Source organism: Aegilops tauschii, chromosome 4 (genome assembly GCF_002575655.3).
Source record: "Aegilops tauschii subsp. strangulata cultivar AL8/78 chromosome 4, Aet v6.0, whole genome shotgun sequence".
Classification (NCBI taxonomy): Eukaryota; Viridiplantae; Streptophyta; class Magnoliopsida; order Poales; family Poaceae; genus Aegilops; species Aegilops tauschii.
Window position 1 is genome coordinate 78,909,596 of NC_053038.3, and position 72,089 is coordinate 78,981,684.

The following is a 72,089-nucleotide window of genomic DNA, read 5'->3' on the forward strand; positions in this document are numbered from 1 at the left end:
GTAGTAAAAACTTGTTTTAGTTGGTTAAACGGAAAGAGAATTTCGAGACGAAACTCTAGGCGCTTGAATTGCCTGATTCCGATAAACGAGCGAAAAGTTATACTAAAAGGAATACAGATTGGAAATCGCGATCAGGAATAATCGCGGAAAATCTGAGAAAAAGAAAAACTGACGAACAGGCTAACGATCGAACGTTCGCTGTGTGTAAAAAAACAAAAACCGTTCATTAAAACGAACGAACGAACGGGCGGTCGCTATTTAACTAAACCGGAAAAAAATAAACCGATCTAATATAAAAAAACGCATCTCGGTTTCGAAATAAAACTGAACGGTTTTTCGAGAAAAACCGGCGGCTACCTCGGTTCGCGTGACGGCGGCGGCGGCGAGCGGCTCCGGCGGGTGGCGGCGTCGGGCGAGAGGTGGCGCGGCTCCGGCGGGCGGCGGCGGGGCTCCAGCAGGTGGCGGGTCGGGCGGCGGGGCGACGCGGGCGGCGACGGCTAGGGTTTCGGGGCGGCGGCGACTTGGGCTGAGGCGGGGCTCGGGCCGCGGCTTTAAAGGCCGGCCGGGCTAAGGTGTCCAGGTCGGACACGGCCCGTAAGGCGGTTGAGTTTTTTTTAAAAAATAAAAAATTAATTCGGATGTGCAGAAAAAGTAAGAAAAGAAATACTAAACGGACTCCAAAAATCCCGAAATAAATTTTACCCGTCCTCTATAATAAGCCGGACAAGATGAACATTTATTTGGGCCTAAAATACAATTTTGAAAAACGCGTATTTTTCCTAATTCGAATAAAATCCAGATAAAATCAAATATTTGTATTAATATTTTTCCTCCAATATGTCATTATTTGTGGAGAAGTCATTTTATCCCCTCTCATATATTTTGATATGAAATATTTTCGGAGTGAAAAATAATTAAAACAAATGATCCTATTTTCAAAATTTGAGAAAACCCAAATATGAAAATAACGAAATCCCCAACTCTCTCCGTGGGTCCTTGAGTTGCGTGAAATTTCTAGGATCGCAAATCAAAATGCAATAAAATATGATATGCATAATGATCTAATGTATAACATGTCAAATTAAAAATTTGGGATGTTACATCACATCATTGGAGAATGATGTGATTGACTTGACCCATTCCGTTAGCTTAGCACTTGATCGTTTAGTATATTGCTATTGCTTTCTTCATGACTTATACATGTTCCTATGACTATGAGATTATGCAACTCCCGAATACCGGAGACATAGAAATCTGTTCCTGTGACTCCTACACCAATTAGTGAGGAAGCTAATGATGATGATCATGTAACTTCAGATCAAGTTACTACCGAACCTCGTAGGTCAACCAGAGTAAGATCCGCACCAGAGTGACACGGTAATCCTGTACTGGAGGTCATGTTACTTGACCATGACGAACCTACAAACTATGAGGCCATGATGATGAGCCCAGATTCCGCAAAATGGCTTGAGGCCATGAAATCTGAGATGGGACCCATGTATGAGAACAAAGTGTGGACTTTGGCTGACTTGCCCGATGATCGGCAAGCCATCGAGAATAAATGGATCTTCAAGAACAAGACTGACGCTGACAGTAATGTTACTATCTACAAAGCTCGACTTGTTGCAAAAGGTTTTCGACAAGTTCAAGGAGTTGACTATGATGAGACTTTCTCACCCGTAGCGATGCCTAAGTCTGTCCGAATCATGTTAGCAATTGCCGCATTTTATGATTATGAAATTTGGCAAATGGATGTAAAGACTGCATTCCTGAACTTGTATCATGATATATGTTTATTATTCATGCTAGAATTGTATTAACCGGAAACTTAGTACATGTGTGAATACATAGACAAACCAAGTGTCACTAGTATGCATCTACTTGACTAGCTCGTTGAATCAAAGATGGTTAAGTTTCCTAACCATAGACATGAGTTGTCATTTGATTAACGGGATCACATTATTAGAGAATTATGTGATTGACTTTACCCAGTCCGTTAGCTTAGCATTTGATTGTTTAGTATAGTGATATTGCTTTCTTCATAACTTATACATGTTCCGATGACTATGAGATTATGCTACTCCCAAATACCGGAGGAACACTTTGTGTGCTACCAAACGTCACTACGTAACTGGGTGATTATAAAGGTGCTCTACGGGTGTCTCCGATGGTAATTGTTGAGTTGGCATAGATCGAGATTAGGATTTGTCACTCCGATTGTCGGAGAGGTATCTCTGGGCCCTCTCGGTAATGCACATCACTATAAGCCTTGCAAGCAATGTAACTAATGAGTTAGTTGCGGGATGATGCATTACCGAACGAGTAAAGAGACTTGCCGGTAATGAGATTGAACTAGGTATTGAGATACCGACGATCGAATCTCGGGCAAGTAACATACCGATGACAAAGGGAACACCATGTGTTGTTATGCGGTTTGATCGATAAAGATCTTCGTAGAATATGTGGGAGCCAATATGAGCATCCAGGTGCTGCTATTGGTTATTGACCGGAGACGTGTCTCGGTCATGTCTACATAGTTCTTGAACCTGTAGGGTCCGCACGCTTAACATTCGGTGACGATCGGTAATATGAGTTTATGTTTTTTGATGTACCGAAGGTAGTTCGGAGTCCCGGATATGATCAAGGACATGACGAGGAGTCTCAAAATGGTTGAGACATAAGGATCGATATATTGGATGAATAAGTTTGGACTTTGGAAGGGTTCCGAGTGAGTTTGGACAAATACCGGAGTACCGGGGGGTTACCAGAACCCCCCGGGGAGTGTAATGGGCCTCATGGGCCTTGGTGGAGAGAGGAAGGGGCGGGCAGGGCAGGCCGCGCGCCCCCTCCCCCTCTAGTCCGAATTGGACAAGGAAGGGGGGGCGGCGCTCCCCCCTTTTTCCTTCCCCCTCTCCCCTCCTTCCTTCCCTCCTACTCCAACTCTTGGAAGGGGTGGAATCCTACACCCGGTGGGAGTAGGACTCCCCGTGGGGCGCGCCTAGGAGGCCGGCCTCCCGCCCTCCTCCACTCCGTTATATACGGGGGAGGGGGCAACCCATAGACACACAAGTTGATCATTGATCTCTTAGCCGTGTGCGGTGCCCCCCTCCACCATAATCCACCTCGGTCATATCGTAGCGGTGCTTAGGCGAAGCCCTGCGTTGGTAGCTTCATCATCACCGTCATCACGCCGTCGTGCTGACGAAGCTCTCCCTCGAAGCTCTACTGGATCGTGAGTTCGTGGGACGTCGCCTAGATGAACCTGTGCAGATCGCGGAGGTGCCGTACGTTTGGTACTAGGATCGGTTGATCGTGAAGACGTAAGACTACATCAACCGCGTTGTCATAACGCTTCCGCTTTCGGTATACGAGGGTACGTGGACAACACTCTCCCCTCTCGTTGCTATGCATCACCATGATCTTGCGTGTGCGTAGGAAAATTTTGAAATTACTACGTTCCCCAACATTTATTGATGTTTACTTTACTTGTGTTCATAGTAAACCCTGGGTATTTGATACTGGTTCAGTTGCTATGATTAGTAACTCGAAACAGGAGTTACAAAATGAACAAAGACTAGTTGAGGGCGAGGTGACGATGTGTGTTGGAAATGATTCCAAAGGGTGATAAGATCACCATCGCACACTCCCTTTACCTTCGGGATTAGTGTTGAACCTAAAATAAATGTTATTTGGTGTTTGCGTTGAGCATAATATCATTGGATCATGTTTATTGCAATACGGTTATTCATTTAAGTCAAAGAATAATTGTTATTATGTTTACATGAATAAACCTTCTGTGGTCATACACCCAAGGTGAATGGTTTATTGAATCTCGATCGTAGTGATACACATATTCATGATATTGATGCCAAAAGATGCAAAGTTGATAATGATAGTGCAACATACTAGTGGCACTGCTGTTTAGGTCATATTGGTGTAAAGCGCATGAAGAAACTCCATGCGGATGGACTTTTGGAATCACTTGATTATGAATCATTTGATGCTTGCGAACCATGACTCATGGGCAAGATGACTAAGACTCCATTCTCCAGAACAATGGAGCGAGCGACTGACTTATTGGAAATAATACATACTGATGTATGCGGTCCAATGAGTGTTGAGGCTCGCGGCGGGTACCATTATTTTCGGACCTTCACAGATGATTTGAGAAGATATGGGTATATCTACTCGATGAAACATAAGTCTGAAACATTTGAAAAGTTCAAAGAATTTCAGAGTGAAGTGGAAAATCATCGGACAAGAAAACAAAGTTTCTACGATCTGATCGTGGAGGTGAATATTTGAGTTATGAGTTTGGTCTTCATTTGAAAAATGTGGAATGGTTTCGCACCTCACGCCACCTGCAACACCACAGCGTAATGGTGTGTCCGAACGTCGAAACCGCACTTTATTAGATATGGTGCGATCTATGATGTCTCTTACCAATTTACCACTATCATTTTGGGGTTATGCATTAGAGACAGCTGCATTCACGTTAAATAGGGGCACCATCTAAATCCGTTGAGACGACGCCATATGAACTGTGGTGTGGCAGGAAACCCAAGTTGTAGTTTCTTAAAGTTTGGGACTGCGATGCTTATGTGAAAAAGCTTCAACCTGATAAGCTCAAACCCAAATCGGAGAAATGCGTCTTCATAGGATACGCAAAGGAAACTGTTGGGTACACCTTCTACCACAGATCTGAAGGCAAGATTTTTGTTGCTAAGAATGGATCCTTTCTAGAAAAGGAGTTTCTCTCGAAAGAAGTGAGTGGGAGGAAAGTAGAACTTGATGAGGTAGTTGTACCTTCTCCCGAATTGGAAAGTAGTTCATCATAGAAATCAGTTCAAGTGATTCCTACACCAATTAGTGAGGAAGCTAATGATGATCATCATGACACTTCAGATCAAGTTACTACCGAACCTCGTAGGTCAACCAGAGTAGAGTCTCCACCAGAGTGGTACGGTAGTCCTTTCTGGAAGTCATGTTACTATACCATGACGAACCTACGAACTATGAGGAAGCGGCGATGAGCCCAAATTCCGTGAAATGGCTTGAGGCCATGAAATTTGAGAAGGGATCCATGTCTGAGAACAAAGTATGGACTTTGATTGATTTGCCCGATGATCGGTGGGGAATTGAGATTAAATGGATCTTCAAGAGGAAGACAGACGCTGATAGTAGTACTACTATGTACAAAGCTCGAATTGTCAAAAAAGGTCTTCGTCAAGTTCAAAGTGTTGAATACGATGAAATTTTCTCACTCGTATCGATGCTTAAGTCTGTCTGAATCATGTTAGCAATTGCCACATTTTATGAAATCTAACAAATGGATATCAAAACTGCATTCCTTAATGGATTTATTAAAGAAGAGTTGTATATGATACAACCAGAAGGTATTGTCAATCCTAAAGGTGGTAACAAAATGTGCAAGCTCCAGCGATCCATCTATGGACTGGTGCATGCATCTTGGAGTTGGAATATACGCTTTGAAAAGTTGATCAAAGCATATAGTTTTATACAGACTTGCGGTGAAGCCTGTATTTACAAGAAAGTGAGTGGGAGCACTACAGCCTTTTTGATAAGTATATGTGAATAACATATTGTTGATTGGAAATGATGTAGAATTTTCTCGAAAGCATAAAGCAATATATGAAAGGAGTTTTTCAAAGAAAGACCTTGGTGAAGCTGCTTACATATTGGGCATCAAGATCTATGGAGATAGATCAAGACGCTTGATAAGATTTTTCAATGAGTACATACCTTGTCAAATTTTTTGAAGTAGTTCAAAATGGAACAGTCAAAGAAGGAGTTCTTGCCTGTATTGCAAGGTGTAAAGTTGCGTAAGACTCAAAACACGACCACGACAGAAAATAGAGTGAGAATGAAAGTCATTCCCTATGCCTCAGCCATAGGTTCTATAAAGTATGCTATGCTGTGTACCAAACCTATTGTGTACCTTGCCATGAGTTTGGCAAGGGGGTACGATATTGATCCAGGAGTGGATCACTTGACAGCAGTCAAAATTATCCTTAGAAGACAAAGAAAATATTTCTTGGTTATGGAGGTGATAAAGAGTTCATCGTAAAGAGTTACGCCGATGCAAGCTTTTACACCGATCCAGATGACTTCGAGTCTCAATCTGGATACATATTGAAAGTGGGAGCAATTAGCTAGAGTAGCTCCATGCAGAGCATTGTAGACATAGAAAATTTGCAAAATACATACGGCTCTGAATGTGACAGACCCATTGACTAAGCTTCTCTCACAAGCAAAACATGATCACACCTTAGTACTCTGGGTGTTAATCACATAGCGATGTGAACTAGATTATTGACTATAGTAAAACCCTTTGGGTATTAGTCAAATCGGATGTGAACTAATCACATGGTGATGTGAACTATTGGTGTTAAATCACATGGCGATGAGAACTAGATTATTGACTCTAGTGCAAGTGGGAGACTGAAGGAAACATGCCCTAGAGGCAATAATAATGTTGTTATTTATATTTCCTTATATCATGATAAATGTTTATTATACATTCTAGAATTGTATTAACCAGAAACTTAGTACATGTATGAATACATAGACAAAACAGAGTGACCCTAGTATGCCTCTACTTGACTAGCTCGTTAATCAAATATGGTTATGTTTCCTGACCATAGACATGTGTTGTCATTTGATGAACGGGATCACATCATTAGAGAATGATGTGATGGACAAGACCCATCTGTTAGCTTAGCATAATAATCGTTTAGTTTTATTGCTATTGCTTTCATCATGACTTATACATGTTCCTCTGACTATGAGATTATGCAACTCCCGAATACCGGAGGAACACCTTATGTGCTATCAAACGTCACACCGTAACTGGGTGATTATAAAGATGCTCTACAGTTGTCTCCGATGGTGTTTGTTGAGTTGGCATAGATCGAGATTAGGATTTGTCACTCCGTGTATGGGAGAGGTATCTCTGGGCCCTCTCGATAATGCTCATCACTATAAGCCTTGCAAGCAATGTGACTAATGAGTTAGTTGCGGGATGATGCATTACAGAACGAGTAAAGAGACTTACCGGTAACGAGATTGAACTAGGTATGATGATACCGACGATCGAATCTCGGGCAAGTAACATACCGATGACAAAGGGAACACCGTGTGTTGTTATCCGGTTTGACCGATAAAGATCTTCGTAGAATATGTAGGAGCCAATAGGAGCATCCAGGTTCCGCTATTGGTTATTGATCGGAGATGTGTCTCGGTCATGTCTACATAGTTCTTGAACCCGTAGGGTCCGCACGCTTAACGTTTGATGACAATTTGTATTATGAGTTATGTGATTTGATGAACCGAAGTTTGTTCGGAGTCCCGGATGACATCACGGACATGACGAGGAGTCTCGAAATGGTCGAGACATAAAGATTGATATATTGGAAGGCTATGTTTGGACACCGGAATAGTTTCGGAAAGGTTCGGACATTTTTCGGAGTACCGGGGGGTTACCGGAACCCCCCCCCCCCCGGGGGGGGAGGGGGTTAATGGGCCTTCATGGGCCCTTGAGGAGAGAGGAGGCAGTCGCGTCAGGTGGAGGTGCGCGCCCCCCAAGCCCAAACCGAATTGGACTAGAGTTGGGGGTGGGTGGGGGGCGGCCCCCTTTCCTTCTTCTTCTCCTTCTCTTTCCCCCTTCTCCTTGGAATAGGAAGGGGGGCGAATCCTACTTGGACCGGGAGTCCAAGTAGGACTCCCCCCCTTGGCGCGCCATACCTTGGCCGGCCTCCTCCTCCCCCCTCCTTTATATACGTGGAGAGGGGGGCACCCCAAAGACACACAAGTTTCTCTTAACCGTGTGCGGTGCCCCCCTCCACAGTTATAGACCTCGGTCATATCGTCGTAGTGCTTAGGTGAAGCCCTGCGCCGGTAACTTCACATCACCGTCACCACGCCATCGTGCTGACGGAACTCTCTCTCGGCCTTGGACCAAGAGTTCGAGGGATGTCACCGAGCTGAACGTGTGCTGATCGCGGAGGTGCCGTACGTTCGGTACTTGGATCGGTTGGATCGCGAAGACATTCGACTACATCAACCGCGTTACTAAACGCTTCCGCTTTCGGTCTACGAGGGTACGTGGATACACTCTCCCCACTCGGTGGTATGCATCTCCTAGATAGATCTTGCGTGATCGTAGGCAAAAAATTTGAAATACTGCGTTCCCCAACAAATATACCGCCGTTGACCATGATGATAACACATATATTTCTACCCCAGCGTGTAGGGCGGTAGAAAAAGGGTCAGAGCCAAACAATTTTACAAACAGGGGTCAAACTGTGCTAAACATTCAAGGGCAAGCCAATATTTTGGTAGGGTCGGCTTTGGTGACAATCCAAATGCACGCTTAGATATCTGGGTGTTTAGTTAGTTGTGTTTCTCATAAGCCAGTTACAAATGTATACATTGTTGAACCGATGAAATGTAAGAAGAAGTTGCTGGATTACATAATTTTCAATTTCAATCTGCTCTACTACAGAGTAATAGACTTTTCAAAACAATTTGAAGTGAAGCTCAGCAAATCACATTAAACTCAAACTGAGCCTCACTGTCGCTAACTTGTTTGACACGGAATGGTGGCATACTGACATGATAGTTACTCCCGATTCATAAGGCCTACTTACATCATTTTCGACTTCCCTGACCCTACTCCGCAGTGACTTATTCGTAGAAGATCCCAATGCTCGTTTGATGGATCCTGAAACCAAGGTTATTGTGTGCCATCCTTGCTATTTACTGCTCCTTCTGTATTAGCTCCATTTTCTGAAATTGGCGGCGTTTTCCTGCAGGAGCTTTACCCTAGGTCATGGACACAAGAGGAAGAGAACATCTCAAGAATGTATGCTCAATTCTCTTTATAATATGTTCATTATTTGCTTGTGTATCTACAAAACATAAAAGAAATGCCTAATGTGTCAAGTGTTTCAGGAAGTAGTTTTGATAGAGGATTTGGTGTTCGGAGCTGGCTCATGCTTGACAAGTCATTACTTGTATTAAATACTATAATACGGAAAATTAAATAATGTGGCAAAGTCTCTACTCCTATAAAAGACTTAATTGGTGATGATGGTGTGTCTGCCGTTCGTCGTTTCTGACCATTAGATCTGCATCTAATGACTGCGATGTAAGTTGTGGCCTTTTTGCAACAATATCCCACTTCTCTGCTTCAATTTCTTTATTTTTTTCTATAAAAGACTCGGTTGGTGATGATGGTGTGTCTGCCATCCGTCATTTCTGACCATTAAATCTGCATCTAACGACTATGATGTAAGTTGTGACCTTTTTGCAATAATATTCCACTTCTCTGTTCCAATTTACAGAAAACCCCTCCTAACTTCACCGAATCCACAATTTCAACTTCTGGAGCGACCTCCTCACTTCACCTGGCGATCGAAAAGCGTTCGGGAGCGAGGCTGGCTTCTCCCAGCTGGGAGGCCAGAAGCCTGTTGGGCGCTCCTTTTGGGTTGGCTGGAGGCAGCCCATTAGGTAGCAGATTTCTTTTTTGTACAAAGTTGTGATGGCTTGGGCTGGTTTGGGCGAGGGTTCTCGGCCTTCGGGCTCCTGCTGCTGGCTCTGGCGTTTGTCTCGGGCATCAACGGCGTCCGGGCGAGGTCGCCATTGCCATGGGGTCGCTGCTCCAGGCCGGTGGCGGGAGGAGTGCCGCTGAGCACGGGATCCAGCGGGAACGAGGCCGGGATCGCCGGATCTGTAGGCGGAGTTGGGGATCCGACCGACGACCGGGGGTTTTCTGCATATTTGTTGTACATGTACATGTATATATATACTGGCCTTTGGCCTCATGGGAATACAATTTGCATATTCTTAACATGGTATCATATCCTAATTTTTAATCACGCGCAACGCAGTGCTTGATCCTCTCCCCTCGCCTCCTTGCCGGCTGCCGCTGTTTTTGTCTCTATCTGCGGTCGTGTTCCTCTGCTCCGGCTGCTGCCTACCACCCTGCTGGCCCACCCTTCCACCTAAACCTCCCCGTCCGGTCAATGCCCGATCCAGGCGGTGGCCCTCCTCAACTTCGCGTTCGCTCCATGCCCGATCTAGGCGGCGGCTCCCATTGTGTCCCTGACCAAATTCAGCGGGCATCTCCTCTCGATCTAGGGTTCAAGCACCACATGTCTCCTCCATCAGTGTGCGTCTGGATCTAACCCAAGTGAGCAGGTGCATGCGGTGAAAATAGAGTTCATGCATGAGTTGGTGGATGTTAGAGAGCTGCTTGCAAGGCCTTGGCTTTTTGGGGATTTCAACTTGCTAGTTAACCCTACCGACAAGAGCAACTTTGCTGTTAATAGGCGCAAGATGGCCCGGTTCTAGTCGAAGTTAAACACTTTGGAGCTCAAGGAAATGCATCTGAATGGGACGAGATTCACATGGTCCAATGAGAGGGAGAAACCAACCGTAGAGAAGATTGATCATGTGTTCTGCACGAACTCGTGGGAGGAGGCGCACCCCTCTAGTTTCTTCATGGCTCTGGGTATGGCAATATCGGACCACTGCCCAATTCTGGTGGTCTAAACGCGGACATAGCATGGGTAGACGCTTCAGATTTGAGGCCTTTTGGCCTCGTGCGTAGGGTTTCTTTGAGATCGCGGAGAATGCGTGGAACTCTATCATGGCGAATGGGAATCCTTTTGTGGTACGTACTTGATATAAAGCTTAGGGCGACGGCGAAAGGATTGCAGAGTTGGAGCGACCGGTGGAGGTAATCTCCAAGCTGGACAAGGCGATGGACAGTAGAGAATTGTCGACCAGGAATTTAGTCTGAGAAAGCTCTTGAAACGAAAACGGCTAGGATTCTGTTCTTTTCAGAGAACAATTGTGAGGCAGCACTCGAGGATGCTGTATCTGAGGGAGGGAGATGCCAATACTAGTTTCTTCACCAGCATGCCCGACACCGACTAAGGAAGAATGCCATTACAACCTTGCGATAGGAGGACATTATCTTGACTAGTCAGGAGCAAATTACCACGGCGATGGACGATTTCTATGACAACCTCTTTGGCCGGGCACTAGAACGGGAATACACCTTGGACTTGGGGCTACTTGGCATCCCATGTAGGGATCTATCGCATTGGAGGTAGTCGTCGAAAAGGAGGTGGAGAAGGTGGTCAAGCTATGCCTCTGGATAAGGTCCCAGGGCCGGACGGGTTCACAGGCCGTTTCTTCTCGACATGCTGGCACAGCTGCTGGTCCAAATTTATACAAGACACAAAGTAAGGTTGCAACACAATGGGCCCTATATTGGGCCGTATATCCACACATGATTTGTAAGCAGTAACCTTGTGCGATGCTTCCATTTCGCCTACCAATTTGTTTTCTAAAACTGTGTCCGATGGCTCCATGCTTGCCTTGAATAAACCATATCCCACACGTATATTTTCTAGAGAAACTGCGTGCCTCGTTTTCATCTTGAATAAATGGTGTATGGAGCTAGGGCCGGTGGTGAAAGCGGATAATTTTTTCGAAAATGTACTAGGAAAAACATTCAAATATATCAAATATTGCATTATAGACTAAATTAACATAAAAATTACTCCCTCCATCCCGAAAAGGTTGTCTCAAAGTTGTCCAAATTTGGATGTATCTAAACACTAAATAGTGTCCACATACATCCAAATTTGGACAATTTTGATACAACCTTTTTGGGACGGAGGGAGTACTTAGTATTTGGAGGGCTCCATTCAGAACATTTCAGCCCTTACAAAGATATACAAGGTGCTCAAAACATCGACATATAATTTGGAACGGAGTGACTATAATAATTAAACTAATTCGACCGCTTGTGAGCGGAGTTGATGTCGACGTCGCACTGGGTGTCGTCAATGCATGGCTGGCTGGAGCCCAAGGCCCTGGCAACATCGTCGTTGGCATTGCACTTCTTAGTGTCGATCTTCTAATGCTTGGAGGGTGGGGCAGCGTCACCCTTGTGCTCCACATTGCAACGGCGCTCCTTGTCCATCCTTGGAGGAATCTCCGAAGACTTCTGAACCAAAGAGTGCATGCATGCTTGCATGCAGTTCCGTCAGGTAGGCCCATACCATGCGAGACGCGCGCATTGTGTTGGTGGCGATCGTCGGCGAGCTCTCGAAAAAAAGGGGTCGTGAGCGCTACTGTCGGGAGCGTTCGCTGTGCCTGTTTTTGCGTTGGTTCTCTACCCCTTTACGCCAGCTCGTGTTGTTCGGTTGGTTGTTCAGTTAACCGAGATGAAAACCGAACATACCGAATTATATTCGGTTAGTGGACCTGAAAACCGTTTTTTTTTTGTGACAGAAGAAAAAACCGAAAATTCGGTTAATTCAGTTTCGGCGTCGGTTCGGTCTTCGGTTCATCGGTTTTTATGCCCATCCCTACATGGACCGGTTGACATGGGCGGAGCTAGTTCAGGACGTGGGTGTACAAATGTATACCCACTATTTTAGCAAAATGCTTGTATAATCAGGTATAATTCATGTATATAACACTATACATAAATAAACTTGAGTAAAAGTTTTTTACTGGTCTATGTACACCCATTGTTCAGATGTTGGCTCCACCATTGCCGGTTGATGATCACGACTGTTGCCATCAGATTAACCATACACAGCACCAGGATGATACGAACTGGTGCCTGCAGTCCCTGAGTGCCTGTGATGAGGCATGTTCGTAGTACGTGGCTGTGGAGTTACTTGGCCTGCACGTACCATTGAAGCTTGAGATTGCATGCGTCTAAGGATGTTGGCATACTATTGGTGCTACTCCCACAAACTATACTACTATTTAGTTTGGGAATTGGAAAATGGACATTGATCGAGTGAAACTAAACTGAGGACAAACATATTTTTCCCATCGATCACAAGATCCCTCTAGGTTCCATAACAATGTGTACATAAGAATAAATAAAGAGATCATCCTAAGATCAGTTCAGGAAGAGGCCTGAGCCCAATTTTTTTCATCATTCTTCTCACCACCATTTTCTCATCATCGCTCCATGGACATGTTTGCTGCCCGACCATCCGCCAATCCTAGAGTCCGATGTACCGAACATTGCCATCCTTCAGCAAAACAATGCATTGCAACGATGTGCACACCCTCACAACATACTTCAAAAGCCATATGTTACGCTGCGTGTATCCAATCATGACCAGCTCCTTGAGGTGATGGTGTCGAAGCTCATTGCCTGATTTCGACCAATTCATCCCGCGCATGCAATCTGGCTCCATTTCTGAGTGGGGCACGTGGATGTGCAGGACCTCAAGAAATGTCGAGGCCATGTGGAGGCCACGTGTCCATGAGATATCCCAATTTGAAGGCATGTCAGCGACAAGGAGCTTTTTCAGGTGTGGCAACTTCCTCTCTAGATGACTGAGCTTTTTCAGGTGTGGCAACTTCCTCTCTAGATGACTGGGCCGAATCCATGTTCTCCGCCCAATAAATCGGATGACAAGGTTCGTTATGGTGGGGGACATACCAAGGAACGAGTCGAACTCATCTATCCATCGTGCTGCCACTTTACTATCATCCTCTAGAGAGAATGAGAGGTTAATGTCCATGAGGCTCGGAACTGAGCCAAATAGAATCTTTGAAGTGTGGGTTAGGCAGCACGCCAGGCGGACAAGCATTGGGAAGTCGCGCAGCTCGATCACAAAGAACGAGCACTCTTCCAGGACGAGCTCCCTGATATGTGAACACGGCGCGTCCACCACCAGAGTGGTATGTGCACAGCAGCAGAACGTGAGGTGAAGCACTTGCAGCCCGGTGCAGTCTTCGAACACCCTCTCATACATGGCGACGGGCGTGGAAGCAGACATGTTACGCAGGATGAGCTTGGTGAGCGTGTTGTAGCTATGCAGCGGTGGCAGTGCACAGTACTTGCCTAGCGTCAGGCTGCGAAGGCAAGACCGGAGGTTGAGACAGTTGTGGGGGAATCTGTATGTCTGCGTCTGATCATAACCGGACGATTGCCTGACGACAACCTACCGCAACATTGATCAGGCGGTCCACACAGATGCTATTGTATGTGCGAAAAAACTCAAGACAGAGGGTCTTCACGTGCCGGTCATGGCCACTGTCTGCTTCTAGGAAGCTCGTGATTCCATTGGTGAATGACCTGATTGTGTCGATCTCGCATCGCGCCTTGAGACCGTCGAGTGTCCTGGCCAAAGTGGCGTCACACGGCAAGTTGCGCTGGCGAAGGGCGACGGTCCGTTCGTACTCCAGCGGGAGTATGTCACTCACCCTGAAGTCGAGCACCGACAGCTCGCGGGGGATGCGAACCCATCGCTTGGCTAGGACGGCCATGGAGAGCACTGTTCGGGTGTCCAGCCTGCTTACTATGAGGAGGATCAGATCGTCATGGAGAACGCTAAGGCGGTCCTCGCCGCCAGACGTGCGAGGCCGCACTCAATGCAACATCGGCATGGCTTTCGTGGCAATGGCAGAGCAGAAAAATTCGGAGTTCCTGTGCCATATAAAAAAAATATCAGCATCAAATATAGTACACAGTCTTACTGAAAAGAACAACATAAATAGGTTTTACAATAAATATTATAGCTCACCAAATAATATGTTTAGAGTTAGCAAATACAAATAGTTAGGAAGAAACAACAGTCTTAGGTAAACAAAAATAGTCTCTTCATTTTTGACAATTGTACAGCATAAGTAACACCAAACTAGCATAAGAACCTAGTGAATTGACACAAAACAGAAGAGTGGAGGTGATAAAACTGCTCGATGCATTGGCATACCAGAAAGAAATCGAATGGTGGGCGCACTTGTCAAAAGGAAAAATATCGCACATATGAACAGCCAATTGATTTTGATTCACAACATTGTAGTTGAATCGTAAGTCTCGAATCTGCGTGATTATACAACTACAACAAACACAAGAAGAAAAAGCCAGAAATAAGTTGGGGATTCCGAAAATATCAGCAACGCAATAACAATTAAAACAAGTAATGTAACACTTGGGCTTGGACATTGGGGATTTTAGGGCAAAAATGGGGGCAGCAGGCCGGGCACAACAATACAGCAGGGCATCAGGCAGTCGATAATATGAAGATGCGGAAGCCGGCTTACCAACTCCTCGTAGGCTGCTCTGGTGCTCGCCGTGCTGTCTCTGGTGGCGCGGGCGCGGGACCGAGCTGCGACGGGCAACCTGCCGGCGAGGGGAGGCAGGCAGGGGGGGTTGGAGGTGGAGGAGGTTTGGCCGCGAGGGGCCGGCGCGGTGCGGGCGGCGCCGGCGACCGCTGGAGGCTGGGGCCTGAGTTCGGGATCCCGATTTGAGGCACTCGTCCCTCGTGTAGGAAAAAGTATATATCGACTGGGCTAGCTGTGCAAACAGAACTGTACTCACTCATTCCTGATATTCTAGGCGTACTAGGATTAGCATCAAAATTAGCGCATCGGTGGTTATGTGAGCCATCGTATACACGAGGGAGGCATCCACGAGTAGGAAAAAAAGAGGAGGCACGCACGATCTCCTTGGACCTTGTCTTGTCTTGGTTGACGAGTATATGATATAGGAGTATTAAATTTTTTTGCCCAAAATTCTGGGTGGACCACGGCCTGACAAACATGAGTGAATGATATAAGTAACACACAAGACGACCCACTAGGGTTCTTAAGATTATAATGATAAGGGTGTGGATGACGATGGCGATGACAGTGGTGATGATGATTTTTTTTAAAAAGGAGGATCACCCTCTTCTGTGCATCTGGGCGATGCATATGGCCACTTTATTAATTATTCTCATAAGACCTTAAGACTAAAGTAAAAGCACACTAAGACTAAACCCATCGTCTAAGCAACAAACTGTCGCTACACCTATCCAGTTGATGAAGGGGCGCAGATAGCCTGGGCCTAATACCAAACAGACATCGCAGCCAAACCTAACATTTAAGACCTGAGGACCCATCCAGGACGCCTGCCGGGCATGGGTCTCGCCGGTCCGGCGTGCTCTCAGAGGCCGCCGCCGCCAACTGCCACCGCTCCATCTTCAGAACTGTACTGATGCATCAAGCTTGCTCGGTCTAGCTATCGTCAACGCCACCACGGCGCCCAACGGCACATCCTCCCTGCGCGCAAACAGATGAGCACGTCGCGGTCGCCACTGATACACCTCAGCACCATGCTGCCAAGTACCACCAGCCGACACAGCTTGAAGTCTTTGGAGAATCTGTCGTGCGTAGCACCTGCCGACCAGGCATGACAAAGTGTAGCACCTGTCGGTCAGGCATGACTTGACATCTCCACCGAAGCTCCGTGCAAGACGAAGCCGCTTCACCTCCTGCCTCTGACTTCCAGCGCTGCTCCACAAACGATGCTCCCAAGAGAGAAATGACACCGCAGTGCCGCCATCGTCCGATCTGGAACACCAGATCATAGGGTTTCCCCCAGAGCAGCACGAGTGGGTCGACAGTAGTTACACGACGCCATCAAGGTAACGGCGTAGAACGCCGCCATCGCCTGCCAACGGCTCGGTTTTCACCGGCAACCATGTTTCCCCAACTCGCAGCCGGGACTAGATGATGGATCCCGAGATCCGACCACCAAGCCTCTGGCCGGCCATCTATGACGAAGAAGATGACCACCACCATTGGCCAGCGAGACGACGCGAGATGAAGTAGGGCGCCGCCAGCGTGCGTCCTGGCCAGCACCACCGGCGCTCGGCCCGTCCTGGACCACGCCTCATGACCGAGGGCAACGGCAAGCGCTGCCATGACGAGGACGCGGACCGGAAGCCCAGATCCGGCCCACCCGCGCGCCGCCACTGTTGGGAATCGTAGCATAATTTAAAATTTTCCTACGCTCACCAAGATGCATCTATGGAGTCTACTAGCAACGAGGGGAAAGGAGTGCATCTACATACCCTTGTAGATCGCGAGCGGAAGCGTTCCAATGAACGTGGATGACGGAGTCGTACTCGCCGTGATCCAAATCACCGATGACCGAGTGCCGAACGTACGGCACCTCCGCGTTCAACACACGTACGGTGCAGCGACGTCTCCTCCTTCTTGATCCAGCAAGGGGGGAGGAGAGGTTGATGGAGATCCAACAGCACGACGGCGTGGTGGTGGATGTAGCGGGGCTCCGGCAGGGCTTCGCCAAGCTTCTGCGAGAGAGAGAGGTGTTGCACGGGAGGAGGGAGGCGCCCAAGGCTTAGATGTTGCTGCCCTCCCTTCCCCCCACTATATATAGGGCCAAGGGAGGGGGGGGCGCAGCCTTGCCCCTTCCTCCAAGGAAGGGTGCGGCCAGGGGGGAGTCCTTCCCCCCCAAGGCACCTCGGAGGTGCCTTCCCCCTTTAGGACTCTCCCTTTTTTCTTATCTCTTGCGCATGGGCCTCTTGGGGCAGGTGCCCTTGGCCCATATAGGCCAAGGCGCACCCCTTACAGCCCATGGGGCCCCCCCGGGGCTGGTGGACCCCCTTGGTGGACCCCCGGACCCCTTTCGGCACTCCCGGTACAATACCGATAAAGCGCGAAACTTTTCCGGCGACCAAAATAAGACTTCCCATATATAAATCTTTACCTCCGGACCATTCCGGAACCTCTCGTGACGTCCGGGATCTCATCCGGGACCCCGAAAAACTTTTGGGTTTCCGCATACATATATCTCTACAACCCTAGCGTCACCGGACCTTAAGTGTGTAGACCCTACGGGTTCGGGAGACATGCAGACATGACCGAGACGCCTCTCCGGTCAATAACCAACAGCGGGATCTGGATACCCATGTTGGCTCCCACATGTTCCACGATGATATCATCGGATGAACCACGGTGTCGAGGATTCAATCAATCCGTATGCAATTCCCTTTGTCAATCGGTATGTTACTTGCCCGAGATTCGATCGTCGGTATCCCAATACCTTGTTCAATCTCGTTACCGGCAAGTCTCTTTACTCGTACCGCAATGCATGATCCCGTGACTAACGCCTTAGTCACATTGAGCTCATTATGATGATGCATTACCGAGTGGGCCCAGAGATACCTCTCCGTCACACGGAGTGACAAATCCCAGTCTCGATCCGTGCCAACCCAACAGACACTTTCGGAGATACCCGTAATGCACCTTTATAGTCACCCAGTTACGTTGTGACGTTTGGCACACCCAAAGCACTCCTACGGTATCCGGGAGTTGCACGATCTCATGGTCTAAGGAAAAGATACTTGACATTGGAAAAGCTCTAGCAAACGAAACTACACGATCTTTTATGCTATGCTTAAGTTGGGTCTTGTCCATCACATCATTCTCCTAATGATGTGATCCCGTTATCAATGACATCCAATGTCCATAGTCAGGAAACCATGACTATCTGTTGATCAACGAGCTAGTCAACTAGAGGCTTACTAGGGACAGGTTGTGGTCTATGTATTCACACATGTATTACGATTTCCGGACAATACAATTATAGCATGAATAATAGACGATTATCATGAACAAAGAAATATAATAATAACCATTTATTATTGCCTCTAGGGCATATTTCCAACAGTCTCCCACTTGCACTAGAGTCAATAATCTAGTTACATTGTGATGAATCGAACACCCATTGCGTCCTGGTGTTGATCATGTTTTGCCCTAGGGAGAGGTTTAGTCAACGGATCTGCTACATTCAGGTCCGTGTGTACTTTACAAATATCTATGTCTCCATTTTGAACACTTTCACGAATGGAGTTGAAGCGACGCTTGATATGCCTGGTCTTCCTGTGAAACCTGGGCTCCTTCGCAAGGGCAATAGCTCCAGTGTTGTCACAGAAGAGAGTCATCGGGCCCGACGCATTGGGAATCACCCCTAGGTCGGTAATGAACTCCTTCATCCAGACTGCTTCCTGTGCTGCCTCCGAGGCTGCCATGTACTCCGCTTCACATGTAGATCCCGCCACGACGCTTTGCTTGCAACTGCACCAGCTTACTGCTCCTCCATTCAAAATATACACGTATCCGGTCTGTGACTTCGAGTCATCCAGATCTGTGTCGAAACTAGCGTCGACGTAACCCTTTACGACGAGCTCTTCGTCACCTCCATAAACGAGAAACATATCCTTAGTCCTCTTCAGGTACTTCAGGATATTCTTGACCGCTGTCGAGTGTTCTTTGCCGGGATTACTTTGGTACCTTCCTACCAAACTTACGCAAGGTTTACATCAGGTCTGGTACACAGCATGGCATACATAATAGACCCTATGGCCGAGGCATAGGGGATGACACTCATCTCTTCTATATCTTCTGCCGTGGTCGGGCATTGAGCCATGCTCAATTGCACACCTTGCAATACAGGCAAGAACCCCTTCTTGGACTGATCCATACTGAACTTCTTCAATATCTTATCAAGGTATGTACTCTGTGAAAGACCAATGAGGCGTCTTGATCTATCTCTATAGATCTTGATGCCTAATATATAAGCAGCTTCTCCAAGGTCCTTCATTGAAAAACACTTATTCAAATAGGCCTTTATACTTTCCAAGAATTCTATATCATTTCCCATCAACAGTATGTCATCCACATATAATATGAGAAATGCTACAGAGCTCCCACTCACTTTCTTGTAAACACAGGCTTCTCCATAAGTCTGTGTAAACCCAAACGCTTTGATCATCTCATCAAAGCGAATGTTCCAACTCCGAGATGCTTGCACCAGCCCATAGATTGAGCGCTGGAGCTTGCATACTTTGTTAGCATTCTTAGGATCGACAAAACCTTCCGGCTGCATCATATACAACTCTTCCTTAAGGAAGCCATTAAGGAATGCCGTTTTGACGTCCATCTGCCATATCTCATAATCATAGTATGCGGCAATTGCTAACATGATTCGGACGGACTTCAGCTTCGCTACGGGTGAGAAAGTCTCATCGTAGTCAACCCCTTGAACTTGTCGATAACCCTTAGCGACAAGTCGAGCTTTGTAGATGGTCACATTACCATCTGCGTCTGTCTTCTTCTTAAAGATCCATTTGTTTTCTATGGCTCGCCGCTCATCGGGCAAGTCAGTCAAAGTCCATACTTTGTTTTCATACATGGATTCTATCTCGGATTTCATGGCTTCTAGCCATTTGTCGGAATCCGGGCCCGCCATCGCTTCTTCATAGTTCGAAGGTTCACCGTTGTCTAACAACATGATTTCCAGGACAGGGTTGCCGTACCACTCTGGTGCGGAACGTGTCCTTGTGGACCTACGAAGTTCAGTGACTTGATCTGTAGCTTCATGATCATCATCATTAACTTCCTCCCCAGTCGATGTAGGCACCACAGGAACATCTTCCCGCGCTGCGCTACTTTCCGGTTCGGAAGGGGTGACTATCACCTCATCAAGTTCCACTTTCCTCCCACTCAATTCTTTCGAGAGAAACTCCTTCTCTAGAAAGGACCCGTTCTTGGCAACGAAGATCTTGCCTTCGGATCTGAGGTAGAAGGTATACCCAACAGTTTCCTTAGGGTATCCTATGAAGACGCATTTTTCCGACTTGGGTTCGAGCTTTTCAGGTTGAAGTTTCTTGACATAAGCATCGCATCCCCAAACTTTTAGAAACGACAGCTTAGGTTTCTTCCCAAACCATAATTCATACGGTGTCGTCTCAACGGATTTCGACGGAGCCCTATTTAAAGTGAATGCGGCAGTCTCTAAAGCATAGCCCCAAAATGAGAGCGGTAAATCGGTAAGAGACATCATAGATCGCACCATATCCAATAGAGTGCGATTACGACGTTCGGACACACCATTTCTCTGAGGTGTTCCAGGCGGCGTGAGTTGTGAAACTATTCCACATTTCCTTAAGTGTGCACCAAACTCGTGACTTAAATATTCTCCACCACGATCTGATCGTAGGAATTTTATTCTCCTGTCACGTTGATTCTCAACTTCACTCTGAAATTCCTTGAACTTTTCAAAGGTTTCAGACTTGTGTTTCATTAGGTAGACATATCCATATCTACTTAAATCATCAGTGAGAGTGAGAACATAACGATATCCTCCGCGAGCCTCAACACTCATTGGACCACACACATCGGTATGTATGATTTCCAATAAGTTGGTTGCTCGCTCCATTGTTCCGGAGAACGGAGTCTTGGTCATCTTACCCATGAGGCATGGTTCGCACGTGTCAAATGATTCGTAATCAAGAGACTCCAAAAGCCCATCTGCATGGAGCTTCTTCATGCGCTTGACACCAATGTGACCAAGACGGCAGTGCCACAAGTATGTGGGACTATCGTTATCAACTTTACATCTTTTGGTATTCACACTATGAACATGTGTAACATCATGTTCGAGATTCATCAAAAATAAACCATTGACCAGCGGGGCATGACCATAAAACATCTCTCTCAAATAAATAGAACAACCATTATTCTCGGATTTAAATGAGTAGCCATCTCGAATTAAACGAGATCCAGACACAATGTTCATGCTCAAAGCTGGCACTAAATAACAATTATTGAGGTTTAAAACTAATCCCGTGGGTAGATGCAGAGGTAGCGTGCCGACGGCGATCACATCGACCTTGGAACCATTCCCGACGCGCATCGTCACCTCGTCCTTTGCCAGTCTCCGTTTATTCCGTAGTTCCTGCTTTGAGTTACAAATATGAGCAACCGCACCGGTATCAAATACCCAGGAGCTACTACGAGTACTGGTAAGGTACACATCAATTACTTGTATATCACATATACCTTGGGTGTTGCCGGCCTTCTTCTTGTCCGCTAAATATTTGGGGCAGTTCCGCTTCCAGTGACCACTTCCCTTGCACTAAAAGCACTCAGTCCCGGGCTTGGGTCCATTCTTTGACTTCTTCCCAGTAACTGGTTTACCGGGCGCGGCAACTCCCTTGCCGTCCTTCTTGAAGTTCTTCTTACCCTTGCCCTTCTTGAACTTGGTGGTTTTATTCACCATCAACACTTGATGTTCTTTTCTGATCTCCCCTTCCGCTGATTTCAGCATTGAATATACCTCGGGAATGGTCTTTTCCATCCCCTGCATATTGTAGTTCATCACAAAGCTCTTGTAGCTTGGTGGAAGCGACTGGAGGATTCTGTCAATGACCGCGTCATCCGGGAGATTAACTCCCAGCTGAGACAAGCGGTTGTGCAACCCAGACATTCTGAGTATGTGCTCACTAACAGAACTGTTCTCCTCCATTTTACAGCTGAAGAACTTGTCGGAGACATCATATCTCTCGACCCGGGCATGAGCTTGGAAAACTAGTTTCAGCTCCTCGAACATCTCATATGCTCCATGTTTCTCAAAACGCTTTTGGAGACCCGGTTCTAAGCTGTAAAGCATGCCGCACTGAACGAGGGAGTAATCATTAGCACGTGATTGCCAAGCGTTCATAACGTCTTGGTTCTGTGGGATTGGTGCATCACCTAGCGGTGCTTCTAAGACATAATCTTTCTTGGCTACTATGAGGATGAGCCTCAGGTTCCGGACCCAGTCCGTATAGTTGCTGCCATCATCTTTCAGCTTGGTTTTCTCTAGGAACGCGTTGAAATTGAGGACAACGTTGGCCATTTGATCTACAAGACATAGTGTAAAGATTTTAGACTAAGTTCATGATAATTGAGTTCATCTAATCGAATTATTTAATGAACTCCCACTCAGATAGACATCCCTCTAGTCATCTAAGTGAAACATGATCCGAGTTCAACTAGGCCGTGTCCGATCATCACGTGAGACGGACTAGTCAAGATCGGTGAACATCTCCATGTTGATCGTATCTTCTATACGACTCATGCTCGACCTTTCGGTCCTCCGTGTTCCGAGGCCATGTCTGTATATGTTAGGCTCGTCAAGTCAACCTAAGTGTATTGCGTGTGTTCCGAGGCCATGTCTGTACATGATAGGCTCGTCAACACCCGTTGTATTCGAACGTAAGAATCTATCACACCCGATCATCACGTGGTGCTTCGAAACGACGAACCTTCGCAACGGTGCACAGTTAGGGTGAACACTTTCTTGAAATTATTATAAGGGATCATCCTACTTGCTACCGTCGTTCTAAGCAAATAAGATGCAAAAACATGATAAACATCACATGTAATCAAATAGTGACATGATATGGCCAATATCATCATGCTCCTTTGATCTCCATCTTCGGGGCACCATGATCATCTTTGTCACCGGCACGACACCATGATCTCCATCATCATGATCTCCATCATTGTGTCTTCATGAAGTTGTCACGCCAATGATTACTTCTACTTCTATGGCTAACGCGTTTAGCAACAAAGTAAAGTAATTTACATGGCGTTATTCAATGACACGCAGGTCATACAAAATAATAAAGACAACTCCTATGGCTCCTGCCGGTTGTCATACTCATCGACATGCAAGTCGTGATTCCTATTACAAGAATATGATCAATCTCATACATCACATATATCATTCATCACATCTTCTGGCCATATCACATCACATAGCACTTGCTGCAAAAACAAGTTAGACGTCCTCTAATTGTTGTTGCAAGTTTTTACGTGGTTTGTAGGTTTCTAGTAAGAACGTTTCTTACCTACGTATGACCACAACGTGATTTGCCAATTTCTATTTACCCTTCATAAGGACCCTTTTCATCAAATCCGTTCCGACTAAAGTAGGAGAGACAGACACCCGCTAGCCACCTTATGCAACTTGTGCATGTCAGTCGGTGGAACCTGTCTCACGTAAGTGTACGTGTAAGGTCGGTCCGGGCCGCTTCATCCTACAATGCCGCCGAAACAAGAAAAGACTAGTAGCGGCAAGAAGAATTGGCAAACTCAACGCCCACAATTTCTTTGTGTTCTACTCGTGATAGTAACTACGCATAGACCTGGCTCTGATACCACTGTTGGGAATCGTAGCATAATTTAAAATTTTCCTACGCTCACCAAGATGCATCTATGGAGTCTACTAGCAATAAGGGGAAAGGAGTGCATATACATACCCTTGTAGATCGCGAGCGGAAGCGTTCCAATGAACGTGGATGACGGAGTCGTACTCGCCGTGATCCAAATCACCGATGACCGAGTGCCGAACGTACGGCACCTCCGCGTTCAACACACGTACGGTGCAGCGACGTCTCCTCCTTCTTGATCCAGCAAGGGGGGAGGAGAGGTTGATGGAGATCCAACAGCACGACGGCGTGGTGGTGGATGTAGCGGGTCTCCGGCAGGGCTTCGCCAAGCTTCTGCGAGAGAGAGAGGTGTTGCAGGGGAGGAGGGAGGCGCCCAAGGCTTAGATGTTGCTGCCCTCCCTTCCCCCCACTATATATAGGGCCAAGAGAGAGGGGGGGCGCAGCCTTGCCCCTTCCTCCAAGGAAGGGTGCGGCCAGGGGGGAGTCCTTCCCCCCCAAGGCACCTCGGAGGTGCCTTCCCCCTTTAGGACTCTCCCTTTTTTCTTATCTCTTGCGCATGGGCCTCTTGGGGCAGGTGCCCTTGGCCCATATAGGCCAAGGCGCACCCCTTACAGCCCATGTGGCCCCCCCCGGGCTGGTGGACCCCCTTGGTGGACCCCCGGACCCCTTTCGGCACTCCCGGTACAATACCGATAAAGCGCGAAACTTTTCCGGCGACCAAAATAAGACTTCCCATATATAAATCTTTACCTCCGGACCATTCCGGAACCTCTCGTTACGTCCGGGATCTCATCCGGGACTCCGAATAACTTTCGGGTTTCCGCATACATATATCTCTACAACCCTAGCGTCACCGGACCTTAAGTGTGTAGACCCTACGGGTTCGGGAGACATGCAGACATGACCGAGACGCCTCTCCGGTCAATAACCAACAGCGGGATCTGGATACCCATGTTGGCTCCCACATGTTCCACGATGATATCATCGGATGAACCACGGTGTCGAGGATTCAATCAATCCGTATGCAATTCCCTTTGTCAATCGGTATGTTACTTGCCCGAGATTCGATCGTCGGTATCCCAATACCTTGTTCAATCTCGTTACCGGCAAGTCTCTTTACTCGTACCGCAATGCATGATCCCGTGACTAACGCCTTAGTCACATTGAGCTCATTATGATGATGCATTACCGAGTGGGCCCAGAGATACCTCTCCGTCACACGGAGTGACAAATCCCAGTCTCGATCCGTGCCAACCCAACAGACACTTTCGGAGATACCCGTAATGCACCTTTATAGTCACCCAGTTACGTTGTGACGTTTGGCACACCCAAAGCACTCCTACGGTATCCGGGAGTTGCACGATCTCATGGTCTAAGGAAAAGATACTTGACATTGGAAAAGCTCTAGCAAACGAAACTACACGATCTTTTATGCTATGCTTAAGTTGGGTCTTGTCCATCACATCATTCTCCTAATGATGTGATCCCGTTATCAATGACATCCAATGTCCATAGTCAGGAAACCATGACTATCTGTTGATCAACGAGCTAGTCAACTAGAGGCTTACTAGGGACAGGTTGTGGTCTATGTATTCACACATGTATTACGATTTCCGGACAATACAATTATAGCATGAATAATAGACGATTATCATGAACAAAGAAATATAATAATAACCATTTATTATTGCCTCTAGGGCATATTTCCAACAGCCACGTGGCCACCACCAAGCGCCGTTCAGGGGCAGCCCCGCCGCCGTGATGAACGCCGCCCCACGGGCATCAGGCGCCAGCCACCGGCGGAACTCCGCCGCGAGATCGCCATCGGCCGGAGCGAGATCTGCGCGAGAACGACGAGGACGCCCTGCCGCCACCTTCCCTGGGGACCACGTGGGCTTCGCCGATGTCCCCTCCGGCGGCGGCGAAGCGGGAGAGGAGCGAGGAGGGGTGGCTGGCGGCGCGGTTAGGGTTTCCCCCGTGCGCCAGAGGTGACGCGCAGGAGCAGTGGTGATGATGATGAAGATCTCTCAGAAGACATGGATGATGCTTGGGTTCGCAAGATCAAGATCACTCCCAACATCACCTTCGAACATCTTCGACAATTTATTGAGTTTTGGTCCACCATCCGCGACTTCCTCTTGAGGTGCACGCTGAAGACGACATTGTGTGGAAACACACAGAGAGCGGGATATACACTGCCAAGTCCGCCTACTTGGCCAATTTTTTGGCATCATCCGCTCACCCATGGAGTTTGCGTTGTGGAAGGCCTGGGCCCACCCAAGGTCAAATTTTTCGTGTGTTTGGCCATGCAAAATAGGGTATGGACTACTGACCATTTGGCCAACCGGGGGTGGACCAATTGTGGGCATTGTCCTCTTTGCAAGCGCGTGCAAGAATCCATCAGCCACCTCCTCTTCAGATGCCGGTACACTACTAGACTTTAGGAAATGATAAAAGACTGGCTCGAGCTCGAAAGCATCAACACTTCTACTTGGCACTTGCCACGATCATCCAAAGAGTGGTGGATCGGGCTCTCCGACTCTACCATACCGAATAGGAAGGCCATGGCTACCTTCTCCATGCTCACCTCTTGGACAATCTGGAATGAAAGGAACGCTCGCATCTTCTAACTCAAGAGTGCCCCGCTGACGGTTCTACTAGCTAACATCTTCTAACTAAAGAGTGCCCCGCCGACGGTTCTACTAGCTAACATCAAGATGAAGGCTCAAACTTGGGTCACTGCGGGTGCAAAGAAATTGGGATCCATCATGCTGCGAGAGTAGGCCTTTTGTAGCGATGCTGTAACACGATGGGTGTTATAACACAAACATTAAACTCCTTTTTCCCTCTTAATTAATGAATGAGGCAAGTCTTTTGCCTCCTTTCAAAAAAATAAAATAAATGATGATGACGATGACAGTGGTGATGATGTTTGTAGCCGCCTTGTGCTTGGTGGTGAAGATGGATCCCTGATGCGCTAATGCTTACGTAGGCTAGCCGGCCGCCGGCGTTGTGCACTTCTGCTGAGTCCTGGAGCGCCATGCGTCGTCGCCGCCGGCGACGCTGGCCAGCGTGCTCGACGCGAACCGTGAGAGTTCTTAATGCCTCAGCGTGCAAGTGGGACAACATGCCGGCGTCCCGCGAAATGCCGTATATAATATATGTGAAATTATACGGGTAGCTCACATAATCTTCGCGGGTGGCGACATAAATTACGCAGACTAAACACATCAGAATACACAAAACGGCAGTTCAATACTAAAGAAAGCCGACAAGCAAACCTAGCTGTCAAATACTGCTTCAGAAACAGAGGAGCGATCATCTACAGCACACAGGCCCGCCCTGGGAGTCAGGTGGAATTGATCTACACGCGATTCCATCAAGTCTGTATCCAGGAGTAAAAGGTTGCTGCATGCATATGGCAGCAAGCCAGCGAGCCAGCGTACGGGCAACTGCAGCGAGGCAAGCGCCTCTGTACACTTCGGCCTTCACGAGGACGAAGATCATCTCTTCACATTTGGATTCATGCACCCTCGAACTTTAGTGCTTAGCGGCTTACCTAGCTTCCTCGAAATCATTTTGTCTGCGACCCGCAAATTCAAGTTTACCGTGGCCAAAGTAGTTCACAAAGAAGTTAGCTCGCAAGTAGCCGTGTAAGACGGCCTAGGGGCCAGGTCAAGAGTAAGATCACACGAAGCCAAAACCCTAGCCACAGAGGCGGTTTGCCTATTGGAGTGGGTGTATAGTGCAGAGAATTCCTGAGCAAGGGTGGTATGTGAGAAAGGGAGCCATAGATCAGACCAAAAAGCTGTAGTAGTCCCATCCCCAATCTAAACCTTGGTAATTGTAGGCCGACAGATAGATGGTAGACGCTCATACATACGTACATACACACCATTATAAACACTGGCTGCAGCTCACATGTTACTCAAAGTTAGTTACTACACGTCTAGCTTGCCACTGTGTTCCTCTACTCTGCAGTCTATGCAGTCGCTCACGTGCCTTTGATGTGTTCTACCTCTAGGAGTATAAACAATCTTGTGATGCTTTGCTGGACACTCAAAAATTAGATCCTGGAAACATAGAGGTGGAGAGAGAGAGCTACGTAATCTACTGTCTTGTACTTGTATCTTTTGAAGCATGAGTGGCATAAACTTCCGTAGCAATGACCAGCAGTCACACGACGGACCACTGCGTCGAATTCCAGTATACCTACAATTCAAGTTCACCCAACTGGAGATTAACATTTCTATTCCATTTTTGTGTGCCATTCTTCCATATAGCTAATGCTGCTATTGAAGGTAAAATCAAGAGCAAGCGGTTGAGCGACACCCCCGGCCGTGAGCGCGTCGCCCCCGTGGGCGATCGGCCGCACCTCTCTCCGTGAGCTCCCCCTTTCATCTCTACCTCCCCACCGCCGTAGCCGGCGCCCGCCGCAGGCTTCGCCCGGGCGACGCTGGCGGCGGCGGCCCTTGGCAATTCCCCTCCCGGGGTTCCTCCGGCATAGGGTGGAGTGGCTCCAGGCGGTGCCCCTAGGCGGTGGCGGTCCTGCGCGGCGGCGGGTGCTCTTGGCGCGGGTGGACTCTGGGCGGCGGGGTGGCCACGCCGGCCCAGCCCAGATCTGAGCCATTTCGGCCTCATCTGGGTCTGGGCGGGGCGGCGGCAGGGCATGGCATCGGCGTGGCTCTCGGGAGGCGGTGGCGGTGCGTCGGGCTGGTGGAGGGTGGCGGCTCTGTTGTTAACGTGCAGCAGCACGGTGGCTGGGGCTTTGCGCCCCGATATGGGCCTGGCCAGTCCTGGGTGGCCTAGTTTTCCTCTGCTGCGGTGTCCGGTCGGCAATCCGCGTCGGTGCTGGAGGCACAGGCCTCCGACGCGACGGCGGTGGAGGCGGTTCCCTCCCGTGCGGCTCCGGTGCTTCCGCCCTTGCTTCTGGGCGCTCCTTGCCTCTGTTCTCTTGACCTCACTGTGGTGTTCGCAGCTAGGCGGTGTGGATGTGTCCAAGACAGTGGTGGCGCATGCTTGCGGGTGGCAAGATGGTTGGATGGCTCCGGTTCGTGTGGGTAGCGGTGCTTGGGGTGCGGAAGAAATCCCTGCCGGTTAATCCGGCTCCGACGCGGTGTCCCCTGAGAGTGCCACCATTACTTCCTGAAGGGTGTCGGTGCTACCCTCCCCCACTCCCCTCCGCGTGCCGGGGGAAACCCTAGGACATATCCCGGTAGCTGCGTCGTTGGCGTCGCATTCCTTCTTGGAGATGCTACTTGGTACGCGGCGTTCCGGTGCCATGATGCGTGGTGGGACACAGATGGAGGGCGCATCAGTGGCGGATCATGCATGCTTGCCGAGCTGCCGTTGTTTGCACTTATTTCTTCTTCTTTTTCTTTTTGGGCTTGATGTGCTGTTCGCCCCGGCAGTTACCTTGTGATCGGTGTTCATTGCTTTATAATTTTAAGCGGGGGAAACCTATTTCATCATATAGCTGATGCTGCTGAGATTAAGGCTGACATTTGTTCCATTTTTGTTAACAATGTACAGGAAGGCCGGGGAATTAGTGAAAACTCCTGGTTAAGCTGACAAGTGAAGCATGTTGGTTAGCATCAGAGTAGATCTTGTGTTTTATGCTTTTTTAGTGAAAAGCTGAACGTGATAGATACTTATGTGAGTAGAAGACCGGGGTGCTGTAAAACTTGCTGACTTGTGTAGAAAGGATCTGAATCAGGAAGCTAGGGCGCTGAAATGCGGATGGGGATTTACCACTTGATTTAATTACATTATAAGTTTGACTGAATCTAGCATAAATCCCCGATCTCGACGACGATCCCTTGTGCATTTTGAATGCTTGCCAAGTTTTCAGGCTCGAACAGAGAGAGACTGAAATAGCAGTACCTTTTCATTTGCATCTTCCAACGTTTTAGGGACAGTCATTTCAGTTACATAAGCCAGATTCTGCCTAGTGATCGTTTCTATAATAATACATTTACAAACATCATCTGGACGGAAATTTTTCAGAATAATTGTACATCTCAAGATCAAATGGTTAGAGAAGTAGCACCTAGTGATTACTGCAGATGTAAAAGATTACTGTATATGGACTGGAATTGCATTGGACGCATCCATGCAAGGTAACCTTGCACATTTCACCGAGAAACCATACAGCTACATGAACCAAGCCAATAATATGTGTAGATTAGCGGGCAAGTTGAAGGGATGAATACAGAAAATATCACCTTGGAAATTCTGCCGAGAACCCATGCATACACGTAGATGATTGGTAGAAAGAGAATACATGTAGATTAGCAGGCAAGTTGAAAGGATAAATACAGAAAGTGTCTAAAAACATTTTGTTTAAACGAGGAAAAAAATGAGCGTAAAGACCGCTCATTAATGGGCCATCTATCAATAAAATACAAAAGTATGATACTACTAACTATGTAGGCAATATATTATACTGATGCATGATATTGTCCACTATGACCAGCCTTAGGAGATCAAAATTGACGATACATTTTGCCACAATTAAAGTAATTGCGCATATTTTTGGAGTCAACGATGAATCAGGCCTCTATTACCTAAAACGAGACTTGCCAAAAATGTGAATGAACAGAGTTAGCTCAGTCCAACTTGCCTGAAAATTGAAGTGGTCCCCCCACACACACACCCCAAAAAAATCTCCCATTGACATCAATCACCATAATTGTAGCTGTATATATTGTTTTCTTCGGCACCCCACAACACGCAAATAGATAGTGGTGTATCTGCTCTCTGGTAGAATTCGACGACGGAGGGAGAGAGAGATGAGGAGCCTGTAGATGGGAATGAGAGAGATCCGGAACTAGAATGACCATCACTCGATATATCAATGCTCAGTGCAGGTTCTAGCTACGACCACCAGGTTACAACGAACCGATCATCGCAACATTATAGGTGGTGGCCATTGAATTAGACCCTGCATCAGGCATGAGCATGAAGGACCTACTTCTTAATGAGAAAGATGGAGAAGATCTTGCCGAGCACTTGGTCATGGAAGAACGGGTTCTGCTTCTGTAACTGTAGATGGCCATGATACTCGGCAGCGAGCCAATGTGTTTGGGATCTGCTCTTTTTTCAGTCCATCTGAAGTGTTTTAGGACTGCTTGTTCATCCACCTAAAGTATTATGCATTCATAATACAGAAAAGAAATAAAGCCTTGAGTAATACATATGAATTAAACCACAAGAACAAGAAGGCAATATAGACTAAATTACATTGCCAGCAACTATTAAGATTAGCACATATGCTTCACGCAAAGGACAAAAGGTAATTCTCAAACTCCGGCAAGCCTAGGTGTTCAAATTCAGTGGAACACAGGTCAACATCAAAAGGAGCTCCAAATTTCAGGTCCAAGTCACAAAGCCTCTTCTCCGCTTCAAGCTGAAAAAAAGAACCATCTTGGCCGATTAGTACAATGCAACTCAGAACATACAAAGTGTACTCTGAAAAAAGCTACTTTCAAACGCATTTTGAAGCACTGAATTTGTATTTTTTGCCACGCCTTACAGGAATGTGATTTCATGATGAATTTTTGCAGGCACTTAGAACTTTTGTCAATGTTTCTCTCAAAAAAAATTGGAATTTTTTGAATTTTTTTGAATTTTTTTGGATTTTACTGTTCATACGGGAGCATATGAGCTCGGGTGCAGAATGGACTTTTCAAATCATCACCGATTACATTCGAGTAGACCAATACAAAGACACGAGACACGCCATCATCACACATAACACACACTCAAGACAATACAGAAAGGTGCGGGGCACCGACACACCACCCCATCGACTACCAAGCAAACTACAAATGTACGAAGAAGGCCGCTTGAAGTCGACGGAGATCACCACCATGAGCAATCCACAACGGAAAGATGAAACAGACAACGATGAAGTCAGGACTCCAAAACGATGCCTCCCAAAAGGATACGATCATAGATAGCCGCCACCGCCTGATCCCGTAGATCAAGTTTTCACTAGAAGCCTTCAGGAAGGATAAGACGTCAACGGACGCCGCCACCGTCGATCAGTATAAGGACTGGGCAAGTGATGTACCCCGACGCTCACACCTCTCCGTCACACCCTAACTCTATCAACCACCCGCGTGGCCATGGCTGCCCGCCCGCACATCAGACGCACGCTCCCACCAACGAATGCCACACCTCCCGCCGTCAGGGCCGTCGTCCTACATTCAAACATCCCACGACCAGCCAAAGTGATCGGCTTTGGTCCAAAGGAACGCCCCCACCCGACGAAACTGCAACCCATGTCCCGCCTTGAACATCGCCGGAGTTGCATCCACGCGCAAAAGGACGGGGAAAAGGGGAGAAGGTGGAGCGGACGCATCCACGACCGACACACCCCCGTGCTGACGACAGGCAGCCCTAGCGTCGACGCCACCTACCCCTCCACCCAACCTCCCCACCGAACACCACGTGTGTCGCCCCTACTGCAGCGACCGATGCAGATCCACGCAAGGCCACCAAGGAACGCCCATCCACTAGCAAGGGAGCCAAAGACCACCGCCCACCGCCAAGACTGCTCACCAGGAAGCCCATCTGTGCCGCTCACCATCGACTGACCGTCAGATCCGGTTAGAACCCGGCCAGCACGCCGGCCAGATCCGCCACAGACGCGCTGCCACCCCCACCAGCCGAGCGCCGAGGTAGGGGCGGCCGGCACCTCCACTGAGCAGGGCCAGGCCGCCTCCTTGGCCACTGTCCTCACACACTATGCGCAGCAGCACGTTGCCGCCCCGCCAAATATGACAGGGCACGCTGCCACCAGCCGAGCTGCGCCCCGATCCAAATTCGCGTCATGGCACCGCCACCTTGAGCTGCCGGAGAGGAGGAGGCCCGGCTCCGCCACCCTAGCGTCCGCCCGACGCTGGCGGAGCCCATCGTCCAGGGCCAACGCGCCACACTAGTCAGACCCCTCATCATGCTAGAGGAGGAGGCCCGTTGCCGACGCGAGCCGAGTGGGGGTTTTTGTCTGCACTCGCCGGTCACCTTTTATGCCGTCACGCCTTCCTGCTGCGCGGCGCCCACACCTCCCACCACTACCGCCCACCAGGCCGTCGGGCTGAGCCTCTGCCTCGTTTGCTTTGAAAAACGTAATGCTATCATCTGCAAATAATAAATGAATAACACATGGTGTCGTAGGTACCACTTTTATACATGGTACATCATTATTGTTGCCCCGGCCCTTTTGTACATGGTGTCGTAGCACTAAAACCAATAGAATAAGCTTCAGACGATTACTCCGATAGAATAAGTTTCAGATGATTAGCAAGTACCTTCAAGACAATTTTATATATCACGTCGCACAAGCTTATTGGTCGAAACTGAGACAAAAGTGTCAATTTTGCTACCTTAGGGATAATAATGATGAATGTTCTGTTTAACTCTTCCATGGAGTCCTCTCCATGGAGAATCCGCAAAACTATACCAATCACCTCTTCGCGACAAAGTTTTCGTTTCTTCTGAAAAAAATGTGCAGGCAGCCAATCCGGCCACGGGGCTTTTTGTTGGGAACATCTAAAATAAAGCATCTTTTACCTCCTGCTCATAAAACGGGGTGTTGAGCTGCTGATTCATCTCCAGGCAGACTTTACAAGGTAGTATGTGTGAAATAACTTCAATTGCGATTCGGCACATCAGCATCGATGTTGCGCTCCCTTCGTCTACTCGATCATCGTCGTGGAGAGCTCCCGAGGACTGCATGGGTTTGACCCTTCTACTGGACACGGCTGATGAGCACCGACGTCCGATTGCTCGTAGCCAACACCAACTGGTTGAGCAAAGAATGAAAAATCTGCGATGTTTGGCTTGTAGCTTTAGGCTAGTTTTGATTCGGTCGGTTTTGTAATAATTTGAACATGGCCTTAGTACGTTCGGCTACTCTGGGTTCAACCCGAGCACTAGAATTGTTGCTGGCTTCGTTTTATAATCAAGGACGCCGATAAGTGTCACACGTGTGCGCGTTAGGGAGTCTGTCCACACATTTTGTGTGGTGTATAAGAGGAACAGCCCACACATCTACGTGTGGGCAAAACAAGTAATGCCCACACACCTCTTTTTCCCTCCCGACCCCTCTCACGCGCGTGGGTGTGGGCGAAATAGATAACGCCCACACGCCCCGTACGTCAGGCCTCGTACCTCGTGGTCCCGCATGCCCCGCGTGACAGTCACCGCGCGTCTCGCAGTTGCCATGGTCCAGACCCTCGTTCATGTTCGTTTAACTGCAGTTGCCATGTCGCTGAACTTCGGTTGCCATGTCGGACAACTACAGTTGCCATGGTTGCTCAACTGCAGTTGCCATGTATGGTCTGGTCTACTGCAGTTGCCATGATTTCAAAACTTTAGGAGTTGCCATCCATTAACACTAGGCAGTTGCCATGTAGCACTACAAAAAGGCATGGCAAAAAAACATGTTCGGGTAAAAGAGAGAGTTGCCATGTGCTCACAAGCACGCTAGGGGCAGTTGCCATGTAAAAGAGAAAGAGTTACCATCTGCTTACGTGCACGCTAGGGAAGTTGTCATGTACCATGCAAAAACACATGGCAACTCGGGCAAAAGAGAGTTGCCATCTGCTTACAAGCAAAGCTAGGGCAGTTGCCATGTACGCTGCAGAAACACATGGCAACTACCAGCTTTGGGTGTGGGCGAGGAGACGAGCGAAGTGATAAACGCCCACACACCAGCCCCTCTGCGTGCGTGAAAACTGGTGTGTGGGCGAATTGCTAAACGCCCACACACCAGCCCCCCGTGTGGTGAAAAAGGACGTGTGGGCGACCGTATGAATGCCCACACACCAGCTTAGTCCTACATGGCACACAAAAACTGCTAGAACACGCCAAGATTCGTGCAGAATTGGTTGGACGAGGATCCATGCGTGTGGGCGAATTGACAGACGCCCACACGTGTGGGCGTTAGTGTTTTCGATAATCAAAAGGGGGCAGGAGGGAAACCCCTCTTAAAAAAAAAAGAATGCCACTTTGAATCCGAATAAGTCCATTTAGATGAATTTTGGACCGATCGAATGGCCCGGATAAGACAAGATTTGCATCCTTAGTTGATCATGATGATTTGCACCAGTCGTGCTTTAACTACTCAACAGAAAATAAAAGATTTGATAGGAGTAGCTCTGCAAGAAGCCAACAGCAGTTGATTTATGATGGTGGCTTCATACATCTCGTGAGGTCATGCATTCTTGCTTTTGAGCGGCACATCAGACATCAGTGAGTCTCGCTAGCGATGAAAATCTACCATGGTCTGAAAACATATTATGCAAAAACAATAATCAGAACTAACATTCAAACTCAGCATTTACAGTTTGATTTGCTATATAGAAGTACTAATGCCAAGGCTTTACAAAAATAAGCTCCGGATGTGAGCTTCAGACATGCCAGGAAATAATAGACTAATTCTGGAAAGAATATCTGAAACAAAATAACAGTAAAATACGAGATCAATCTGTTTTATTAAAAAAATAAAATCTGAAGCCAAGGTAACAGGGTAATACTAGATCAATAGGTTTCTGAGCACATTTAGCAATTCCACTAGTGCTTGGTTGTGCTCCTTAACAAGTTAATTCTCGAAACAAAATCATGATCTCTGTTTTCCAATGCCATATTACTCAGTTTTAAGTAGCACACATACTACTCAGTTTTAAGTAGCACACATACAGAACAGTGTATAGCAAGCTCTATACAATCATATAACCAACAAACATTACTTGCATTATGATTAATTGTCCACATGGCCTTAAGTCCGTTCTGCTACTCTGGGTTCAAACCCAAGCACTAGAATTATTGTTGGCTTTCATTTTATAATGAAATAGAGTCCGAGGGAAACCCCTCTTTTTTTAAAAAAAATGCCACTTTGAATCCGAATTAGTCCATTTTAGATGAATTTTGGACCAATCGAACGGCCCAGATAAGACAAGATTTGCATCCTTAGTTGATCATGAGACTTGCACCAGTCGTGCTTTAACTACTCAACAGAAAATAAAAGATTTGATAGCAGTAGCTCTGCAAGAAGCCAACGGCAATTGATTTATGATGATGGTTTCATACATTTCGTGAGGTCAGGCATTCTTGCTTTTGAGCGGCACATCAGACATCAGTGAGCCTTGCTAGCGATGAAAATCTACCACGGTCTGAAAATATATTATGCAAAAACAATAATCAAAACTAACATTCAAACTCAGCATTTACAGTTTGATTTGCTATATAGAAGTACTAATGCCAAGGCTTTAAAAAAATAAGCTCCAGATCGACTAATTCTGGAAAGAATATCTGAAACAAAATAACAGTAAAATACCAGATCAAACTATTTTATTGAAGAAAATCTGAAGCAAGGTAACAGGGTAATACTAGATCAATAGGTTTCTGAGCACATGTAGCAATTCCACTAGTGCTTGGTTGTGCTCCTTAACAAGTTAAATCTCGTAACAAGATCATGTTCTCTGTTTTCCAATGACATATTACTCGGTTTTAAGTAGCACACATACAGAACAGTGTATGGCAAGCTCTATACAATCATCTAACCAACAAACATTACTTGCATTACGATTAATTGTCCACAGACCATAACCAACTAATCAAGCAAACATATACTAGAGGCTGTAAAGAAAAAATTGCAGGACAACAGACAAGAAGCAAGGGCTCGTAGCATACCTGGAGTGTAGAAGCTCATGTAGGGTAAGACGCTGAAGTACTTCCCGGACTCGGCGACCTTCTTAACCAGCCCAGAATTTAGCTTGATTGTGAATAAGCCAACATGTGTGCTCACGAATATGACACCCACACCCTCTGCACATCCGACAACGACTGGTTCCTCATCAGGATCGGCAACAGGTATAACTGTCTCCAGCTTGATGGCCCTGCAGCACACCCATTCTGCATTCACCTTCCTTGAGAACAGATAAAGGCTGGAATTCTCAAGGCAGGGAAACCCCAGTGAACTGTCCTCCATCACCATGAGGGCAATGTCGTCATACACATTCGGGTCCGGCGGATCAACCATGGATATGCAATTCTTGGCCCAGTCATATCTGATGATTGTGTTACCCTCCCGAAGTGTGAAGTAGGTTTCATCTCCAATAACGGCACCCCGCCTAGGCTCGACATAGGGGATATAGTAGAATGATCCATCAGCAGCAAGAACGTCTCGCCTATGCCGAACATAGGATTCACAACCATCGTCAAGTGTCACTGGCGTGCTCCACGCAGCTGTCTCTGATGAGTACACTGCCGCCTTGACTAGCTCGTCGTAGTCGTCGGTGGCCACAAAGACAACCCGGAAGGGGCCGCCGTGGCAGTCAAGGTGGTCACAGCCGGCTACAGGGCAGAACACGGCGGCGGAGTAGATCAGCCACGGGATGCCAGGCTCCGGGAGGCTCTGCTGGTCGCCGGTGACGGGGTCCCAGACGGTGAGATGCCAACCCCTGCCCCTGACCCACACGTGGAGGAGGACGCGGCCGTGCCCGCAGTCGAGCGCCCGCGAGCGGTCGCAGTCGGGGTAGGGAGAGAGGGGCGCCGACGTGGTGGGGGCGAGCCGGGGGGCGGGGTCTCCTTGGATGACCTGGAGCCTGTGGAGGAGGCCTAGAAGTGGAGGGGTGCCGTGGAAGGTGCGGTACCGGCGGCGGAATCCGGGGTCGCAGAGAACGCGGAGCCAGGGCTTGCAGACGAGGGCGGCGCGGAAGAGGTGCTCGGGCTCGTCCGGCGGGAGGCGGAGGAGGATCTCGGCGGTGACGTCGTCGACCAGCGGCGCCATCGGTGGTCGGCGGCGGGTGCGAGGGTTTGGTGGGGTTTCGGATTGGTGTGCGACGGAGGGAGACCGGCGCACCACACGGCCTCTCCTAGTCGGTTGGGTTCAACCAGATTGAGCTGTGCTGTGTCACGCTGCCTCGCTTCCCCAACCCTTTTAATCGAAGTTTTAAAAATTATTCTTGCATCCCAATAAGTTTAGAAGTGTTAACGAGTATTAATGCATCTTTGCCTCAAGTTGCATATGAGGACTTTATAAAATTTGGTGCTTTATTACTGCTCAGATTAGTGGAAAATAGAGTACACTAATCTGGAATTGGAATGGGTCACGTCCCGAAGCCGACTATCACGCTAGTCTGGAATGGGTCACGTCACCATAATCCGGTAGACTATTAAAAATCTGACGTCAGATTTTTAAGCATGCCACCCGTTTTGTTTTGGATTTGGATCATCAATGTCGATGCCACGTCAGTTAAGGTCATGGCATCCAAGATGAGGACACTAGTACAGTTCAGAGAACACTGAAGAAGAATTTTAAAACAAAGAATTCTAACAATCAGCGCACAGAATGCATGCCATCAACTCTCCATGTAGCAGATCATTAGCAAGCATAACGTCCTGGGGCCGTTTGGTTCCGAGCCACATCTTGTCACAATTTGCTACACCTCAAATTAGACAAGTTCGATCAAGTTAAGTGAGTGTATGGATTTAGCCACACGTAAGACAAGAATCTTTTCGTAAGCAATAAGCCCCACATGTTACACACATAAATGTATGCCAAGATTCTCTAAGGCAAGTTAAAGTTTGACTAAGAATTTAAGCACCTCATGTTAGGCAAGCGTAACAAAAATAATGTGACAACATATGACCAAAATGGCTGACTTTCTACTGCAATGAACATGAAAATCATCGGAGCTCATCATGGTGGTATAACCCAGACCACATTTCAATGTATTCCGGACCACTGTTTAAAGAGGGGTAATTCATATGCAGTTTAGATGTGTAACCGAAAACATGAAAAACCGTGACTCATTGAGCGCTGCATCCAAAAAACAATAGCTGCTTCTTAGAGCAACCCCAATAGTTGTTGTTTCCCTATAAAAACTATTCCCTTCGTCCCACAATGTAAAATGTTTTTGTAAGCTATGTCAAAACAATTTAGGAATCTTGAAAAAAAAATAAAGATTACTTTAACATTTCAGGACCTACGGCTCAAGTGCAAAGGAGTTTCATGTGGACGCTCGTAATATGAACTTCTGAAAGGGATCATTGGCCACACATGCTCAAACCTCGAAGTCGGCAGGAGTTTGGGCTCGCAACATCGCTGGGAAAATTTCTGCTTTCACACTTCCCTCACAAACAGTCATCACAGAAAATGGAAAAAAATTCTCCTCATTGCTTTTAAATATGCCACTATATGGCGCTTTTAGTGCCAAATAAACCTATTTTCGCTTGACACCAAGAATCAAACCCTCCAACCTTAGCCCTGCATCGTCCTACATCTAGGTTCAGGCCACTTGGGCCCATAATAATAAATATAAAACCACAGGAGAAAACAGGGCTGCTTCTTACGACAGCATAACATTCCCACAGGAGACAACATTCTTCAAGGCAAGAGACCAACACTGAATGACACTTCCTTTTCTTTCCAGAAATTAGAAGCCCACATAAGTTTAGTTTCATGTGGCTGACTCAACCATTTAACCAAGCAAGAACTCAAATATGCCAGCCCTATCCAACAGAAGTACAGTTTGTGGTCGATGTAAGCAGGACAATTCGCAGAACAAACACAATTGAACATGATGACTTGCACAACTCCTACTTAAAACCGCTCAACAGATAAGAAGCCAACATACTAAACTGAAATACAAGTCTCTGACCTGACCGGCCGCATGATCAGGATGAATTGAACAAGAACAACCAACTTGCAATCGTCATGCTTAAACTGCTAAAGAAACCAGACCAACTTGATAGTAGTAGCTCCAAAAAAAAAGGCAACAGCAGCACACTCCAGACGATGGATTTGTCCATTATGCATTTACCACTGCTGCGCGGCACATCGGCGATCAGTTAGTCCTTGCTAGCGACAACAACCTGCCACGATCTGTAAACATACCAAGCACAAAACTCATAAGCAATTTAAGAATTAATAATTCGCATGTACTTCGTACTTCAAAAGATTACATGAATGGATTTCAGATATGACTTTCAGCTATGCCAGAAAGTAACATACAGTTTTTCAAGAAAATCTAAAGCAAGGAAATAGGACAATATCATGCAACATGTTTATTCAATTACTTAGCAATCTCGATTTTAGCCTAGCAGCAAGTTCATGCTTCACCCTCTACTTGACCGGCTCTAGCGAAAAGAAGAAAACAATTTTATGAGCGGTGCATTTTATTTTAGGACAGCATAACCTTGAGTCCTTGACAATACATTCCAATGTTTGCAGTACAAGCGTAAAACATCTGAGTTACACGCCTGTTAAACTAAAATCGGTTCTTCAGTTGATTTACAGATGGTAAATGTTTTATGGCGAGACTAAATAACAACTTGGATCCCTGTATGTCCAATTGTAAGTCCAAAACGTCTGACAATGCTACTTAGCCCTTTTGAAGACGAGACCAACACTGAACATCATACTCAAGTAAAGAGAAACAACATAGACTACACATAAATTTAGTTCCCGGAAGCCAAGCCAAGCACTATCCAAACATTAACTGAGATACGCCTGACATATTAAAAACTTTTCAACACAACAAGGATAATTTCGACAAAGAAACACACACAATCGATTGTAATGACTTGCATTATCTGTATGTAAACCGCTCAACATAAAACAAAATACTCAGATATCAGTTAGTCATAAGTCATAACGATAACAATGTGCCATGATCAGTTAATCATAACGATAATAATGTGCCATGATCAGTTAATACACAAAACTAATAACCAACAGTTCAACTCAGCATTCCACTTTGGTGAGATATGTGCCAGTACTAATTGTGAAGGTTACAAGACTGAGCCTGATGTGAGCTACAGCTATGCTAGAAAACAGAGGAGTTTACAAAAAGAAAATCTGAAGCAAGGTTGCAGGATAATACAAGACCATGAAGTTTGTGTGTGCATTTAGCAAAGGACTGATGCATATCATGGCCCTTAGCAACTACAATATGAAAGCAAAATTACATTCTGTTTCCCCATGCCACATATTCATTTTTCACTAGCATACACAAAATTGTACTGATAAGTGTGGAAGAACCAGCGCCAACTATCAACTATGTAAGCAAACATACAGAAGCTGTAAAGAAAATGCATGACGACAGACAGGCAAGGGCCAGTATCATACCTGGAGTGTAGAAGCTCATGTAAGGTAGGACGCTAAAGTAGACTCCGGCCTCGCCAACCTTCCTGACCAACCCTGACTTGAGGTTGATCATAAACAAGCCAGCATCCGTGCTAATGAAGATGACACCCACACCCTCTGCAGAACCAACCACACATGGTTCGTCATCGGGATTGGCAATAGGAATTATTTTCTCCAGCTCAATGACCCTGCATTGTACCCAGTCAGCAGCTTCTTCTGTATCCACCTTCCTTGACCACATATAAAGGCTGGAATCCCGAGTGCAGGCAAAGCCCAGTGAACTGTTCTCCATCACCATGAGGGAAACGTAGTACACATCCTCTGCCGGTGGGTCAATCATGGATAAGAAATTCTTGCCCAAGTCATACTTGACGACTGGATTACCCCACCGAACTGTGAAGTAGACTGCATCTCCAAGAAGGGTGCCTCGCCTAGGCTGGAGATAGGGTGTGTAGTATGGCCTATCTGCAAGCCCCTCTCGCATATGCTGGGCAAAGACTTCACAGCTCTTGTCAAGACACACTGGCACGCTCCACACACCCGTCTCTGATGAGTAGACGCTCGCAAATATGGTATCTTTGTAGTCGTGGGTGGCCGCGAAGACCACGCGGAAGGGGCCGCCGTGGCAGTCGAGGTGGTCGCATCCGTCGGCGGCACAGAGCACCACCGCAGACTCGATGAGCCAATCGATGTCCGGCGCGGGCACACCGTGGCGCTCGCCCGTGACGGGATCCCAGACGAGGTAGTCCGCATTCTCGTCCGTCCTCATATAGATGAGGACGCGGCCGTGGCGGCAGTCGATGGCGCGCGCGCGGTGGTCGCCGGAGCCCGGGTGGGGGAAGTCCGGCACCGATGTGGTGGAGACGAAGCGGCGCGCGGGGATTCCTTCGAGGACCTGGAGCCTGTGGAGGAGGCCCAGGAGGGGAGGGGTGCCGTGGAAGGTGCGGTAGCGGCAGAGGAAGCCGGGGTCGCAGAGGATGCGGAGCCACGTCTTGCAGACGAGGGCGGCGCGGAAGAGGTGCTCAGGCTCGTCCGGCGGGAGGCGGAGGAGGATCTCGTCGATGACGTCGTCGATGAGCGGCGGAGGCGGGAGTGACGGCGGCATGGTGCGCTCGTGGACGGCGGAGCGAGGTGGAAGCGAGGGTTTTGGGTGGGGATTGGGGAAGGAGAGTCGGAGCGGAGTGAGGCAGGCGCAGCCGCAGCCGCACAGTCGTCTTTCTACTCGGCTTGGTTCGACCATAACCGGTTTGAACGCATGAGTGGTCTCACCGTGTTTTTTTTTGGAAAAAAAGAAGGATTTTTTTTTTGCGGGGGGATTTGGAAAAGAAGGATTACTCCTGCCTCTGCAACACATCATCATTGTGCCTCGTTCTCGAAAAAGAATATATAATTTTACTTACTTCGAAGAGAAACAAAAACATATACTCTTAATTTTTTCAAAGGATTTCAAGTTAAAGAAAAAAATAATGAGCAGAGATATGCATCAAAGACTATGTGAGGTTGACCGGAGCGAGTAGTACTGTTCTATGTTTCTTTCGTACAGCTTGGAGTTGGAGTAAATTCCACACAACCATCAAACTGGGGCTAGGGATTCAAGGAACTACCATCTTTTTAACTTTTTATTAAAGTCGGTGCGTAACAAATTGGACTGACTATGCAATTTGCTTATTTTAACATGTTCTCTCACTGCTCGGGCCCACTTGTCGGGTCTACGTGGCACCAATAGACAGTGTGGGGAAGATGGCCGTTTGGCCGTTTCACTTATCACCCCCACCCACCCCACCCCAGCCAACCCATTCCCTCTCATTTTCTCCCATGCAAGAGACGAAGCCATTTCGAGTTGTTCGGGCCCTATGCTGGATGCAAAGTGGATTTGGAGGACGGCATGCACGCATCATTGTTGGAATCACCTGCCTCACTTTGCTGAGTGCACAAGGTTTGCGCGACTGCGACCAACATCTCCGGCGAGGACCAACTGAGCTAGTAGTTTTCTGACAGCAGGGAAGTTCTCTCCTTCCCAAGCCCTAAATTTTTTGGGAATGGTTGTTCTAGGGTTTGTCGAATTCTTCCGAAACCTATAGATTGTGGATTTAGGTTGAATTGTTGCTATGTTGTGAATGTAGGTTAATTCTGAGATGCGGGAACTGTACATTCAGTATGACGGCGTGAAATTTGTGCAATCGCCTATGCGCCGATCTGATATTAGGTTTTTGGAATTGTTGTCACCGATGAGAAGAAGGGTATGGCATGTTCGATTCCATGTACTATGTGAAAGCTGAAGGTGGAGGGTTTGCAAGGGTTTGATCTTTTTGACTGCAATGGTAAGGTGGAAGAGGTGATTAGGAAATATGAAAGATTGAAAATTTGGTATTGATTGTGATGAGAAACAAGAGGCATGAATAAATTGTTTTGGGTGGAATTCCTTCGAGGACCTGGAGCATGTGGAGGAGAACGAGAAGAGGGGGGTTTTGGGAAGGTTTGGTACCAGTGGAGGAAGTCAGGGGCGCACAGGATGCGGAGCCACGTCTTGCAGGCGAGGGTGGCGCGGAAGAGGTGCTCGGGCTCGTCGGACGGGTGATCTCATCGGTGACGCCGTTGACGAGTCCCATTTTGCATCATATTTTACTTCTTGTTTTGTGACGACCCTGTCCTTCATAAGGAACACGAATCTCGGTGTCATGTACTAGTCCCTGGATTAGTAGCTGTCAACATAGTTCATGATGAAATACCAAGATATATCACATGTTATAATATTATATTGTAGATCGAGTCTCTTTTGCGTTACATGCCTGCTTAGCTCAATACTAGATTATAATATCATGCAACGGAAATACAATATTATCTTGTGGCGTCCATCCACTCACGGGCAAAAGTTGAGCATAGCACCGTAACCCTAATCATAATCCCTTACTCGTCCCACATAAGTCATGCAACATGATACGTCAGAGCCACAAGGGTCAATACATCGAATGTATTAGCAACTTTCACTGGAAACTATAACAGACCTAAATCATACTTTCGGGAAAAGTGTCGATTGGTTTCTTTTGTAGAAAGCAATAAATGCTTTTCCAATCTGTGTATATAACCGATCTACTCCATACATAGGACATATTGGGTACTCTAACAGATCTGTAGCATACTTGGGCCCACTGCATCACACAATAGCCCTAGATTTGTAATCCACTAGCTCAACCAATAGCATCACGCCATCAATGTCACCAAACAGAGGCATGTCCCATAGATAAACCCATCAAATTTAGTTATAAGAAATGTGATGAGATCTTCCAGACAGCTCCTGACAAAGTTGCTCAAAATGTCCATAAATGAGGACGCGACTAATCATTATCAGTTTGTATAGTATGCATAGGTTTGTATACTAGACCTAGTCACATCCTTCTGCTGCTAAACTCCACTGGAGTAGCCAGATAGACGAAGACGAGGCTTTTGGGAAGCAATAGCCCGTACCACATGGCAGACCCGTGTTGGGAAATGTAGCATGCAATTTCAAAAAAATTCCTATGCTCACGCAAGATCTATCTAGGAGATGCATAGAAACGACGGGGAGAGTGTGTCTATGTACCCACGTAGACCAAAAGCGGAAGCATTTGACAACACGGTTGATGTAGTCGAACTTCTTCTAACTCCGACCGATCAAGTACCGAACGTACGACACCTTCGAGTTCTGCACATGTTCAGCGCGATGACGTCCCTCGCCTTCTTGATCCAGCAAGGTGTCGAGGAAGTAGATGAGTTCCGTCAACACGACGGCGTGGTGTCGGTGATGGTGAAGTGATCCGTGTAGGGCTTCGCCTAAGCACCGCGAGATATGACCGAGGGTGTAAACTGTGGAGGGGGCGCCACACACGGCTAGGCAATTGTCTGTTGTGTGCTAGGTGCCCCCCTCCTCATATATATAGGTGGGAGGGAGGGAGGAGCAGGCATAGGAGGCGCCCAAGTAGGAGGAATCCTACTTGGAGTCACTCCCAAGCCGCGCGCCCCCTGCCATATATAACCGAGGGGGAAGGAAAGAGGAGGGGAGAGGGAAGGAAGTAGGAATCCTAATCCACACTTTCCTTGCCCTCCCCTCTTTCCTTCTCCTCCTCATAGGGCTGGCCTCTATAGGGGCGCACCAGGGCTGGTGTGTTCCCTCACTTGGCCCATAAGACCCATATCTTTGCCGGGGGTGCCCGAAACTCCTTTCCAGTGGCCCGATAAGTACCCAGTACCCTCCGGAACACTTCCAGTGTCCGAATACCATCGTCCTATATATATATATATATCAATCTTTACCTCTCGACCATTTCGAGACTCCTCGTCATGTCCGTGATCTCATCCGGGACTCCGAACAACATTCGGTCATCAAATCACATAACTCATATAATACTATATCGTCAACGAACATTAAGCGTGCGGACCCTACGGGTTCGAGAACTATGTAGACATGACCGAGACACCTCTCTGGTCAATAACAAATAGCGGAACCTGGATGCTCATATTGGCTCCTACATATTCTACGAAGATCTTTATCGGTCGAACCGTTATGACAACATACGTTATTCCCTTTGTCATCGATATGTTACTTGCCCGAGATTCGACTGTCGGTATCTACATACCTAGTTCAATCTCGTTACCGGCAAGTCTCTTTACTTGTTTCGTAATACATCATCTTGTAACTAACTTCATTAGTCACTTTGCTTGCAAGGCTTCTTATGATGTGCATTACCGAGAGGGCCCAGAGATACCTCTCCGATACTCGGAGTGACAAATCCTAATCTCGATATATGACAACCCAACAAACACCTTCGGAGATACCTGTAGAGCATCTTTATAATCACCCAGTTACGTTGTGACGTTTGATAGCACACAAGGCATTCCTCCGGTATCTGGGAGTTGCATAATCTCATAGTCGAAGAAATATGTATTTGACATGAAGAAAGCAATATCAATAAAACTGAATGGTCATTATGCTAAGCTAACGGATGGGTCTTGTCCATCACATCATTCTCCTAATGATGTGATCCCGTTATCAAATGACAACTCATGTCCATGGTTAGGAAACCTTAACCATCTTTGATCAATGAGCTAGTCAAGTAGAGGCTCACTAGGGACACAGTGTTTTGTCTGTGTATTCACACATTTATTTAGGTTTCGATCAATACAATTATAGCATGAATAATAAACCTTTATCATGAATAAGGAAATAAAATAATGACTTTATTATTGCCTCTAGGGCATATTTCCTTCAGTCTCCCACTTGCACTAGAGTCAATAATCTAGTTCACATCGCCATGTGATTTAACACCAATAGTTCACATTGTCATGTGATTAACACCCATAGTTCACGTCGCCATGTGACCAACACCGAAAGGGTTCACTGGAGTCAATAATCTAGTTCACATCGCCATGTGATTAACACCCAAAGAGTACTAAGGTGTGATCATGTTTTGCTTGTGAGAGAGGTTCAGTCAATGGGTCTGCCACATTCAGATCCGTATGTATTTTGCAAATTTCTATGTCTACAATGCTCTGCATAGAGCTACTCTAGCTAATTGCTCCCACTTTCAATACGTATCCAGATTGAGACTCAGAGTCATCTGAATTGGTGTCAAAGCTTGCATCGACGTAACCCTTTACGATGAACTCTTTATTACCTCCATAATCGAGAAATATCTCCTTAGTCCTCTTAGGTAACTAAGGATAATTTTTGACCGCTGTCTAGTGATCTACTCCTGGATCACTATTGTACCCCCTTGCCAAACTCATGGTAAGGTACACAACATGGCATACTTTATAGAACCTATGGCTGAGGCATAGGGAATCACTTTCATTCTCTCTCTATCTTCTGCCATGGTCGGGTTTTTGAGTCTTACTCAACTTCACACCTTGTAACACAGGCAAGAACCCTTTCTTTGACAGATCCATTTTGAACTTCTTCAAAATCTTGTCAAGGTATGTGCTTTGTGAAAGTCCTATTAAGCATCTCGATCTATCCCTATAGATCTTGATGGCCAATATAAAAGTAGCTTCATTGAGGTCTTTCATTGAAAAATTCTTATTCAAGTATCCTTTTATGCTACCCAGAAATTCTATATCATTTCCAATCAACAATATGTCATCCACATATAATATCAGAAATGCTACAGAGCTCCCACTCACTTTCTTGTAAATACAGGCTTCTCCGAAAGTCTATATAAAACCATATGCTTTGGTCACTGATGTCTACTACGCAACATTATTCTTGTAGACTCGTGTTGGGCCTCCAAGCGCAGAGTTTTGTAGGGCAGTACCAATTTTCCCTCAAGTGGATGACCTAAGGTTTATCAATCTGTGGGAGGCGTAGGATGAAGATGGTCTCTCTCAAACAACCCTGCAACCAAATATAAGAAATCTCTTGTGTCCCCAACACACCCAATACAATGGAAAATTGTATAGGTGCACTAGTTCGGCGAAGAAATGGTGATAAAAGTGTAATATGGATGGTAGAAATATATTTTTATAATCTGAAAATAAAAAAAAACAGCAAGGTAGAAATTGGTAAAACGGAGCACGAATGGTATTGCAATGCTTGAAAACAAGGCCTAGGGTCCGTACTTTCGCTAGTGCAATCTCTCAACAATGCTAATATAATTGGATCATATAACCATCCCTCAAAGTGCGATGAAGAATCACTCCAAAGTTCCTATCTAGCGGAGAACATAAGAAGAAATTGTTTGTAGGGTACGAAACCACCTCGAAGCTATTCTTTCCGATCGATCTATTCAAGAGTTCGTACTAAAATAACACCAAATAATTTCAGATTCATAATACTCAATCCAACTCAAAGAACCTCAAAGAGTGCCCCAAGATTTCTACCAGAGAAACAAAGACAAGAAGGTGCATCAACCCCTATGCATAGATTACCCCACGGGAATCCGCGAGTTGAGTGCCAAAACATATATCAAGTGAATCAATACGATACCCCATTGTCACCACGAGTATTCATATGCAAGACATATATCAAGTGCTCTCAAATCCATAAAAGTATTCAATCCGATAACAAAGAAATCTCAAAGGGAAAACTCAATTCATCACAAAAAGATAGAGAGGGGAAAACACCATATGATCCGACCATATTAACAAAGCCCGCGATACATCAAGATCGTGGCATCTCAAGAACACAAGAGAGAGAGAGAGAGATTAAACACATATCTACTGGTACAAACCCTCAGCCCCGAGGGTGGACTACTCCCTCCTCATCGTGGTGGCCACCGGGATGATGAAGATGGCCGCCGGTGATGATTTCCCCCTCCGGCGGAGTGCCTGAATGGGGTCTAGATTGGGTTTCGGTGGCTACATAGGCTTGCCGCAGCGGAACTTCTCATCTAGGGTTACCCCGAGGGTTTTTGCAATATTTGAGAATTTATAAGGCAAAGAGGGGGTGCGGGAGGCCACCGAGGTGGGCACAACCCACCTGGGCGTGCCTGGGCCCCCAGGTGCGCCCTGGTGGGTTGTGCCCCCCTCGGGGCACCCCCAGGTGCTTCTCTGGCCCACTGGATGTTTTCTGGTCCATAAAAACTCCACAAAAAGTTTCGCGGTGTTTGGACTCCGTTTGATATTGATTTCCTGCAATGTAAAAAACAAGCAAAAAAGAGCAACTGGCACTGGGCACTGGGTCAATAGGTTAGTCCCAAAAAATGATATAAAGTTGCTATAAAATTATTGTAAAACATCCAAGAATGATAATATAATAGCATGAATACTTCATAAATTATAGATACGTTGGAGATGTATCAGCATCCCAAGCTTAATTCCTACTCGTCCTCTAGTAGGTAAATGATAAAAGAAATAATTTATGAAGTGTGAATGCTAGCAAAGTGCAAAAGTTTATCAATGATAATTTCAATCAGTTTTCCTAGCATCATAATAGCAATTCTTTCTCATAAACTTCTCATGATAAAGTAGCAACCAATTCACATATTAAGGTTCAAACAATGAATTCTCTCAAAACCCTACCTATATTCTCAGTCACCAAGCAATTGCAATTCAACTTATTCAATAGAGTCTAAGTAGAGCTCCACATACTCAACCATCATATAGTCTTCTATGATTGCTAACACTCATCGCATACACATGAGAGAAACGTTTCAACCGGACACATAGAAAGATAGGGGCTTATAATTTCGCCTCCCAACGTATTCACCTCAAGGGTGATGTCAACAATAATAACTCATGCACTACTGGAATTAGCTTATTTGCCATCTGCCATTTCTTTGTCGTCTGCTGGCTGACGGCAAAGAAGGTCTTTGCCGTCCGCTTACAGAAAACGGACGGCAAAGAACTTGCCATCAGCCATTTCTTTGCCGTCTGCTAGCGGACGGCAAAGAATCTTTGCCGTCAGCTGGCGGACGGCAAAGAATCTTTGCCGTCAGCTGGCGGACGGCAAAGAGAGAGGTGGGCCCCACTAACGAGCTGCTTAGAAAAAAACCTAACGGCCCCCCTCTTTGCCGTCGAGCAGAAAAGCGGACGGCAAAGGGGGGCGGATGGCAAAGAGATAACCTAACTAACTGCCGGGTCCCCACCCCGCTCCCTCCCTCTCTCTCTCTCTCTCTCTCTCTCTCTCTCTCTCTCTCTCTCTCTGTCTCTCTCTTTCTGTCCTCCCCACCCCGACGAGACCACCGCCACCCGCCCACCCACCGCCTCTCGCCCCGTCGCCCCGACCACCCGCCGCCCCCTTGCCCCGTCGGCCCACCACCCGCCGCCGCCCCGCACCCCTCCCCTGCGGCTCCCCTTCCACGCCGGCCAGCCACGCCGCGGTCGGCCAGCCGCCCCCTCCCCTCCCCTGCGTGGCCGTCCCCGCCCCGTCCTGCCGCGGCCTCCCCCTCCACCGGGCCGCCGCCGCCCCCACCCGCCGCGGCCTCCCCCTCCACCGGGCCGCCACCGCCCCCACCCGCCGCGGCCTCCCCCTCCACCGGGCCGCCACCGCCCCCACCCGCCGCGGCCTCCCCCTCCATCGGGCCGCCGCCTCCCCCTCCACCGGCGATCCCCTGCAGGTGAGTGATCTTCCCCCCTTTTTTAGTTTAGTTTCTTTTAGTTAATTTAGTTTCTGTTTTAGTTATAGTTTTACTTTAGTTTTAGTTTTAGTTTAGTTTTAGTTTTATTTTTAGTTTAGTTTAATTTAGATTAGTTTTAGTTTTAGTTTAGAAGAATAAGAAGAGTAGAAGGAGGAGGAGGAGGGAGGAAGAGGTGGAGGGAGAAGAAGAAAGAAAAGAAGAAGAAGAAAGAAGAAGAAGAAGATGGTGAAGAAGAAGAAGAAGAAGAGGAAGAAAGAAGAGGAAGAGGAAGAGGAGGAGGGAGGAAGTGGAGGAGAAGAAGAAGAAAGAAGAGGAAGAGGAAGAGGAGGAGGGAGGAAGAAGAGGAGAAGAAGAAGAAGAAGAGGAAAAAGGAGAAGAGGAGGAAGAAGAAGAAGAAGAAGAAGAAGAAGAAGAAGAAAAGAAGAAGAAGAGAAGAAGAAGAAAAGGAAAAAACAGGAAAAAAGAAGAAGAAGAAAACGATACCCTGACACCCGACACCCCGACCCCGACGCCCCGACACCCTGACACCCTGACCCCGACACCCCGACAGCCTGACACCACACCCCGACCCACACCCCGACCCCGACCCCGACACCCCGACACCCCGGCACGACACCTCGACCCCCGACACCCCGACACCACACCCCGACCCCGACCACCCCGACCCCAAAACAGCACCCCGACCCCGACACGGCACCCCGACCCCCGACACGACACCCACGACACAAGAGGCCGACGAGGTCATATATTTGTGAATTATGAGTTAGGTCATATATTTGATGCCACTGAACCCTATGAGCCCGTCATTGATTATAGCGATGACGATGATTATGCATTTATTGATGATAGTGATCGAGATTATTAGTAGTGTCAGGTATTCAATTTTTTTATGTTGTACTTGATGATGATACACTTAAGTGATATACATATTATTATTCATGTCGGTATTTTTTTATGTTGTACTAATTTCATTTACTCTTTGTCATGGCAGGTGTTGAAAGATGGTGGGCGCTGGTCGGGAGCGCTCTGAGGCCCCTTCTTCGTCGGCGCGTGGTGGGAGGTCTTCCATTCCACACGCACCTCTCCGCCGAGCGTTGCTGGACAGTATGGCGACACCGCCGGGCCCTTCTTCGTCGACAACGGTGCCCAGCAGGGGACGAGGTAAGGGAGGGAAGAAGAGAGGAGTTGGAGCACATGGTCGCGGGAGAGGAGGTGGGGTGACTGCTAGGGAGCCTTCCTTGCCGCCACCCCCAGCTGTTTCACCCGAGCACGTGACTGCTAGGGTGGACTCGTCCGAGGAGGAGGCTACACGGACTCCGGTCCACGAGCCTTCGGCCCACGAGCCTCAGGTCGACGGGCCTTCGGCCCACGAGCCTTGGGTCGACGGGCCTTCGGCCCACGAGACCCCGGAGGAGCACACGTCTGGATGGGGTACCTAGCCAGATGAGCCCGAGGGGCCGAGTGGCCATGCTGATGATGGCGGGGAGCCGACTGATATTGAGGAGGAGGGGGGCACCGTCTACCAGCGTGGTTGTACATGGCTCCCGTCCGTGCCGGTGACCCGCGAGCAGAGGTGGTTGATTTTCCCTGATGGGGAGAGGTAAGTGCATTTAATCTTTTTGTACCTTCTGCATTCACGTTTCTTCAAATATCTAATGCGTTGGCCTTGTCATGCTGTAAGGGTTGGGACCACCATCATAGTGTCCGCCGGCCCAACTCCGTCCTTGGAGTGCTTTGCCGGCAAAACTTCCCGTGGTTTGTCACGTTGCCTGGTGAGGGTCCACTTCCAGAGCTTGGATTGAGCTGGGAGCACTACTTGGCTGCCCCGGCCCCGCCGGGTGAGATTATCGACGGTGTCTTGTGCGACACGAGGGCAGACGTGGTGATCAGAAAGTTCTGGGTAATTTCTCCTTTACACATTTAAAAATCTTCAACTAGCTAGTTATTATTTGTACTAATCAATATTGTCTCATTTGATTGTAGACATTCTACAGGTGTGAGGAGGAGGCGGCAAATGTTATCGAGAACGTCTGCAAGCGCCTACTACAGAACTTACGACACGAGGCTCGGGTGCAGGCTGTTCGAGACTACTACGCCTTGCGTGGTATCAAGAAGCCCAAGCCGGCGTGCCGCGATAAGTTCCTGAGTAAGGAGCAGTACATGAAGGTAATTCTTAAGGCCTTGTACTTACTTCCTTCATTTAGTAATTCATAGCCGCAGCGCTCAAGTTTCTATTTGCTAACTTAGGCGCCTCCGAGATGGTGTGCGGATCGGGTGGATTGTTGGGAGGTGTTGGTCAATGAGTGGTGCTCAAAAGAATGGCTAGCCGTCCACAACGCGGCCAAGGACAAACGTGCCCAAATGGAAGGTGTGCCACACCATCAAGGCAGCTCCAACTTATATCAGTTCGGGCGGAACTGGGTATGTGGTTTGCTTCATGATTCATGCAATTCATTCATCATGCTAGCTTGAGCCCTTTAATTACTAATTTACTTTGTTTCTCTCTTGCAGGCACGCTACAATAAGGCGGATAAGGTGCCAGAGGTGTACGACCTGTATGCCATGGCCCACACTGCCTCTTTCAAGAAAGTCAAGGCATTCTCTCCGTCTGACCTCGATGATGCAAACAACTTCACCAACATCTCCTCCCACGACAAGCTCGTGAAATATAGAGATGAGGGGAAGGCGAGGAAAGGGGAGGACTTTAACCCGAGCCAGGGTCCCATTGATCCAGAGCTGGTGATGATATCTGGTGGCGGGAGGTCCCATGGCTCCATAGCCATTGGAGATGGACTTATCCGTTGTCCTAGCACTCTCCCGGAGATCAAGGCGCGCCAGTCGAGCTCCGCTCCTAAGATAAGGCCTCGTGAACGGCCAGTCCAACTCGCCATCAAGGTTAGTTATACGTACTCAGCTATCTTTCTCCATTACATTGTCTGTGCTTCCATCAATGATTACAAATGGTAACGAGGAGTGGTGTTGCAGGCTGCTATACAGAGTGAGAGAGATAGAACGGAGAAACTTCTGGCGGAGGTAGCAGAGAGGCAGCGGGAGTTGGAGGAGAGGACGACAACGATGTTGGAGGAGGAGAGGGCACGGAATGACATGCAGGCAAGGGCCATGTACGAGCTCCTTGTGGTAAGTTTCTTCTGCAGATTAGCCAAAACATTCATGTAGTGTTTGTCTCATTACTAACTAGTATGACTGAGTTGTCAAAACCAAATGTGTTGTCTGTGTGCGAGAAGACCGGTCAGACCGCTCCGCCGATGCCATTGATTGCTCCTGGGACCACGGTGAGTTTAATTTGAATGGACATTACTTGCTAGTCTTAACATTTGAGTGTCATCATGCTAACGAGACATTGAAAATGATCTTTGGTGCAGCGTAACTCCAGACAAGCATCGCACGATCCTTCTCCAGCTACCGGCACGAGCCAGCCCGCTCCTACACCTCCATGATCATGGTAAGTTTCTCTAGTGTTTTGCTTAACAAATGCATAAATACCTAGACTTATCCTTATTTCTTCCAATATGCTTACCACAATGACCTAGAGTTAGCTTCTTTTCCTCCAAAATGACTTAATAAGCTTGCTGACCTCCAAAACCATCCATTTTACCTAAGTTAGCTCTAAAACGATCTATACTTAGCTTTGTTTCCTCCAAAATGACCTAAGTTAGCTCTAATATGCTTAGTTGACTAGGTTTGCTCAATAATGACATGTACTTAGCTTACTTATGTCAAAATTGGCATAATTAGCTTAGTTAGCTCATAAACAATCCATTTTACCTAAGTTAGCTCTAAAATGACCCATTCTACCTTAGTTAGCTCATAAATGATCCATTTTACCAAAGTTAGCTCTAAAATGACCGATTTTACCTAGACTAGCTCCAAAATGATCCATTTTACCTATGTTAGCTCTAAAATGACCCATTTTACCTAGGTTAGCTCCAAAATGACCCATCTTACCTAGGTTAGCTCCAAAATGATGCATTTTACCCAAGTTAGCTCTAAAATGACCCATTTTACCTAGATTAGCTCATAAACGATCCATTTCACCTAGGTTAGCTCACAAACGATCCATTTTACCTAGTTTAGCTCCAAAATGACCCATCACACCTAGGTTAGCTCTAAAATGATGCATTTTACCTAAGTTAGCTCATAAACGATCTATTTCACCTAGGTTAGCTCATAAACGATCCATTTCACCTAACTTAGCTCAAAAACGATCCATTTCACCTAGGTTAGCTCCAAAATGACCCATCTTACCTAGGTTAGCTCTAAAATGATGCATTATACCTAAGTTAGCTCATAAACGATCTATTTCACCTAGGTTAGCTCATAAATGATCCATTTCAACTAAGTTAGCTCATAAATGATCCATTTCACCTAAGTTAGCTCATAAATGGCATATACTTCTTCTTCTAGTCACCTTTTTCTAACTTTCTTATTTGCCATTTTGCAGATTTCATTCACTTTACGGAAGCTAGCTTGCTATGATGGAGTGCTTTTTTTTTTCTTTCATTCTCCTCTACTATTCTTCTAGCTTGCTATGATGGAACTTGCTATCTTGATGAAACTTTGTATGGATGGAACAATGTGTATGTGCAACTTGCTATGTATGAATGGATGGAACTATATATGTATGCACGATGAAACTTATGTGCTGGATATGTCATATGTTTGCTGTTAAATAGCCCTGTGAAATATATATATATGTCATATATTTGCTGTGAAAATTGCTGGATTTAAAAAAAACAGAAAAAGATCATTTATTGCCGTCAGCGGCGGACGACAAAGGTTGCCGTTAGCGGCGGACGGCAAAGGTTGCTGTTAGCCGCCTAACGGACTAACAACGCATTTATTGCCGTCGGCTTTCTTTGCCGTCAGCCGCTGACAGCAAAGACCCCTTTGCCGTCCGCTTCAAAAAGCAGACGGCAAAGAAGCTCTTTACCGATGCCTACTTTGCCAGAGCCTTTTGCCGTCCACGGCAGACGGCAAAGGCCTTTGCCGTCCGCCATCCTTGCCTTTGCCGTCTGCCGTGGTAGACGGCAAAGTAGCTGATTCCTGTAGTGATGCTACCCATATCCAACTTGATATATGTGCCTAGATCTTTCCTCACCACATGATGCTTGCCAAAAGACAAAAATAAAAAGGAATAGAGAGAAAAACTTTGACTCTTGCATAAAATTAAATACTAAAAAGTAAAAGATAGGCCCTTCACAGAGGGAAGCAGAGGTTGCCATGCGCTTTTTATTTGTATGCTCAATACCTTAGTGCAAAATAACGTCACGTTATATTGCCCCTTGTGATAGCAACCTTTATTATGCAGTCCGTCGCTTTTATTCTTTGCTATCACAAGTTCGTACAACGCTCAATTTTCTCTTACACTAAATGATCTAACACTTTTAGAAGCAATTTTTATTGCCTTTTTGCACCGATGACAACTTACTTGAAGGATCTTACTCAATCCTTAGGTAGGTATGATGGACTCTTGAAAATAAGATTTGGGTTTAAGGGTTTTTGGATGCACAAGTGTCGGTGGAAACGACACCTATGGGATCATGGGGAATCCCTTCTACGGTCGGCGGGCGCGGGGCTGTGGAAAGAGCGGGTTTAAGAGGCCAACACGGGAAATTTTATCCAGGTTCGGGCCGCAAGTGATGCGTAATACCCTACTCCTGCTGGCTTGTGTTCATCTGGTGTTCTTGGACTAGCTACAAAGCATGCAGGGTCCATAAAGTCCAAATCCTCTCTTTGTACACCGCGGGCCTCCTTTTATAGTCAAAGGGGCTGCCACAGTGGCACACAGGAGGTGGAAAGTTGTACAGTAGTCGAGTTTATCTCCGACATCTTAGGACAAAATGCATTAAATGCGCTACTTAGGTGTCCTCTTACTTTATCGGGGACGGTAACGAAGCCCGTCCCGTCCGTCGCCGCTTCGTCTTGCTCCGACACGCGTCCAGGCTAAAGAGGCGCGCAGCGCCATATAGGCTGGCAGGCTGCTGACCTGGTGTGGTGGCAGGGTCTTCACGAAGATCTGCATGCCACCATGTAGGTGCTTGACTAGTTGGCCCAGGAGCCACGTACCGCCATGTGGGTACCTGCTTAGTTGGTGGGTCGGTCGCTGAGCTGGGGTGGCGATGGGGCGGCAAGGCCTTGCCGTGGTCTTGCTGATATTCCCGGCAAGGGTCTTGCCGGGGCCTCGCGGGTGCCCTCGGCAAGAGTCTTGCTGGGGCCTCGCGGGCGCCCTCGGCAAGAGTCTTGCCGGGGCCTCGTGGGCGTCCTCGGCAAGGAGCCTCGTTGTTGCCTTGTCTTCTGGTCCTCATCTAGGCCTTACAGGCCCTTTGTCTTCACAAAGATCTGCATGCCACCATGGAGGCGCCTCCAGAGCCTTGGTTCCTATGTGGCTGATGGCGTTGGAACTCTCAGGATCAAGGGTGGCGGCCTCGTTGGTGTTGGGCAAGTTGCCCCAGCAAGGCTCTTGCCGGGGCCGTGAAGGCCGCCCCGGCAAGGGCCTTGCCGGGGGAGCTCACCTCGCCCTTCTTCTCTTCATGCTTCTGGTCTTGAGCGCTGTTCTGGTAGCCTTGCGACTTTGCTTCCTTCCTCTGCCCCGCTAAGTGTGGCTGTAGGTGCGGCTCTAACTGCCCGTGCACAAGTAAAGGGGTACAAAGAGGGCCCCTACTTTTGTACACCGACAGGAGCCCCCGGGCCTGGGCCACACATAAGCGTGACGTGTTGTTGGGCTAGGCCCAGAACGGTGCGCGGGCATGCGGGGCTAAGTTTTTACTGCAGTAACTTCCCTCGCAAGTTGCGCTTCCACACAATTCGCGTTAAATGCGTGACGTGGGGCGGTTGCTGCACACGCGCGTCACATCGTGGTAAATGGTAAAGAGGCGACCCGCGCCTTCCCCATAAAAAGGTAAAACCACAGGTGCGCTGCTCATTTACCCTCTGCGCCTCTTCCAATCTCGGAACTGCCGTTCCCCTCTTCTTCCTCAGGAAAAAGATTCGAAGCTCTCGCCTCTACTCGCCGCCGCCGCGCCCCCATTGCTCTCGATTCTTCGCCCTCTCCCAGTCGCCATGGCACCCAAAACCAGCAAGGGCAAGGGAGTGGCCGAGGACGCCGGGGAGAAGGAGGCGCCGGAGAGCGAGCTGGCGGCACTCCGGACGTAGCACGCCTACTTCCCTTCGACGGTCGATGCGGTCCACCTCAGGGATTACTTCAGGCCCCTGTGGAGAAGGGCGACGACGGGCACCCCGCCACGCACATCATCCCCGCTGATTTCGCCAAGGCCGGCCCAAACCGGTATCCTTTCTTCGTCGACTACTTTTCTTGCGGGCTCTGCCCCCTTTCTCTGATTTCTTCAACGACATCATGCACACCTACGGCTTTCACCTCCTAGACTTTACGCCGAATGCCGTGGCATGCATGGCCTTCTTTGCCCATCTCTGTGAGGGCTTTGCCGGAGTGCTCCCTAGCATGGCGCTCTTCCGCCACTACTTCTATCCCCGCATCCAGTCAGGGGACGCCATTTCTGGGTGCGTCACCTAGATCCCGAGGACCCAGGAGAAGGGCACGTACCCGGAGGGTGCCCAGAAGGAGAGGTGGGACGAGTGGCGGGCCGGTGGCTCTGGATCAGGGAGGAGGATCCGCAGGAGTTCTGCCGAGTTCGTCAGAGCCCGCCGACCCGCCGCAGGGACTGGAGCGACCTCGACACCAACGACAAGAAGCTCACGATCGCCACCACCAGGATCCATCGCCTCACCATGGCCGGGCTCACCCTTGAGATGATTGGGGCTGGTTTCATCCGCCGCCGAATCGCCCCGCTGCACAACAAGGGGAGGCCGGCCTAGGACTACAGGAACGCGACTGACATCATGAGGCTCCGGCCTGGCCTGTAGCACAATTTCACGGTGATGGGGCACGGCCATTTCTGCCAGAGACTCTTCCAGCTCAACGTGGGCGACGACTGCTGGGCTGAGAGGACCGGCAGGGCCGCGAAGGCCGGCAAGGCCGTCAAGGGGCCCCTGTTTGGGTTGCCGGCGGGAGTGGTCCCGCTGAGCAACAACTCGCGCCAGACCGCCATCATCGCCATGATGTCGGACTTCAAAACGCATGGCCTTGACCCGCTCTGGGTCGAGCCGAAAGCGGAGGAGGTGCAAGCGTTCTTCGATAACTTGTCGGAGAGTTATGTTCGCGACGAGCTGGTGCTCATCTGCGACACCACCAAGGAGGAGCTGGACTACATTGCTGCCAGGGCGGCGGAGGCGGCGCTCGCCAAGGAGGCCGGCAGCGTCGGCGCCGTGGAGGACGAGGCCGACGCGGCCGCGGAGGAGAAGGAGCTCGCTCGGTGGGCGGAGTCTACCGGGGAGGCCAGCGGCGGGCCCCCCTTATTGAAGACGTGGGCGACGAGCCGTCCGAACAGGAGGCGAGGCTGATGACCCCCCCGGCCACAGGGAAGAGGCGCGTCCTGCGACGGGCCAGCTTCGGGGAGCCGGTCCGGCCCGGCAAGACCGCGTAGTGGCAATAGGTTCAGGAGCAGTCCGTGCGCCCGATGAGGGCCGCGACGACAAAGGTCGCGGCAGCGAAGAAGACGGTGAAGGCCGCGGTGGCGAAGAAGACGGCGACTGCGTCCTCCTCGTCCATGCGGCATAGGACCCCGTCCCCTTCTCCCCCTCCTTCGGACAGCACCCTGGAGGCCGAGTTCGACCTAGGGTCTTTTAGCCCGAAGAGGAAGAGGAAGCCAGTGGAGGAGGAGGTGGAGAACGAGTAAGTTTTTCGCCCCCATCATCTCCTGACCTCACGCCTGTGTTATCCTTTTTTGACTTGATGTTATCTTCATAGGGACACGGAGGCGCTGGCCCAGAGGGCGGCGAAGAGGGCCAAGGCCTCGACGGGCGACAAGGCCCCGGCGGGTACCCCGCACACGCCGGTGGTGGTGGAGATCAGCCCGGACAACAGCCCTCGGTGCAGCCCCTGCTTCAGCCCCCAGCGTGAGTTTATTACTCACTTCTTCACCGACGAGCATCGGGGTGTGGATTTTTGATGCTGACCTTGCCGGGTTCGCAGGAGGAGAGCGGCAGCAGGAGGAGCCACTGAGGGCCACTCCCAACACGCCGCCCCCATCGACCACGCCGCCCAGAGGGGTGTCCCCGGCAAGGGCATCCACCACCGAGCCCACGCGCATGGAGGAGGAGGAGGCGAGCTTGGGTGCCGGTGGTTCCGTCCCGGCAACAAATGTTGGCGGGGAGGGCGCTACTTCTTCCCAGCCTGGCGCGGGTAAGTTGTTTGCTTCCCGTCCCTGTTCTTTTTCTTGTTCTGAGTTTTGATCTTTGATGTTGGCTTCGTCTCATTCTTCTTCTTGGCTTCCATTCCCTCCCTTGGTGGACCAGGAGGACATCGACACTGTCATCGAGGGGGTCGCCAAGGATGCCGAGGCCGAGGCCGACAAGATCGCTGCCGAGGAGGCCGCCAAGATTGCCGCTGAGGAGGCCGGTAAGGCCGCTGCCGAAGGGGCCGGCGGGTCCGCTGCTGGGGAGGCCGACAGGGCTGCCGCCAAGGAGGAGGTGGCCAACGACCAACCTCCCTCCCCTCCGGCCCCCGCCTCGGGCCGGTACTTGAAGGTAGGCGACGGCCTGTTCATCCACCTTCCAGCGACGGCGGGCACCAGGGCGCCGGCTGAGGGGGAGGTATTTGACGACGAGGCGCTTGCCACCGCCGGGCTCCAGGTTGTTGGTGAACCGAGCCCCAGTGACGGCGGTTCTCAAGAAGAGCAACTTCTCCGGGCCATGAGCGTCAACTTCCATAAGCTCCAGGCGCTCCACCATGCCCGCCTAGACAAGGCGAAATCCAGGATGGCGGCGGCGGACAAGGCAGGGGCAGATCTTGAGGAGCACGTTGCCGAGCCGTAGGCCTGGTTCCGCGAGGCTCAGGAAGGGCTGAAGGCTGCCCAGGACGAGCTGGCTGAGCGCAAACATGAGCTCATCCTAAGGCAGGCTGACGTCGTCGAGAAGGCCCAGGAGGTGGCGAAGAAACAGGCCGCCAAGGACAAGGCCGCTCGGCAACAGCACCTGGCTCTGCTGAACTCCCAGGAGGAGGACCTTGCCACCCGTGAGGAGGCGCTCGCCGCCACACTCCGCGGCAAGGGTGTGGAGGTAGAGCACGCAGCGGACCCAGGAGCTGGAGCAGAGGCACAAGGAGGCACTCGATGCTCAGGCCCTAGCCCACGGCAGCAAGGTGAAGGAGCTGGAGGTGGAGCGGGATGGGCTGAGGAAAATGGTCCTGGAGCTGACGAAGGAGAAGGACACAATCAACGGCGCTTTGGTGGAGGCGCAGGCCGCAGTCCTCGGCAAGGCCGAGCTACTCTCCAAGGCCAACGACTCCATCAATGACCTGAAGCTGAAGCTGGATGGCCTGGAGGGGACGCTTTCGGAGGTCAGGGCCCGGGAGGAGACCCTGACCAAGGACCTGGAGGAGGAGAAACGGCTGCAGAGGGACGGCGCCACCGAGTACGAGGATTATGCGAAAGGCGTGAACCTCTGGATCGGCCGCCTCGTCGACGTCGTAGGGAAGCTCACCGCCCAGCTAGCCGTCATGGGCATGCTGGACGTCAGGCTCTCCAAGGACAGGAACACAAGCCCCAACGCTAGGCTGACCTTGTTCTTCGAGCGCATCCTCGACGCCCTGGATCAGCTCTGCTCCAACTGGGCAACTTATCTGGCCAACAAGGCCCGGAGGCTCTGCCGGGGTGCCCTGACCAAAGTGCTCACCAAGGTGGCGTTCTGGAACCCCACAGTCAACTTCGCCGACGCGTTGGAGAGCTTGCCGGATGAGGCGGACTGATACGTCTCAGTCATATCTATAATTTTTGATTGTTCCATGCCAATATTATACAACTTTCATATACTTTTTTGGCAACTTTTTATACTATTTTTGGGACTAACATATTGATCCAGTGCCCAGTGCCAGTTCCTGTTTGTTGCATGTTTTATGTTTCGCAGAAACCCCATATCAAACAGAATCCAAACGGGATAAAAACGGACGGAGAATATTTTTGGAATATTTGGAGAATATGGGAAGAAGAATCAACGTGAGATGGTGCCCGAGGGGGGCACGAGGCAGGGGGGCGCGCCTGCCCCCCTCGTGGCCCCCCTGTAAGGCGGTTGCTGCTCTACTTTGGCCGCAAGAAAGCTAATTTTCGGGAAAAAAATCACGGCGAAGATTTCAGTCCAATCGGAGTTACGGATCTCCATATATATACAAAACGGTGAAAGGGCAGCCGAACAGAACGCAGAAACAGAGAGACAGATCCAATCTCGGAGGGGCTCTTGCCCCTCCCATGCCATGGAGACCAAGGACCAGAGGGGAAACCCTTCTCCCATATAGGGAGGAGGTCAAGGAAGAAGAAGAAGAAGGGGGGCCCTCTCCTCCTCTCTTCTGGTGGCGCCGGAACGTCGCCGGGGCCATCATCATCACCGCAATCTTCACCAACAACTTCACCGCCATCATCACCAACTCTTCCCCCCTCTATGCAGTGGTGTAACCCCTCTTTTACCCGCTGTACTCTCTACTTAAACATGGTGCTCAACGCTATATATTATTTCCCAATGATGTATGGCTATCCTATGATGTTTGAGTAGATCCGTTTTGTCCTATGGGTTAATTGATGATCGTGATTGGTTTGAGTTGTATGTTTTATTATTGGTGATGTCCTATGGTGCTCTCCGTGTCGCGCAAGCGTGAGGGATCCCCGCTGTAGGGTGTTGCAATACGTTCATGATTCGCTTATAGTGGGTTGCGTGAGTGATCGAAACACAAACCCGAGTAAGGGGGTTGTTGCGTATGGGATAAAGAGGACTTGATGCTTTAATGCTATGGTTGGGTTTGACCTTAATGATCTTTAGTAGTTGCGGATGCTTGCTAGAGTTACAATCATAAGTGCATATGATCCAAGTAGAGAAGTATGTTAGCTTATGCCTCTCCCTCAAATAAAATTGCAATAATGATTACCGGTCTAGTTATTGATTGCCTAGGGACAAATAACTTTCTCGTGACAAAAAGCTCTCTACTAAAACTAACTTAGTTGTGTCTTCATCTAAACAGCCCCTACTTTTTATTTACGCGCTCTTTATCTTCTTGCAAACCTATCCAACAACACCTACAAAGTATTTCTAGTTTCATACTTGTTCTAGGTAAAGCGAACGTCAAGCGTGCGTAGAGTTGTATCGGTGGTCGATAGAACTTGAGGGAATATTTGTTCTACATTTAGCTCCTCGTTGGGTTCGACACTCTTACTTATCGAAAGAGGCTACAATTGATCCCCTATACTTGTGGGTTATCAAGACCTTTTTCTGGCGCCGTTGCCGGGGAGCAATAGCGTGGGGTGAATATTCTCGTGTGTGCTTGTTTGCTTTATCACTAAGTAATTTTTATTTGCTGTTCTTAGTTGTTTTCTATCTTTAGTTATGGGTAGGAAATGCAAAATACCAAAAAAATTAGTTGTACGTACTGAACCAATGGTTGAAGAACCACTCAAAATCTATCACACTCCTGAAGCTTATTACTTGGATCATCTTCGATCCCTATGTGCTCGTGCTGAAACCCCAACTAGCTTAGTTGAGGGCAAATCTTTAGATGAGCATGCTTGTTATGTGCGACACTGTATATCTGAAAAGGGGAAACGTTTACTGGATCAAATTCATCGTTTGCAATGCTATGCTTGGAATTTATGTGAAATATATGATGTTACTTGTTGTTCTGAAAACCTTAAGAAACACCTTCCCTACCAATGTGAGTTTATTGATAATGGAATCGTATCTTCGTATGCTAAGGGTGTTTATAATTACTATGATGTTCAACAAATTGAAGAGTTTGTTGCTTTTAAGGGTGCTTACGAAATTGCTTCTTTGATTGAAACGTATGATGCTACTCTTACAAATCTGAAATTTTTGCCATACTTCAATATTGCTATGATAATTATGCTTCTAATGCCTATGTTGAACCATATATTGAGGACTACTCCGCTGTCCAAGAAGAGACTAATATTTTGCAGGAGTCTATGGAAGAAGAAATTGATGAAACTATGAGCTCATTGGATGAAAAAGATGGTGAGGAGAGCGAAGAACAAAAGGAGGAAGAGCGGATTAGCTGCCCGTGCCCACCTTCTAATGAGAGTAACTCTTCAACTCATACATTGTTTAATTCCCCTTCATGCTTACGGAAGGATGATTTCTATGATGACTATTATGATCCCATTGATTCTCTTGAAATATCCCTTTTTGATGATGCTTGCTATGCTTGTGGCCAAGATGCCAATATGAATTATGCTTATGGAGATGAACTTGCTATAGTTCCTTATGTTAAACATGAAATTGTTGCTATTGCACCCATGCATGATAGTCCTATTATCTTTTTGAATTCTCCAAACTACACTATATCGGAGAAGTTTGCCCTTATTAAGGATTATATTGATGGGTTGCCTTTTACTACTACACATGATAATTTTTGATGAGTATAATATGCATGTGCTTGCTGCTCCTACTTGCAATTATTATGAGAGAGGAACTACATCTCCACCCCTCCATGTTTCCAACATGATAAAATTGCAAGAAACTGCTTATACTATGCATTGGCCTTTACTATGTGTGCATGAATTGTTCTTTTATGACATGCCGATGCATAGGAAGAGAGTTAGACTTCGTCATTGCTTGATATATGTTGCTTTGTGCTCACTACTAAATGCCAAATCATTGCTAATTCAAATTGGCTTTGATATACCTTGGGATCCGGGTGGATCCATTACTTGAGCACTATATGCCTAGCTTAATGGCTTTAAAGAAAGCGCTGCCAAGGAGACAACCCGGAAGTTTTAGATAGTCATTTATTTCTGTTGAGTGCTTTCATATAGTTTAAAAACAAAAAATAAATAAAGAGGGGAACCCGAAACTTTTCAAAAAGAAAAGCGAAAGTGAGAGAGACGAGCATTGTTGAAGTGGGAGCTAGCCTTGAACTTTGTTCATGCTCACGGAAACTTTGTGAATCTTGATTACAGAAACTTTTCAACAAAAACAATTATCCCCTTGTACAATTCCATTGTATTATAAAAATAATGTGCCAAGGTTTGCCTTTAGGACGTTTACAATGCTTGTTGGTTTGTACGATGCAGGACAGAAACTTTGGCTGTAGTGCTCGATTTTACATTTTTTTTACTGGAACGTCAAGTGGTTCTGGTTCTTTTTGCACTGTCTTTCTATAATTTTTTTTCCTTATTTTGGCAGAATTTTTCAAGTATCAGAAGTATGGTGAATGTTCAGATTATTACAGACTGTTCTTTTTTAGACAGATTCTGTTTTTGATGCATAGTTTGCTTGTTTAGATGAAACTATTGATTTATATCAGTGGATTAAGCCATTAAAAAGTTATACTACAGTAGACACAATGCAAAAACAAAACATGAATTGGTTTGCAACTATTGATTTATATCTTTTGAGTATGGCTTTATAGAATGCTTCATGTGCTTCACTTATATCATTTGAAGTTTGGATTGCCTGTTTCTCTTTACATAGAAAACCGCCATTTGTAGAATGCTCTTTTGCTTCACTTATATTTGTTAGAGCGTGGGCATATCTTTTGTAGAAAGAATTAAACTCTCTTGCTTCACTTATATCTATTTAGAGAGATGACAGGAACTGGTCATTCACATGGTTAGTCATAAAATCCTACATAAAACTTGTTGATCACTGAATATGATATGTTTGATTCCTTGCAATAGTTTTGCGATATAAAGATGGTGATATTAGAGTTATGCTAGTGGGTAGTTGTGGATTAGTAGAAATACTTGTGTTGAGGTTTGTGATTCCTGTAGCATGCACGTATGGTGAATCGTTATGTGATGAAGTCGGAGCATGATTTATTTATTGATTGTCTTCTTTATGAGTGGCGGTCGGGGATGAGCGATGGTCTTTTCCTACCAATCTATCCCCCTAGGAGCATGCGCGCAGTACTTTGTTTCGATGACTAATAGATTTTTGCAATAAGTATGTGAGTTCTTTATGACTAATGTTGAGTCCATGGATTATACGCACTCTCACACTTCCACCATTGCTAGCCTCTCTAGTACCGCGCAACTTTCGCCGGTACCATAAACCCACCATATACCTTCCTCAAAACAGCCACCATACCTACCTATCATGGCATTTCCATAGCCATTCCGAGATATATTGCCATGCAACTTCCATCATCATCATATACATGACTCGAGCGTTCATTATCATATTGCTTTGCATGACCGTAAGATAGCTAGCATGATATTTTCATGGCTTGTCCGTTTTTTGATGTCATTGCTACGCTAGATCATTGCACATCCCGGTACACCGCCGGAGGCATTCATATAGAGTCATATCTTTGTTCTAGTATCGAGTTGTAATATTGAGTTGTAAGTAAATTAAAGTGTGATGATCATCATTATTAGAGCATTGTCCCAAGTGAGGAAAGGATGATGGAGACTATGATTCCCCCATAAGTCGGGATGAGACTCTGGACTAAATAAAAAAGAGAGAAAGGCCATAAAAAAGAAAGAAAGGCCATAAAAAATATGAGAGAAAAAGAGAGAAGGGGCAATGTTACTATCCTTTTACCACACTTGTGCTTCAGAGTAGCACCATGTTCTTCATATAGAGAGTCTCTTGAGTTATCACTTTCATATACTAGTGGGAATTTTCATTATAGAACTTGGCTTGTATATTCCGATGATGGGCTTCCTCAAACGCCCGAGGTCTTCATGAGGAAGCAAGTTGGATGCACACCCACTTAGTTTTCAGTCTGAGCTTTCATACACTTATAGCTCTTAGTGCATCCGTTGCATGGCAATCCCTACTCACTTACATTGATATCTATTGATGGGCATCTCCATAGCCCGTTGATATGCCTAGTTGATGTGAGACTATCTTCTCCTTTTTGTCTTCTCCACAACAACCATTCTATTCCACCTATAGTGCTATGTCCATGGCTCACGCTCATGTATTGCGTGAAAGTTGAAAAGGTTTGAGAACGTCAAAAGTATGAAACAATTGCTTGGCTTGTCATCGGGGTTGTGCATGATTTGAATATTTTGTGTGGTGAAGATGGAGCATAGCCAGACTATATGGTTTTGTAGGGATAACTTTCTTTGGCCATGTTATTTTGAAAAGACATGTTTTTTTATTAGTAGGCTTGAAGTATTATTGTTTTTATGTCAAATGATAGAATATTGTTTTGAATCACTCGTGTCTTAATATTCATGACATGATTAGATACATGATCAAGATTATGCTAGGTAGCATTCCACATAAAAAATTATCTTTTTTTATCATTTACCTACTCGAGGACGAGCAGGAATTAAGCTCGGGGATGCTGATACGTCTCTGTAACATCCCAAATTTTCAATTTGAAATGTTATACATTAGATCATCATTGCATATCATATTTTATTTGCATTTTGGTTAGATCCTAGAAATTCTACGCAACTCAAGGACCCGCAGAGAGAGTTGGGGATTTCATTATTTTCATATTCGAGTTTTTCTCGAAATTTTGAAAAGAGGATCGTTTGATTTTAATTATTTTCTCTTGAATATTTCTTTTATAAAAATAAAAAAGAGAGAGGATAAAATGACTTCCTCAAAATAAAGAAATATCGGAGATTTAATATTAAAATCAAATAAGAGTTTTATTCGGAGTTTTATCGCTATTTTATTTGAATTAGGAAAAATATGCGTTTTTCAAAATTGCATTTTAGGCCCAAATAAATGTTCATCTTGTCCGGCCTATTTTTAGAGGATGGGGAAAATTTATTTCTGGATTTTTGGAGTCCGTTTAGTACTTCTTTTCTTTCTTTTTCTGCACGTTGGAATTATTTTAAAAAAAAGAGAGAAACCGACTCCGAGCCGTACCCGAGCGGGACTCCGCAAGGGGGGGCTTTATAAGCCGCCGCCCGAGCCGCCCCAAGGCCCAGCCGCCAGCCCACCCGCGTCCGCGCCCAAACCCTAACCCTAGCCGCCGCCCGCCGCCGCCGCCACGCGTCGCCGCCGCCGTCGCCCGCCGCCGCCGCCCGTGCCGAAGCCCGCCACCGCCGGAGCCGCCCCGCCTCGCCGGACCGCTGCCGGAGCCGCCCCGCCTCGCCGGACCGCCGCCGGAGGTAGCCGCCGCCGTTCGTCGCCGTTTTATTTTTTTTCGTTAACCGTTCGTTTTTTTAGAAACCTAGATTTGTTTTTTTAGATTAGATCGGTTCGTTTTTTCCGGTTTAGTTATTTAGCGAACGCCCTTTCGTACGTTTGTTTTAACGAACGGTTTTCACCATTTAGCCGCAGACAGCGAACGTTCGTTCGTTAGCCTGTTCGTCAGTTTTTCTTTTTCTCGGATTTTCCGCGATTATTTTCGATCGCAATTTCTGATCCGATTTTCGTTTTAGTTTAACTTTTCGCTCGTTTATCGGAATCAGGCGATTCAAGCGCCTAGAGTTTTGTCTCAAAGCCCTCTTTCTGTTTAACCAACTTGAACAAGATTTTGCTACTATAAAATTTGACTTTAGTCCAGATAGTAAACGAAGCTTGTTTCTTTTGCCGTTTGAGTTTTGTTGCTTCGTTTGATTTGATTCTTTTTGCAAACCGGAGTTCTTAAGTTGAACTTTCTGGTTAGATATCTTATTTGAGTTTTACCCGTGCCCTTGCTTGATTGCTTATTGTATGCTTGTTTGCTTGCGATAGAGTACCCGGAGTGTGAAGCGTGCTACTACGAGTCTCTAGGTTTCGCGGATCATCAGCAAGGCAAGTAACACTTTGATCATACCTCTTTACTACCCAGTTTTATTGCATTAGATCAATCCTCAAACAATTGCATGGTTAGGATCTGATTTAAACTGTGGGTTTGGGAAGTAGATGAGGTAGTACCTATTCACCTGTTTATTATCAAACCTTGGGAGTTACTTCTACGTTATGCTTATATTGCTATGCTATGCTCGTAGACGTGGATTGGGTTTTTGAGAATATTTCATGATAGATGTGAGTATTGTTAATTAATGGTTAACTTAAGGTGGCAACTTTAATACACATCTGGGTGGATTGAGGCACCTGGGGAATTCCAGTGTTGCCTGTATTTTTGGAAATCCCGGGGTACCGTGTGATTCTCCTATGGACTGCCACCCAGGCTCAAAGGGATCATAAGATTATTCATGCTAGAAACTTCCGTGTGCAGCCACATGCCAATGTGGGCTCTGGCATAGTTGAGTATGTTGTGGGAAACTTTTCCATGATGGGCTAGCAGATGTAGGGGATTGTAGGTGTACAGGCCTATCTATCGGTTAAAGGGACCTCTTTGGAAAGACTATGTCTCGGTCATCCGTTTCTCAAACATCATGTAGTGCGAGAAATCAAACGGAGGAGATCGAGTCTTGTGGGGAAAAGTGCACAAACCTGTGCAGAGTGTACAAACTAATCATGGTTAGCCGTGTCCCTGGTTATGGACGTCTTGAGTATCTAGTTCTTGGATTATCATGTGGATCTCATCACTCTATTACAAGACTAATTTTGATTGGGTTATTAATTACTTTTTAATTGGGATTGAGATGGGGTTTACCATTCTCAATGTTTTCAACCAACTTTGTAGTTAAATAAAGTTATTCCTTTGTTGTAGGAAAAAATTGGCTTTTCGCAAAACATATTAACCATACAGCCTCCACCAGGCATATATGCATATAGTGATAGCTTTATTCAGTTCATTACTCTCTTGTGTTACATTGCCAGCATATTCCATGTGCTGACCCGTTTTCGGGCTGCAACGTATCATGTTGCAGACTTTTCAGACGACGAGTAAGGAGCCTTAGGTCGTGGTCTTTCACTCAGTGATGCCGTTGGAGTTGATGGACTCACTTTATCTTCCAAGCCTTCCGCTGTTATCGTATTAGATGGCCCTAAGCCATATTTATTGTAATAAGTTCTCTTTTGAGACATTCGATGTAATAAGTGTGTGATTGCTACTCTGTTATAAATCCTTCAAGTACTATGCGTGTCAGCATTACCGATCCAGGGATGACACTGATGCACAGAGATCAGACCGTTCGAGGTCTGGTCGCTATAAGATGGTATCAGAGCACACGCTGACTATAGGACACGACCACTAATCTAAAGCCCTAGATCACTACTCTCTTCTCATTTCTGACTCCTCTCCATTTTATACTCTTTAGGATGGCGGATGCAAGGATCAAGTTCACGCAACCGGATGAAAACACCCCTTTTGGACGCCACTTGAAGGAAGTCACTAGGTACCTGAACATCGGAATACCAAGCTTCACCGGGACTTACAATGCCACTTTACCAGAAGAGGAGCACTGGATGATTCAAGTTCAAGTTCCAGGAAGGACATTCACGCCAGTCACTGAGCCCATAGAGTTTTCCTTTGATGCACCAACCTGGAGTCTAGGAAAGAGTATGGCAGCTCACATTACCATGGGACGCATTGGAGAAGTTTACCACAAGGATCTCAAGGATACTATCTACCAGATTTGTGGGCGCCGAGATGAGCAATGGGAGATGATCAGCACCAGGAAGGATAGATCGATTGCCGCTTTCATCCAGGAGTTAAACCAACACATCCGACGCCAGGAGAACCAGATGTGCGCAGGCATGACAGATTTGAAGAAGGCGATGACAAGGATCACGGAACTGGAGGAAGAACTCAAGGCTACACGCAAAGATTATATGGAGGAAATCATCGTATTAGTGGAGAAGAATGACGACCTGACAAGGAAGCTAGGAGTTTTCATGGGAGACCCTGCACCAGGAGGAGAAGATGACAGTTCCACTTGCCCAAAGAACTACATCATCATCGACGACAGTGACTCGGACCCTGACGATAGCGATGATGACTATGTTGGTGAAGCTAGAGCAGATATCATGGAGTCCTCGACCGATCAATTTTTCTAGTAGACCACCATATCAGTAGTAGTATTCCACCATGTATATAGTATAGTCCAAGCACTTTTGTAACGATAGTTCTAGACCGATTGTATGCCCTTGTTTGATTTGATTGAGTGATATGTTTGTGTTTGTCTCATGTGCATATGGGTAGTGTTTTCCCCCTAGACCTCATTCTACTCTGTTTTCTCATCTTTTCTAAACCCAGCAGATGCCTCCGAGATGCGACAATGGATTTGCTTTCCCACCGGAGCTCACTTAGTTGATCCAGCAGCAGAATGCATTGATGCAGATACTAGTCCAGAATCAGAACCAGGGGAACAATAACAACAACAACCCACCACCACCACAGTTGATCACTTAGCCCGTTTTCTTAGGCTGAATCTGCCGGTGTTCTCCAGTAGCACCGAGCCGATTGTTGCAGATGATTGGCTCCGCAAGATTGAAAGGGAGTTGACTACTGCAGGATGCACAGATGCGGAGAGAGTGCGTTTTGCCGCACATCAGCTTGATGGACCCGCAACATCATGGTGGGAGAATTTCATAGTCACTTACCCCATTGACACTATGACATGGGACCAGTTCCAGCAAGCTTTTCGCACTGCCCATGTATCAGCAGAAGCTATGGCCATGAAGAAGCGTGAGTTTCACAACTTACTCCAAGGAGGGCGCACTGTTGGCCAGTATGTGGATGACTTTAGTAAGCTAGCACGTTATGCCTCGGATGACGTCGCTACAGATGCAGCTAAGAAGGAGAAGTTTCTGGAAGGACTGAATGATGAGCTGAGCATGCAGTTGATGGTGGAAAATTTCAATAACTACCAGGAGTTGGTGGATAGAGATCTCATGCTTGAAGGGAAGCAACAGCAGATTGACAGCCGCAAGAGGAAGTATGGACAAGGGAAGTATAATTCTGGAGCTCAGCAGAGACCCCGTTTCACCCCGAATTCGGGAGGACTTGTTCATAACCATGGAGGCCACACTCATAATGGAGGAAGTTCGCACAATTATAGTGGCCCCAAGAATGGGAATGGTAATGGAGGAAGTAGCGGACAGAACCGTTCCAACCCGGCAACACCCGCCAAGAAAGACCTAAGCCACGTTACTTGCTACAAGTGCTAGAAGACCGGACATTACGCCAATGAATGTCCTGAAGCTAAGAATGGAAACGGAAATGGAAGCTCTGGGAAGAAGCCCAACCCTTTCACCAGGGGACAAGTGAACCACGTTAACGTGGAGGAGGTTGAAGCCCAACCCGATGCAGTAATAGGTAAGTTTTTAGTTAAGTCATTTACTGCAGTCGTACTTTTTGATACTGGTGCATCGCATTCATACATATCAAGGGGATTTGTGGATAAGTATAAACTGCCCACCAAAGTTCTTAGTACACCTTTGTTAGTAAGCTCGCCAGGAGCAGAGTATATGGCAAGCCAAGGATGTTTTCAGATGCCATTGACCATAGGTAGGCATGTTTTCCCCTCAGGTCTGATAATTTTGGAATCGCAAGGTTTGGATGTGATTCTGGGTATGGATTGGCTATCGATGTATGGAGGAAACGTCGACTGCGCCAATAAGTCGATCTTACTCACCACCCCAGAAGGAGGAAGGATCAAGTATGTATCCCGGCATGTGCCGAATAGGACTCAAGTAAATTCCTTATCAGGAGTTGTACAGGAGGAAGTACCAGTGGTGAAAAAATTTCCAGATGTATTTCCAGAAGAGTTGCCAGGCATGCCACTGGATAGAGACATTGAGTTTTTAATTGAGCTTTTGCCAGGCACAGGGCCAATATCTAAGAGACCGTACAGAATGCCCGCAAAGGATTTGGAGGAAATTAAGAAGCAGATTAAGGAGTTACTGGATAAAGGTTATATTCGCCCAAGTTCGTCACCTTGGGGATCCCCAGTACTTCTAGTGGAGAAGAAGGATGGATCGTTAAGGATGGTTGTTGATTATCGAGGATTGAATGAAGTAACGATCAAGAACAAGTACCCACTGCCGATGATCAATGATTTGTTTGACCAGCTGCAAGGAGCTAAGGTGTTTTCCAAGATCGATCTGCGATCAGGGTATCACCAG

At 47.4% G+C, this 72,089-nt stretch overlaps 2 protein-coding genes and 1 long non-coding RNA gene across 5 annotated transcripts; all 3 read right to left on the reverse strand.

Moving 5' to 3' along the window:
- Window positions 1-12,844: 12,844 nt before the first annotated feature.
- On the reverse strand, window positions 12,845-15,371 carry LOC120962770 (uncharacterized). 2 transcript variants are annotated; one of them, XR_012181410.1, is made up of 3 exons: window positions 15,115-15,324; window positions 14,784-14,909; window positions 13,958-14,497 (listed from the first exon to the last, which is right to left on the reverse strand). It is a non-coding gene; the product is annotated as an uncharacterized lncRNA (long non-coding RNA). The 2 variants fall into 2 exon arrangements; XR_012181411.1 differs by lacking the exon at window positions 14,784-14,909 and having other exon boundaries at window positions 12,845-14,497; window positions 15,115-15,371.
- A 19,502-nt stretch (window positions 15,372-34,873) lies between these two features.
- LOC109744175 (uncharacterized) lies at window positions 34,874-37,805 on the reverse strand. 2 transcript variants are annotated; one of them, XM_020303271.4, is made up of 3 exons: window positions 36,558-37,805; window positions 35,955-36,037; window positions 34,874-35,151 (listed from the first exon to the last, which is right to left on the reverse strand). In XM_020303271.4, exons 1-2 carry the CDS (start codon window positions 37,654-37,656, stop codon window positions 35,994-35,996), a joined length of 1,143 nt encoding a protein of 380 aa, XP_020158860.1. In that variant the 5' UTR covers window positions 37,657-37,805; the 3' UTR covers window positions 34,874-35,151; window positions 35,955-35,993. The 2 variants fall into 2 exon arrangements, with proteins under 2 accessions (XP_020158860.1, XP_020158861.1); XM_020303272.4 differs by lacking the exon at window positions 35,955-36,037 and having other exon boundaries at window positions 36,558-37,761.
- Window positions 37,806-39,251: 1,446 nt separating this feature from the next.
- On the reverse strand, window positions 39,252-42,238 carry LOC109744173 (uncharacterized). The gene is made up of 2 exons (XM_020303269.4): window positions 40,999-42,238; window positions 39,252-39,753 (listed from the first exon to the last, which is right to left on the reverse strand). Exons 1-2 carry the CDS (start codon window positions 42,119-42,121, stop codon window positions 39,716-39,718), a joined length of 1,161 nt encoding a protein of 386 aa, XP_020158858.1. The 5' UTR covers window positions 42,122-42,238; the 3' UTR covers window positions 39,252-39,715.
- Between the last annotated feature and the right edge of the window lie 29,851 nt (window positions 42,239-72,089).

Bases quoted from the DNA above. Each gene is read 5' to 3' on its own strand.
- LOC109744175 (XM_020303271.4), bottom strand. From the start codon at position 37,656: ATGGCGCCGCTGGTCGACGACGTCACCGCCGAGATCCTCCTCCGCCTC. The intron at 36,038-36,557 runs GTATGCTACGAG...ATATATTTTCAG, and splicing joins CATGAGCTTCTACACTCCAG to ACCGTGGTAGATTTTCATCG.
- LOC109744173 (XM_020303269.4), bottom strand. From the start codon at position 42,121: ATGCCGCCGTCACTCCCGCCTCCGCCGCTCATCGACGACGTCATCGAC. The intron at 39,754-40,998 runs GTATGATACTGG...GTATGTTTACAG, and splicing joins CATGAGCTTCTACACTCCAG to ATCGTGGCAGGTTGTTGTCG.